At 45.8% G+C, this 72,089-nt stretch overlaps 2 protein-coding genes across 2 annotated transcripts; one reads left to right on the forward strand and one right to left on the reverse strand.

Annotated features, from left to right (window-relative positions):
* The first annotated feature begins 36,467 nt into the window (after positions 1-36,467).
* On the forward strand, positions 36,468-38,545 carry SSTR4 (somatostatin receptor 4). The gene is given in 7 exon segments (XM_072735161.1): positions 36,468-36,545; positions 36,942-37,132; positions 37,212-37,433; positions 37,435-37,483; positions 37,485-37,761; positions 37,764-37,974; positions 38,314-38,545. Coding segments are annotated over 7 exon segments (1,260 nt in total).
* Positions 38,546-47,635: 9,090 nt separating this feature from the next.
* THBD (thrombomodulin) lies at positions 47,636-51,628 on the reverse strand. The gene has a single exon (XM_026002303.2). The coding sequence runs from the start codon at positions 51,282-51,284 to the stop codon at positions 49,509-49,511; it is 1,776 nt and encodes a 591-aa protein (XP_025858088.2). The 5' UTR covers positions 51,285-51,628; the 3' UTR covers positions 47,636-49,508.
* Between the last annotated feature and the right edge of the window lie 20,461 nt (positions 51,629-72,089).

Here is a 72,089-nt window from a genome sequence, read left to right on the forward strand (position 1 = left end):
GGTGTTATTCTGTATGTTGGCAAATTGAACACCAATAGAAAATAAATTTATTATTAAAAATAAATAAATTCAGACAGTTTGGGGTATTCACAAAGACAGAGAAAAGACAGCAGCCAAGGGTGGCAGCTCCCAGGTCCTCATCCCACATGCCAAACAGGATGACACAAAGTGAAAGTGGCTGGGATGTTACTGGAAGTCACTGGAGGACCGATGCCATACTGAATCTGAGGGATGACACCGGAAGGCTTCAGTCTCATTAGGACCTAAGAAGCCATGAGAAACTATCTCCTGACAGCCTTCCAGGTGTGGAGGATGGATGGCGTGGGGAGGACCACAGGCTATCCAGCAAGACTCAAATCTGTTGCATTCGCACTTTGTCTGTGTGGCCATCGTGGATACCCAAAGGTTGCCTTTGTGGATTTGAAGTTTCTCCATATGTTGGAGTATTTACAAATGGATCATTTATGAGCATAAGTGAGAACATTCTGAGTTTTCTTCTTCTCCATTGATATTTGAGCACCTACTGATGCCAGATATTATAGCAAACACCTTAGAGATATATTATATTATTTAACTAAATCTTTACCAACCCTGTGAAATAAGAGTTATCATCTTTTGCAGGTAAAGCAACAGATCCTGGTGGTTATGGGATAGGTCTGCAGCTGGGTAGCTGGTGTATAAGCCAGGGATTGTCAGAGGATCCTATTCCCAGGTTCATTTCAACACTTTCCAACTTAGACTTTGTAAAAAGCTCAATGAAATGCTTTCATGTTATCCATCATTTTTAAGAGTGATCAGGAATATTATTTGGGATTTTATGAAAAAAGACCAATATGTCCTTGAGCAAAGTCACTGGGTTCTATCTTGAGGCACAAGGCCTTTCAATGGCAAGCATCAGAGCATCAATCACACCCACTCTGGTCACCAAATGTCATGCACTATTTCCAATTTGTAATGACAACAGCAGTCGCATGACCTTTATTTATTTTATTTTTATTTTTTGCCTCATGACCTTTAAACCTCCATCTGATTGCCTAGGTTCTTTGAAAACCTAAATTTAACAGTTTAACTAAATGAGAATAGGAACTTAACAAAAATAATAATAAATCTCTTTCCTTCCTTGCTTCTAGCTATATCTCACATCTCTCCTACCCAGTGTCATATAAACACAAAAAGGAAGGAATCCTACACTTAGCCCTACTTCAGAATCCACAATGGACATGGCTGGGACAGATTCTCTTTCCACTTCAGGAAGAGGCAGGGAAATGAGTGACAGGTCTGTGTTTGGTTCTTGTGAAAGGAATATAAACAGTGGGGTAGAGCCTTGTATGAGATACAAATGAAAATGAATTTACTCACAACCTCCTCTTTAATGATTTAAGTGTATACTTGAAGGGACTGTTTGTAGGTTAGGATTTTGAAACTTTTAAACTCAGCTGTTTCCTAGTTTTGTTTTGTAAAGTCATAATTGAGAAGATTTCATTGTTTTGCAGAGAATTACACTTGCTGGAACCCCCATGGGGGCTGGCAGCTCAGAGGCTCGTTCCTCTGGGGAGCAGGGCAGGACTTTGAGCTGTGAGCTCCCAGTGCTGTGGGAGGCAGCCAGCAAGCTGAGAGCCAGCCCTTCCAAAGCAAAGCTACAATGTGATGTCCTAACAAGATTTTTGACTAGACTATTAGCAAGATTACTATTGATATTCAGGGTTAACAAGGGGATAAGAAGCATTTGCTTTCATCCCATATATTGGCAGAAGTGTCACTGTTAAAGGCATTTGGGGGAGCAATTTGGTGATATCTATTAAAATTTTAAATGCACACACCTTTGATCCAGATATTCCCCTGTGAGATGTAAAAACTTGAAGGTTTACAAGGGGTGATGAATGTGACCATGTAAATAATATAAAAATTAGGAAATAACCATCAACAAAGGATCAAAGAAGACACAGAATAGACTTTATGGAATACTACGCAGCTATTGAAAAGAATGACATAATCCCATGTGCACAACAATGGAAGACACTAAGATTCATTAAGTGAAACGCAGAAGTGTAGAATGATACATTTCATATAACGATCCTTCAAGTCAAATCAATTGATCACAGATCTCCCCATAGACCACTGAGCATAGGGTGTGGGTCCAGATGTGTGTATGCATGAGGGCAGACTCACCAAAGGGCTGAAAGCAGTTAGTTGTGGGAGTGTTGACAAGAACAGTTGACCCAAGCATGGTCTTTCCCCTGGGATCCTGAGGCTGGGTATCCCTGGGTGGCACAACGTGGCCACACACAAATGCAATTGTCAGTCTTTCCCTTGACATGTGATCAGTAGAGAAGTGAATCTGTGGAGCATAAAGAAGGAAACAGAAGCAGAGAGAAAGAAGCCCAAGAGATGGAGGTACTGCTACCTGGGCTCCAATAACTTTTCATCCGGCTCCTGCTCCATTCCAACGTGTAGCGATAGTCTCACTTTGAGAGTCACTGCCTTGAGTACCCCCAAAAAACCATAGGATAAGTTCCTTTCTCTGTGTGGAGAGATGCTTAATTCAACTCCAGTTGCTTCTGTTACATGTAACCACATTTGCATTTTAGTATATTTTGGGGAGCTATTTCTATTAATAAGTCTCTTGCAAGTTATAAACTCATTGGTTATTCAGCAGACTACACTCTCTTGATCTTTTATTTTATCTTTTCTATCCATGGTACTTAATGTAGTGCTTACTGCTCTGCTGACATTTAATAAATGCTTTTTTTGGTGAATGAACAAGTAGACATATTCAAATGGAGAAATGATAGACAAGGACAGCCAGTGGGTTTATGATATTCTAACAACATGATCCCATTGAATGGAAGCACCCCTAAATGCTGAAAGTCAACTATTTTCACCTCAAAATAGAAATTCCATGTGCTACTACATTTTACAGTTTGTAAGGCATTTTCACATCCTTTGGTGGGAACAGGCTCTGAAGGAGGAGGGATTCTTCCCAACACACCCAGTGGGGATGGGTTCCTTTGGCAATGATCTCCTATCTTAAATGACAAGTAAAGAGTAGCATGTGCCGTGTTGCAGTTCAGCCCTATTGTGGCTGAGCACACTGAGGAGACACGGGGCAGAATTCAATGACCCCAAAGCCACACCCACCACCACAGTGTGACTCAAGAGACACTTCAGTGTGGAAGTTGGCTCAGTTTGCCACCTCTCAGAACATTCGGTGTTGCCCAAGCCCTTAGGGACTCATATTCAAAAATGAAAAGGAAGAGGAAGACTTCACTTACAGTGAGAGAAACCATTTCTCAGGGTCATAAGATTCTGTTTCAAGATCTTGCCAGAAACTTGGTTTATATAGCCCAAGAGGCCTGTGATCAAAGTCAAGTTTTCCTGTTAAATTTGCTAAATATGTCACATCACAATAACAGGCACATTTTAGCTCTGAGTTCGGATGCTTTGAGGAAGAATTTTAATAGCTCTTTTCAAAGTGTGGATTCCCCCCAGCTGAGCAATAAAACCAAGCACGCACTCTGTCCTTTCTCTCACTCCCTATCTCCGACTTACATTTTCTGACTGTTGCATGCTCCACATGTAAACAAGCAATTGCCATCCCAAGCTTACATGGAATCACATGGAATCCTTGACGTTTAAGTCTTTTAATAAAAGATGGCAAGTATCTTTAGTAAATGGTTTTCATGACGATATTGAAACGGGAAATAGAAATTTTCTTACACAGGTAGGAGGTCTACAATGAACACTACACTTGACTCATAATCCTTAAAACTTTTATTAAGACTGAGAGCTGACTGTTAGCCATTGGCGCTCTTGACTCTTCATCCATTTTCCCAGTTTTCTTTGACTTCTTACCTCCTATTCTTTCCAGGAGGGGACAGCCCCAGCTTCTTGGAATGCTTTAATATTTGGCTCCCATATATAAGAATCATTGTGCATTCTAGTTGTATTTTCCCCAACTTGTAACAAGAATAAGACCTGTTATCCAGGGCAGCACCAGCTCACCCATGTGTCCTTCCCTTTCCAGGACATACATGGTGCCTTCACAACAGCTTCTGTTTGCATTTCTGTCATCATTCAGCAATAGAAATTTCAAAATCCCTGGACATTTGCTTCTCTGACTGGTCACATACCATTAACAAAGAAAGTGAGAAAACATAGTTAAAGATCAATAAGTAAGTAAATACATACATACATACATACATACATACATACATACATACAATAAGTTTTGCTGTATCAGAATAATGCAGGCACTCAAGAAGTTAAGTCAGTGATTACAGTCAAAGAATTAGAATGCACCTGAATGCTTATGTAATTCATTAGCTCATTTTTATTTGGCTATGTCTTTTTCCTATGAGACTCCTTTGTATTTTTTTTTTTTTTTGGATATATGTGCTTGCAAAATGAGGAGGTGGTATAAGGATAGACAAGGACAGTGAAAGAGATTAGAATCCAGAACCAGACGCACCTGATTTATGACAAAGGGGTCACTTTCAGGGAAGTTTTTTTTTTTTCTTCAATAAAGCGCTGCTGGGTCAATTGGTCTGCTGTGCAGGGAAAAAAAAAATAACACCAACCCCTACTTCACATTGTACACAGAATCATCATCAGATAGATCACACACTGAAATGTGAAAGGTAAAATGATAAGGATTTTAGAGGAAAGTGTGAATATTTTTATGACCCCGAGGTGGGCAATTTTCAAAATAATTTATGAAAAAGCAATAACTTCAAAATAAAAGATTAATAAAAAAAACAAACAATCTTAAAAATAAGAATGCCTCATCAAAACGTGTCATTAAAGAAGCAAAAATTAAATACACAGATTTAGGGAGAAGTTTGTAATGCACATAACAGGTGTATTTTCCCTAAAAGCCACCGCAAAACACCTCTGGAGTAAAATGAAGTAAAATAAAAAACAAAAGCCATATATTGGGCACATGTTATATGGCACTGAGCTAAATACTCTACCCACCATGATCTAATTTAATCCCCATGGAAACCCTAGATGATAGATATCATTAAATCCATATTTCACAAGATAGGGGAGAGGGCTATGTTAAGTTAGGTAAGCCCCTGAGCTCACACAGGTAGAAAATGGCAGGGTCAGGAGCCAAACACAACCCCTTGCCTCTGTGGAACTCTTCAGCTAGTGCATCCAACCAGCCATCTCTCTCTCCTCCTTCCATTTCTTCCATCCATGCACTCACCCATCTACCCATTCCTCTTTCTTTACTTATGTTCATCCATGACAGTGTAAGGCCTTGAATGAGAGTCCAATATTATATTCTGCTTTAAGATTTTTGGTGAGACCGAGAGAGAAGAAATTCAAAGACTGATGTGATAGAATGACGAGTCAGCCTTGGGTAAATGCTTTAACCCATGGGTTGCCTCTTTCATTGGAGTATAACCACCTGGCTTCTCAGCTGGGTGGATCCTCAATTTTGCACCTTGAGAAAGTTATGTTCCAGTTCCCTTAAGAATGGCTCGAAATCCAAACTTCAACTTTTCTACTCCAAGCAATGGAAAGTATAGAGGGAAAACTCTCAAGAGAAAATATGTCTCAACACTCAAAACCATGAAAACTCTGATGAATTGGTCAAGTTTACAAGACCTCTAGTTCTATAGCAAGCTGTGATAACTGTTATCAGGTTAGAGATGGGAAGGGTTTCGATGATCATGTAGTCAAGGTTTGTCAGCCCTAGATGCACAGCAGAGGACAATTCTGGGACCAGGTATCATGCTGTTTTTAAAGTTCTCCAGGTGATTCTAATGTTGAGGCAGGGATGAGAACACAGAAGTACTCCAAAGTTCCCTGACTATAGGGGAAGCTAGGAGGACTCAGAGACCCCAACAAAGGGAGGATAAGTGAACCACAGTCATTTAAGAAGGAACTCATAGTGAATTAAACAGGTCAGTATTTTTACTACTCCAGAGAATTCCATAGCTCTGCTATAAGAGATTAATAAAGAACACCAATGAAATCCATCTTCTTGCTTTGCATCTTCTAAGGAGACTGGCTATCACTTGCCCAAAAGAGCCCATAAATTTTTAGGATAAATTTGTACCAGATCTAAGTATTCAGCAACAAAGTCACAGAGAGACCATGAGTCATGTGTAAGAAATTCGACTCAACCCACTCCAATGAGGACATGGTACAGAGAAGGAGAATATTCATGGTTCTGTTTTGTTTTGCTTTGCTTTGCTTTGCTTTGCTGCTCCTAGTTCTACAAAAAATATCTATGTCTATATCTACATCTACATCTACATCTACATCTATCAGGATGGCTTACAACCAGGATACACCCACACATTTACACACAATACATTAGGAAAGATGAAGTGATGAAATAGAAATAGAGATAATGAGTCAGAAACAGAAGATGTTTTGAAGGACAAAAAGTACGTATGCAGAGACATTGAATGAATAAAGGGCATTATTTATGGATGCCTAAGAATGAAGAAACATAATACTTAAATAGTTATTAAAGGGGTTTAATTAAATAAATTATGAAAGGTCAATAAGATTTAAAAAATGAGGGTACTCTACGTGATGATAAGGAAAAATTTCCGAGGCAAGCTGAAACAAATGGGAAGTTCAGACCAGGGCACTGAACCCATTACCACCTCCAGGGGAGGCAATACCAGGAGCAGTGGCTGCCTCCAGGGAGGGTTTCAGGATGGGCAGGGACAGGAGGTAGTTGACATTCATAGTAGACCTTTTTGATCTACTGGAATCTTTGGTACTATATGTATTCTCTTTTCCCAAATAAAATAATAAAGTCACACTAAAATGTCACTTAAAAGAAATACATAATTTTTAGAGAAGCAGAAATTCAAGCCTAAAGAAAGGAAAAATACAACAAACTTAGAAACATATAGTCCTGAATATTTTATTTTATTCCATTGTATTTTATTTTTGTTGAATAATTTTTAATTTTTTTCAAACTTTTATTTAAATTCTAGTTAGTCAAAATAGAGTGCAATATTGATTTCAGGAGTAGAATTCAGTGATTCATCACTTACATACAACACCCAGTGCTCATCACAAGTGCCCTCTTTAATCCCCATCACCTATCTAGCCCGTCCCCCACCCACCTCCCTCCAGCAACCTTGTTTGTTCTCTATCATTAAGAGTATTCTATGTTTTTTTTTAAAAGAGCCTCTTATGGTTTGTTTCCCTGTCTCTCTCTTTTCTCCCCCTCCCATATGCTTTGTTTCTTAATTTCCACATATGAGTGAAATCATATGGTATTTGTCTTTCTCTGACTTTTTCACTTAGCATCATGCACTCTAGTTCCATCCACGTCATTGCAAATGACAAGATTTCATTCTTTTTCACGGCTGAGTAGTATCCCACCATATATTTATATATGTGTGTGCATATGTGTGTGTATATATATATATATATATATATATATATATATAAATATACATACACTGCCTCTTCTTTATCCATTCATCAGTTGATGGACACTTGGGCTCTTTCCATAGTTTGGCTGTTGTTGATAATGCTACCATAAACGTCAGGGCTGAATACAATATTTTATTTTATTTTATTTTTTAAAGATTCTATTTATTTATTCATGAGAGACACACAGAGAGAGAGGGAGAGAGACAGGCAGAGGGAGAAGCAGAGGGAGAAGCAGGCTCCATGCAGGGAGCCCGACGTGGGACTCGATCCCAGGTCTCCAGGATCACATCCTGGGCTGAAGGCGGTGCTAAACCGCTGAGCCACCGGGGGTGGCGGGGGGGGGGGGGGGCACACTGAATACAGTATTTTAAAGCTGTCTCCTGACCTGTGAAGAAAAGAAAGGGAGAGGTAAACTTACAAAAAGCAATCTGAACATTAAGGAATGACTTTCCCAGCCTGGATCTGGGTTGCTCAGGCAAAATTAGAAACTGTCAGATTGTGTTGGCAGCAATCATTCTCCCAAGGTCAGCCAGAACCCATGACCCCAGTGTGACCTCCTACTTGGGACACTCTCTTTCAAATCAAAAGCCTGAGTCTTAATGATGCCCATTTCTGAGCACAGCCTGGTCAACCCAGACACATTCTCTTAGGGCAAGGACACCACACAGCCTCATCCAGGTGTCTTACCTCTCCATCCAGTTGTCCTACCTCCTTCTATGCTTTGCTGCATGATGAAGAGACTCTCATCTTCTGTGATGGTAACATGCTACAGTGCTGACTACAGATGTTGTTGACTTGATGTAACAGCCTTTCCTGGAGACAAAATACCATTTGCATTTTCAATGCTGGAAATTTTAGGTAGAAAAACACTTTGAAAGACTCTAAACTATAGAATCTTCCATCAGCAACCCTTGACTCCTACCATAAAAGCAAACTCCTGCATCTCCCCCCTGGGGTCTGTTCTGTGCATACTATAAGTGTCATGCTAATTTGGGAGATATTGATTTCTGTATTTTCCTCTGGTCCCTCTCCCCTTCACTTTTCCCACTTAAACTAATAGACAAGCTCCATGCTTCCTTATATTGGTGGAGGGTGGCAGGGAAAAAGAAGAATTTGTCTGCAAGAGACTTCAGTTGCCTGATTTTACTTCCCCAGGGGCCTATTCAGGTTGGACATTGCACCCAGTGCTGGGAAGACAGGGGAGTGAATGCTGTGCCCCAGGCTGGCCAGAAGGGTCATGGGAAGTGTCGGCCTCAGATGGAAGGCTGACATTGCCAGGCAGCAGTGGCATATCCAGGAAGGTGGTAGGATCAGAGGTCCATGTGTGAGGAGTCCAGAGATCCAAACACTGAGCTTCAGAATATGGAGTTTAGGCACCCCTGCCCCCACTGCCCCTACCCCCTACAAACTCTCCGAGATGCTGTGGCGGAGGGACCCCCAGTAATGCCAGGATGGTGTTTCACATGCATTTAGTTGGGGGCAGGAGTTCTGAGTCAGAATGACATGATTTGAGGGGCTAGAGATAATTTTATTTCTTGCATACCTGAGTATGTGGGCTGCAAGTCCTGCCAGCTACTCATAACTTTCCAAGAACTGTTCCAGAACAAGTCTGATAACCTCTTGTACACTGACTCTAAGTAGAATTAAAAGGAAACAGAAAGAAAAATTTTGAAAGTGAGTCCTCTTTTGCCTCATGGCGTGTTTTCTCCATGAAAAAGGCAAAAATGGGGCAAGTCCACATTCCTCCTGCACCCTCATTCCTGCTATTGTTCAGGGGCTGCCTCCACCCTTCATTACTTTTTGTTTTGTTTTGAAAATGGGAGAGGCTCTAAAGCAGAGCTGGAAAAGACTCCACAAGAGGGTCGCTGCCTCTCCTGCGATGTGTCCCCCTGCTTGGCATGGACCCAGGTTTGGAGAAGGGAAGAATGTGTGCTTTCTGGCATTTCACCAATGTGTTTTATAGGCAGGAACCACAGCAATCCTCAAGGAAGAAACTGTGGGTCGTCCAGATGTATCCAGCTGTCCAGGAAAGCTGAGGACACACGGGGGGGGGGGGGGGGTTGTAAAGTGCACCTATATGAAGAAGAAAACCCATGTTTCCCAGCAGTGAGCAACTATAAGCAGGCGGCTCTCACTGCCCATGAGGAAGGAGCTGGATAAGGTCAGAGAGTGACATTCAGGGACCAGAGAGGTCCTACCCACAATGCTGGACTGTTCTCAAGAGAAACCATAAAGTGCCTCAAGCCGGTTGCAGATAAGGTCAAGTGGTCTCATTGTCATCCCATCTTTGCAGGAGTAACAGGACAAAAAACAGACTGGCTGAGAAAGGCAGAGATTAGATAGTAACTACAGCCCTCAACTGCTGTCAGCTCCAAAAAATGACCATACAGAGGTGCATGCTGCCCTATTCCGCATGCTAGTGGGAAGGGGGATGGGTAAGGGAGGTAGCTTTGGGAACAAATACTTCTATATGTCAACCTGCCAGAGGTAAGGACATTTTTCTCCTTCCTTCCTAAGGAGCTGTGGCTGGGAGCGCTCCCTGGCCCCACAGCACAGCCTCTGCGGAGCTAACCTATGGAACCCGTGGGACAGGCAGCTGAGAACAGAACAGGGAGCACCTGCCCCCGCTGCCCTGGCCACCCACACCCACCATGCAGCCTCTACCAAGGCATGGGATGGACAAATAATCATATCCTATGGGCCAAATGTCACCTAAAAATTTGTCTTGCTTAGTCTGCACATAGTTGGTTTTTTTTCTTAAGTAATTGCTAAATCATTTCTTGTAAAACATGACTTGTGGTAAAGTTGGAGAGTCTAGCAGAATGGGGTCTATATCCTCACATGCCCACAGTCACATGGGGCTATAGAGCATCTCCTTTCTAGATGGGACTAGCTCTGCAGCTGGCCATAATCTTCAACACTCCCTATTACACCTCTACTTTGGCCCACCTGTAGGGTTTGGGGGCTGTGGCCTCTGGGAGGATAGAATCAAAAGACCTTTTAAGGCCAGGCTTTGCTGTGACCTGGCTAGATGTCTCTTCTGCATGCACATAACCACTCTGAACTTCAGGCTCGTCGTCTCCAAAAGGAGTCATAATATCTTCTATTGGTACCTCACAGAGCAATGGTGAGAGGAATTGTACTTGAAATTTTTTTTTTTAATTACAAACAGAAGATAAGCAGAGTGGCTTAGAACACACCCAGGTGGGCAAGACAAAGCTCAAGTCTTTGTGAGACACTGGAACTGAAAGAACAAGGAAATACCCTCGTGTGTATCCTTGTTACCATCCTTCTGCCACTCCTTCCCTCAGGGGCCTTCATGCCAATTACCTTGGCTTAGAGAATGAAATGTGATCTTTTGAAACTGCATCAAAATCTATAATTTCCTTTGTTGTTTGGGTTTATAGACTATGACCCTCCTTTTTTGTTTTAAGATATATTCATTTATTTTTAGAGAGAGTGCAAGCAAGGGGAGGGGAAGAGGGAGAGAGAAGCAGACTCCCCACTGAGTGCAGAGCCCACAAAGCTCCAACTAACGACCCTGAAATCACAACCTGAGCTGAAACCAAGTGTCCGGATACTTAACCAACTGGGCCACCCAGGTGCCCCTAGACTATGACCCCCTAAAGTCAGACTCCTTGAAGTCTACCAGCACATGTCAGGATTCTAAAGAATCTTTGCCAATTTGTTTTCTCAAAGGAAAATGCTGAGCCTCCCATTGAGAGGATTCTGAATTTCTCAAGTTGGGGTGAGGATACTCCCATGGTGACTGGGGCTGGCAAGCAACTGGACCCACGCCAGCTGTCTGCCTTCCACCCTCATGTTACATAAACATAGTTTGTCTAACCCCGCCATCTGATCACCGCAAGATAAACACTGGGAGAAATAAATGTGTAGCAGCCCTTCCTCCAATTCCCACCCTGGTCCAGGGGAAAAAAGGTCAACAGAAGTGGAAATGAGACGATAGCTGATTATGTTGGTTTAGCTGATACCTAGAGAAGGTAGTAGGGTTCCAGTAATTAGTGGGGATGTCTTAAGGGGAGAGAGGATTGGTTCCAAGTGCTTGGTGCTCTCTGAGGATGGGAAGGTCAGCTACTCCCTTTTAAACCTACCCCAGGAACTCCGGCAATCTCTGTTTCTAGCATGATCTCTAGCAATAGACATACTAGCATATGTACTCAATACCCATGCAAATATTGAGTTGGGCATTTAGATACATTCCTAGGCCAGATGTGTGCTCTTGTTGCCCCTTGACATCCAGAAAGAGTTCATTCAACTTTCCTTTCCCTGATTTGTAGAAAGCCCTCATCAAGGCTTCTGCAAAATTCTATGACTCAAGTGTTGTCTCAAGCACTTCCACTTGGGGGCATTATTTTCCAGTCCTCACTTATTTGGTCTCCTTTTCATTGCTCTTTGGGGGAACTCAAGCCTATACTTCAATTTCATCAACACACACACGCATATGCACACATTTATGTCAGGGGGACACTTTAATAAACTTTTGAAGGATAAAAGGACTTGCGTGAAGAATTACAAACAACTTACAATTCAACATAAGATGGCTCTGATTTCAAATCCCCGCACAACCTGCAGGCCATGTTGCCGAGACCTCCTGTGTACTTTTTTTTTTTTTTTTTATGATAGTCACAGAGAGAGAAAGAGAGAGAGGCAGAGACACAGACAGAGGGAGAAGCAGGCTCCATGCACCGGGAGCCCGACGTGGGACTCGATCCCAGGTCTCCAAGATCGCGCCCTGGGCCAAAGGCAGGCGCCAAACTGCTGCGCCACCCAGGGATCCCTCCTGTGTACTTTTTGTTCATTCTCTTTGCCCTTACCCCTCCTGTGTCTCCAGGTCGCTTTCTCTTTCCAGTGCAAAGTAGGATAAGCCATCCACTGGTACTGTGGCCTGGGCCAGCCCATTCCCTCCCCTTCTGTCCCTGGGAGCCCACCAAGACATTCTCTCCTAAGATAAGAATTCCCTCCCTATAGTGAATTATGGCTCAGGCTCTGAGAATAATGCTTCATGGCACCACTCCCCCCAATGGGGACCCTCCTTTCCACCTCTTAATCCTACCCTTTGGAAGCTGCTAGTTGTTCTAAATTTTAGTTTTCAGGACCAAGGAAGACCTGAAATGACTGTGTTATCCTAGAAATGAAAATGGAGTCTTTTTCTTCTACTCATGGACACTGCCAGGTTTCTCTCTGAAACCTGAAACTAAGAAGTACACTATGTATATCTTTCAAAAATATGGGTCAACCTGTTCTATTAAAATGGAACATGCCTCGGCGGCTCAGTTGGTTAAGGATCCAGCTCTTGATTTTTGGCACAGGTCACGAGATCAGGGTCCCCTGTCAGGCTCTGTGTCCAGCAGGGAGTTTGCTAGAGATTCTCTTACTTCTTCTCTCTCTCCCTCTGTCCCTCCCTCTGCTCAGGCCTTTTCTCTCTTTCTCTCTCTCCAATAAACAAATCTTTAAATATATATATATATAAATTAAATGTATCACATATTTATAGAATTTTGATGGTCTATGTCTTAGCTTTGGTCTCCCCAAACAGGCCATGAGATAAGGACTTGGGTCCAAGTGGTTTATTAGGGAAGCAATCCTGAGAAGTACTCTGAGGGCCTGAAGAAAGTAAGATGGGAAAGAGTGAAGGCCGTCAAAACAGTGGGCTCCAGATAGTGACTTCTAGAAGCCAGTGGAGTCCAATCCTTGGTGACCTGAGAGACTGTGTGGGCAGACAGCTCAGAGTTGTCCAGGGGAGGGCAAGGACAGAAAGCATCAACCCTACACAGTATGGTCAGAACTGGCAGGTGGCCCCAGAAATGGACCTAAGGAACTGTGGACTGGACATCCACTCCATCTGCTCCTGAGAACTAAGGTGATTTTTTTTCCCCAGTATAATTAGCAGAGTGACTACAACGTGCATACAGCATATATTACCTTATTTGCTTCCTCCAGCAAATCCATGCAGTTTGTGTTCTCCCTATTTGAGAACAAGATGACTGGAGCAGTGAGAGTTTAAGCACCATGCTGTGGCTCTGCAGCTGATCATCAACAGGACCAGGGTTTGATTCTTATATATGATGCTGTAGGACAGTCTTCAAAAATGTCCACTGCTAATTTCCTCCCAATAAGTGCGTGCTGCTTCATTCATCAAGACACACTGTCTGTACGCACCACTACCCTGACTCTGTGCTGGCCTGTGGCTACTTTGCCCAATGCAGTGTGACAGGGTAACACCATCTCAGTCATAGGATAGGCCTTCTGTAGCTCACACCTTCTGATTTCTTTCTTAAAGTCAACCACCCTGCATAAGGTGGGCCACCCTGAGACCACCTTGCTCTGAGGAAGCTCCATGTAGCTTCACGGAGAGGGGCAGCACCAAGAAACAGCCATGTGCGTGACGACTTCCTAGGCCCTCCAGCCCAGCCCAGAGGCCAGAGGAGCTCATACAAAATGAGTGCCTTCAACCAGTGCTGTGAAGAACAGAACCACCCAGCTGAGCCCAGTCAACCCTCAGAACAATGAAAAGTAACAAACACTTATGGTTGTAAGCCACAACAGTGTGGCATGATTTATTAACTGAATAATGCCATGTTTCCCATAGCCACTACCTACCTGTCTATAACTTGGATAAGTAGAATCATTTTTAAGATAAAAACAATTAAATAAAAAGGATTTGATCGGAAAACGTTAAGATTTCTCTCAAGCATCATATAATTTTGAAGCCATTGCTGAGGAATTATTTCACTGTAGGTCTGGAATGGCAGCAATGCACAATGAGGTCACACAAACGAGAACACAGCAAGGTTTGCAGGCCCAAGGCCTGTGTTTGCTTCGAGCCCAGGCTGGTTCATCCATGTGCCTTTTTCGGTGGATTCTCCCTTGCTCTGTCTCCATTAACATACCCAGCTTCATCATCTTCTTCCTAGAAACGACTTTGGAGAAGGAAGTAGAAATTAAGAAAATAAGTAGAAAGAACTAATAGTTATTATCTTATTTAGCACGTATGTGACTGCCAGTCTGTGCCCATCCCCAGAGACAGGGGAGTGGACAAGTAGATGAGGTTTCTGCTGTCACAGCACCAGGGAGGGTGTCACTAAACACCTCATTATATAACAAATGATCTAGTGCTGACTTATTCTAATAAAATAGGATAAAATGTGGGTCCAGCCTAGCCTGGAATGTGGGGGAAAGCTTCTCAGACTAAGAAATACTTGGGATGCCTGTGTGGCTCAGCGGTTGAGTGACTGCCTTTGGCTCAGGTAGTGATCCTGGGTCCTAGGGTTGAGTCCCACATCGGGCTCCCCGGAGGGAGCCTGCTGCTCCCTGTGCCTATGTCTCTGCCTCTGTGTGTGTGTGTTTCTCATGAATAAATAAATAAAATCTTTTTAAAAATAAAGAAAGAAATACTCACATTATACTTGTCAAATCAATAGGAATTGGCAGGTAAAAAGGGGGCATTGTGAGCCTTGGACCTGAAATTAGGAAAGTGTTAGGCATAGGAAGCTACATGTACAAAGGCCCTGTGGCAGGAAAGTTCTACTATACCCCTGCTTCAGGGCTCTCCCCAAAGCCTGGACAACAGAAGGCCGAAATGATGAAACGTCACTTTGATGGTCCTTGCCCCCACCTGCCACATGGGGGCAGCACGTCACTATGGCCATCGCTGCCAGATCCTGGAGGCGGCCGAGAGAGCCTTCCAGAAGGCCACAGCCACTCTGTGACACATTTCATTACTCAAGTCTACAGGATGTGCTTCAGTCCTCATTTCTGTGCCTGAGAGAGTCCATCCCCAAAATGACCCCTCCGAATCTTCCTTTTGGCTCCTTCCCCAGGCCTTAGATGTGTGGCTATCCATCTGAGACTGCTCACAACAGGCGCTCTGCTCCAGGGCCTGGGCTGATCATGGTGCTTAAGTAGAGCTGCTCTTGCAAAGAGAGACCAGTCACCCACCCCTTGGTCCCACAGTGCTATTCCTGAGTCCCCATGGGATCCAGCGAAGGCCCAGGGGCCCCACAGCACTACTTCGGAGGAACTGAGATGTCCAGCAAAGTCTCTTGTTTACAACACCACAAACACAGAGAAAAGATGTTAGATGCCAGGCTCACACCTAGCATGGGCATTCATATTAAACCCTTGTGGCAAGTTTATAAGCAGTTTCAAAAATACCTACTTTATTGATGAAAAACAGACAACAACAAAAACAGAGGTGCGAATACACAAAACGCTTTGGTTAGAGTCACAGAGCAAGTAAAAGACCCCAGGGGGACTTGAATCAGCACCTCCCTCTAAAGGCGGAACCTTCCCCCTGTACCATGCCACCACATGGTAGTGGAAGGGAATGTTGGCTAACTCCCAGACTCCCAGCTGCCCACCCTCATCAGCACTATTCAGTGAGGCAGCAGCTTAATGTGGTTCAGATGCTAAAAGACTGTTCTTTGAACAAATAATTCATGGGACACCTGGCTGGCTCAGACTGCAGAATGTGTGACTCTTGAGCTCGGGGTTGTAAGTTTGAGTCCCATGTTGGGTGAGATATTACTTAAAAAAATAAGAAAAGAAAATCTTAAAATAATAATACAGGAAGAATTTAGTTTCACAAAGAAAACAGTCTCCATAATCAGTGATGTCTGGACAACATTTTTTGTCTAAAAGTACACGATGTTCTTCTGTGGCTCAGTTCTGAAGAAACTGAGCATCTCTTTTATTACATGCTGCTTTCATATCTACTTGTTCATTGAGGGCCTGCCTTTATAATAAGCACTTTACTTCAGACATGGTATTTTTCAGTTTTCTAATTTCCTTTTTTTTTTTTTTTTTTAGATTTTATTTATTTATTCATGAGAGACAGAGAGAGAGAGGCGGAGACATAGGCAGAGGGAGAAGCAGGACCCACGCAGGGAGCCCTACATGGGACTCAATTCCGAGTCTCCAGGATCACACCCTGGGCTGAAGGCAGCACTAAACCGCTGAGTCCCCTGGGCTGCCCTCTAGTTTCTATTTTTTAAAAGATTTTATTTTCATTTACTTGAGAGTGAGAAAGAAAGAAAGAACATGAGCTGGGGAGCAGCAGGCAGTGGGAGGGAGAAGTAGACTCCCTGCTGAGCGAGGAGCCTGATGCAGGACTCAATCCCAGGACCCCAGGATCACAACCTGAGCCGAAGGCAGACATTCAACCACTGAGCCACCCAGGCTCACCTATAGTTTCAATTTTCTAATAGCCTCCATTTCTTTACCAAAAATGTCTCTTTTCTTTTGTTATAGGCATGTTTTCTTTTATTTCACTGAAAATAGTTACAATTGTTTTAAAATCCTATTGATTCTAATATCTGGGTCACCAGTGGTTTCTGTTGTTGTCATTCTCCTAGTTCTTAATATATTGATTGATTTTGGATTCTATTCTGGCATTGGGACCATTAGCTTTGGAGTCAATTATTTTTTTAAGAAGAGTGCTAATGTTTGTTTTTGCAAGAAAATCACTCAGTCGGGCCCTAACTGAAAACCCTCTTTCTCAGATAGGAGAACAAATCTCAGCTCAGCATGTTGACCCATAGCAGGGTGGCTTGAGCTTGCAGTTCAGGGATCACAGGAGGGGCAGGGAGAGCCATCCAGAGAATGCAGGACCCCCCTCACCCCTGTCCTGACTCCCCCCTCTCAGGACTCTCACTCTCTGGCAGCTGCAGTCACCCTGAACTCTGACCACAGCTCTTCAAGCCAGCAAGGAGGCAGGTCATCTGTTGGAGTTTCAGCCTCCCAGAATGAAACAGACTGGGGTCTGCCCTTGGCTAGAAGCCTGAGCATACTATATCAGTCCCTTCTTTCAGGTATTGACTCCCTCCCAGAACTTTCTGTGGGCCCTGTGGAGAATGTAAATACACCCTTCATGTCATCCTGTTAGCCACCCTCTGCGGAGGGTGGTGGGTTAGTAACCATCCCCACGTTACTGAACGAGAAACACAGGCTCAAAGAGGTAAACCATGGCTTCAAGTCAAGGTCACACAGCTAGTAAATGTCACAGCCAGGAATCAGGCCTCGCTCAGCTGGGCTCTGAAACTCAGTCTTACTCTTCAGGCTGCGAGACCATCTCAGAGCCACATCGTTGCCTTGCTCAGCAGTGGTTGCAAGTCAGCCGTCCACAGTAGGGAGTTCTATGCATTGCAGGGGGCCGAGAAGTGAAAAGAGCTGCTTTTAGTAAATGCCTGTTAGGCAAGCATAGTCAATGTAAGCCCACCGATATGTGAGCCTGTGCAGTGTGTGTAGTCCTGGGTCAGGCGGAAAGAAGCTACAGAGGTAAATAAGACAGAGACTGCTCCTTCTAGTATCTGGTAGAGGGAATAAGGGAGTCACAAAAACTCTTGCTAATCCACACATAGCCCATGGACCAGCAGCACTGGCTCCCAAGGAGCTTGTGAGAAATGCAGAGTCTCAGGCCCACCCAGAGTCGCTGAACCAGGAACCACATTATGATAAGATCCACAGGGGTTTGTATGCACGTTGCAGAAGGGTTGGCATATATCATCTAATCACAGACTGGGGGCTCTGTGCAGGTGTGTGTCAGGTGCCGGGGTGTTAACACAGGAAGAAAATGGTCTGCTGGAGGAGATAGGGTCTGGGACAGTCACAGAAGCAGAAGCACCTGATTCTTGATTTGATGTTGAGGAATGAGCAGGATTTGGCCAATGGGGGAGGCCATTCCTGCTGGTGGGAACAGTGTAGGACGTGAGGGGTGACAAAAAGGAAGAAACTGAGAAGGGGACCAGGACATCAATGCCTGGCTCCCATGCACAGAGACAGAATTGAGTCGAACTGCTGTTCATTTTGTGCTGTCCCAGGAGATCACTGTCCATGCCTTGCTGGGAGATGAAGACAAACACCCTCACCGAATATCATTGTAGTGATCTGGCTCAGAGGGGAGAGAAAAGGCAAGTCAAAGCCAAGTTTAATGGAAGAGCATGAGTTGAAGTGAAAGTTGGCAGAGAAGAGCAGAGTCTCAGATGCCAGTAAAGAGTGTGAGGCAGAAGAGATGAGCCAGACCAGGGAGGAAGGTGTACCACTGACATCTGGTCCTCACTTGCGGGAACCACATCTGCTAAGGGACGACCCTAATCCCGAAGGTCCTGCAACATGGTGTCTTCCCATGGCATTTCCCATGGCAGCTTCCCCTGCCTTCCATGGATGTGCAGCCCCTGGCTCAGTGAATGGGGCTCTCCTCCCCCAATGCCCTGATGGCACAGCACTGTGCCCAAGGGACCTGTGTCCTTTCCCACTGTGGACTGGCCTTGAGCCATACCTTTGCATGCCCGGGCCAGTCCACAGACATAATTTTCCTCTTGACTCTCTGCTTCTTATTTCTTGTTGGGAGAAGTGAAAAGCAGACAGGAAAATCTAAACTTAAGGTAAGAAAGACTCCGCTGGCAAGCAGATCCCAATTGTAGGATCATTTTCCCCCAAGCTAGAAGAATCATTCCTTTCCTTCTTTATTCATCTCCCCTCAACAAATGCAAGTGTGACTTTAAATATTTTAATAGCTGTATTTTCAAAGGTAAAAAGAAACAGGTGCTCTTGATTTTTAAATATATATCTCTATTAATTTACCAGTATAACCCAAATATTACTATTTCCACGTATAGTTGCTATGAAAAGTTTCAAGGACACGGTTTACATTTTGTATACTAAGGTTTTGAAGTCCAGACTGCATTTTACACTTATAGCACTTCTCAGATCCAACTGGCCACAATCGGGGGCTCAGTACCACAGCTGGTCACTGGCTCCTCTAATGGACAGTGCGGCCCAGGTATTTATCCTGCAGCCTGGTGCTCCTTTCTGACGCCTCTCAGTTAATTCCGCAACCTATGCAAGTTATGAATACTAGTATACTCCATCTTAGCCAATGTCCTTACCAATTTCACATCCAGTCTGCTCTCTGGCTTTCCAGTGTGAGCAGGACCAGGAGGGGAAACAGGCCATGCTAGGGAAAGCATGAACCATTTATTTATTCCCTCCCTGTCTGTTCCCACTTGTTCCAAAAACCTTCTTAGGCCAGGAAATGATTCTACTTTTCTGGAAAACTTGTGCTATCCAATGGTTTTCTAAGGGACTGTTAATGAGCCTAACTGGTGCAGTGGTTAAAAGTGGGAGGCCTGGAGGCTCTGAGTTTGGAGACCACCCCACTACACTTGCCAGCTCTGTGGCCTTGAATCAAGTCACTTCCCCTCCGAGCACCTCAGTTTTCTCCTCTGTCTTATCACAGCTACCTACTGCAATTATTAGCCATAGGGTGAGGCTGGTTTGAGACAAATGCCTTCGTTCTCAAGCTCTCTGTCAATTCAAAACAGACCCCAAAAGGACTCAGGGATACAGTTGTCAGATTTAGCAAATAAAAATACAAGAGTCTCCATTAAATTATAAGTTTAGATAAATAAATCCTTTTTTGGTGTAAGTACACCTCATGCAATATTTGGGGCTTGCTAATACAAGAACATTATGTGTTGTTTACCTAAAATTCAAACTTCACAGGGCATCCTGTATTTTGTCTGGCAACCTTACCTGGGAGGTGGGTGCTTTGCTCCTTGCCCTTGGTGCTCTGGGCTCAAACACACCGCGGTAAGGGGACTGTTCTTGTCTCCAGTCTTCATAAGGGGTAGCACTGGCAGCTGGATTTCAAAAAGCAGAGACTGGGAAGGGGATTCTGGTTTGCCTAGAATCCTCAGAAAGGCAGTGATTGAAGGAGGATGGAGAAGAGGAAAGCTAAGTAAGCATATGGCATCAGCAGGAGACAAGCTTCATCAGCCTGACCCCATGGGGAGCTCTGGGGGGCCCTGGTACCCAGAACAGGTGTCTCCTGGAGGCAGAAGACGCCAGCCTTTTGTACTCATCCCCTCTGCCATTGGCCATGGGCTGTGACAGGAGGAAGCCAGCTCTGGTCTGAAGTGTCTTGGCACCTGTAGGCTGGCCTGCCCCCAACCATCACAGTCACATTCAAGGGCAGAATGACAGCCCAAGGATCAGGGTGCCTCGTTGTGAGTGCCGCTCAATGGCTGTCAGTGGCTCAAAGAAGCTCTCCCACATCTAATACTAGACAATGCAGAGGCTCCTTCCATGCCTGCACAGAACAACAGCCTGGCCGGAGTAAACCACCCAAAGGGCTGTGCTGTGCAGGGTGCTGCCTGAGCGCCAGCCAACCCCCGCTAAGCCCCACGGTGCTGGCTAAAACCTCCCTCCCCAGCCTGGACTTGGGGAATGTAATACAGACAGGGGTGAAAGAATTTGGTTTGGATCAAGAACTCTTAAAAAAAATCACCTTTATCTTTTTTAAAAATTTAATTTGATTTAAACAATTTTTTTAAAGATTTATTTATTTATTCATGAGAGACACAGAGAGAGAGGCAGAGACATGGGCAGAGGGAGAAGGAGGCTCCTCTCAGAGAGCCCCATGTGGGACTCGATCCTGGATCCCGTGAAGACAGACGCTCAACCACTGAGCCACCGAGGCGTCCCTAAATTTCAGAAATGTTTTTTAATTAAATTAATTTTTTTAATCCAGCAAGTAATAAGCTTAGGTTGTTTATTTTGAAAAAATTACCTGGGTATCTTGGTTGGCAGATTTCAAAGGAAGAAATGCAAAACCAGAGTTTATTTAAATATGTAAAAGTCCTCATTTCTCAAGGCCTGAACATTGCAACAACTAGAAACTTCTTTGTGACATATAAAAAGGCACCTGGCACTTTTTTAAAAAAGGTTTATTTCAATCAAACACGTCATTTTTAAAAAGAAGAGTGTTATATTTAAAAGCTTGCAGCAAACGCACACACACACACACTAGACTTTGAAGCTGCTCCATCACCCTCACCATGGCACCTCCAGGAACCTGGGAGTTTTGTTTGTAGAAACCCACAGTCACATATTCCCAGCACCTCCAGCTCAGATGGAGTTGGTCACCATCCCTTGTGTTCCCATAATTGGAACTTCTTTACATAAGCGTCATTATTCCTGCCTGTGGTAACAGCAACAAACCAGGGAGCATTTACTCTGTTTCAGGCATTGTATTAGAAGGACTGCATGTATTATCTCCTCTGATATTTACCATATTTGGTATTGATACTATTTGATAGTAATAATAGGAGCTGTTGCTACTATTAGCTCGCTTTACAAATGTGGAGACTGAGACAGAGAGAGTAAATAGAAGCTTCTAGAGCACAGGGAAGATAGGGAGGAAGGACCACCGACCAGGTCTGGCCAGGCCTCACTGTACCTTGGCTTGGCCCCCACTTGGATCCTTTACCAGGAACCCACAGCACAGCTCATGTGGTTTAATTTTCCAGTAAATGTGACATTTGTCAGATCAGGTATTTTGTTACACAGCAGTAGTAACTGGAAACCCCCACCCCTCATACACCCATACACAAAATCCAATGATCAGAACAAATTAGGGGACGCCTGAGTGGCTAAGTGGTTGAGCATCTGCTTTTGTCTCAGGGTGTGATCCCGGGGTCCTGGGATTGAGTCCCACATTGGGCTCCCCACAGGGAGCCTGCTTCTCTCTCTGTGTCTCTCATGAATAAATAAATAAAATCTTAAAAAAAAAAAAAAGAACAAAATTAGGAAGTGCTTGGAATCAGAAAAGGATTCTTTATTTTATGCAAAAAGAAGGAAGTAAGGTAGAGCCAGCAGGACACAAGTTTGAAAGCTATCAGACTTCCCTATAAGCCTGGCCCCTCACTGGTCACATGCAGTCACTGCCTGACCCCAACCCAAGTATCAACTTCTTAACCTGTAAGGTGGGATTAGTAGTCAGGCATCTGGGTGCTGAGAAGAAAAGAGACATATGTACATACACATGTACACATCCATGTATATACCCATGTTCACATGTATATATGGCCAACTCAAACAACATGGGGTTGGGGTGCTGACCCTCGGCATAGTAAAAAATCCAAGTACAACTTTTGATTCCTCAAAAACTCAACTCCTGCTGACCAGAAGCCTTACTGATAACAAAACATTTGATTAACACATATTTTGTATGCTATGTATATATACTGTGTTCTTACAATAAAGTAAGTGAAAAGAAAAATACATTGATGGAACTATACTATATTTATTGGAAAATATCCATGGCTAAGTGGACACGTGTGGTTCAAATCCAGGTTGTTCAGGGGTCAGCTGTATATGCATAGCTGTGTGTACACACGCACATGGGTACACACATGCACACACGTGTGTGTCATGACTAATGCAGGGTTCAGCACAGATTCAGGCTGCAGGCAGCATACGTTCCTCCCCCTTCCACCAGAAAACAAGGTTTACCACAAGTCCCCCTCAAATAACATCCTTCTCAAATAAATTTAAGATGGATAGCATTTTTAAAAATCTTTAAAAAAAAATCTATCAGAAGAGCACCTGCCTCCCCTGTGACCAGCATGCTCTTCACCCAGCCTTTCAGTAAGCCCTGCCTCCTGCATCCACCACTGAAGGTAGAGTCAGTAGACACACCCATACCTCAAGCTGTATCATTTTCTGAGCGGGGCTCAGGTGCCCTAGGGATCCTGTCAAAATGCAGATTCTGATTCAGAAGTTTCAGGGTGGGGCCTGAGATTCTGTATTCTGGACCAGCTCCAAGCTGATGGTGAGGCTGTGGCTCCGTGGAGCCCTTATATCTGCCTGAAAAGGTTGCAACGGTTTCTGCTACTGTGGGTGATCCAGGAACCCCCACCCTATAAAAGAAATATGGCTAGGAAGAGTTCCTAGTGGCTGCTTAGACATTCAGTCACTTAACTATTCAACAGGTATTTATTGAACAGATGTGCTATAGTCCAAATATTATCCGAAACAGCTCTTTTACGATTAAAAAAAATATTGTTGTTGATCAACCTATTACATAGAGGGTTTTGCAGTCATCACTATTTGGAGCCTTCCCTTGAGCATGGTCACAGAGATCTGAGAGTTACCACAAACAGGTATTTCTAAGAAATTGCGTTATTTCTAACGACTGATAAAGTAGAAATCAACATATATCAAAAAAAGAAAAAAAACACCACAAAGAAACATACATTAAAGGAATCAGATGTGGACTGGCTCTAGTCTTACGGTGGCCCTTTAAGAGGAGGACAGGACGTCCCAGCTCAGCAGTGGGTTTTGCTGGAGGGATTTCCTCCATGCTCCCCATGCATTGTCTGGAAGGGAAACCCAAGCACATTCACCACCCCTGCCAGAGTCTGTCATTCTGACTACCCCAAGGCATGGGAAGCTCATCCAGAGACTTCCACAGAGCACTGTTTACATGTTCAGAAACCAAGCTCATTGTAGTGAGGACATCTGGGATCTGTGTGTGTTATCTTGGTAACCATTTTTGAAGAGGAGGAAGATCCTTAAAATACAGCCATTATCTTGGGGAGTTGGCATTTGCCAAGTATTGTCTAGATCTTCACATGGTAACAATGCTAAAAGTACCAGAAAAGATAATGATCTCCATAAGATCACTGAGATGCTGAACAAGGAAGAAAAAACAAAAAGAAGGTATTTTAGTGTCTCCTCAAAAACCTGGCAGCCTTGCATTTCAGGGCTGAGGAGCATACAGAGGGACAGTATAAAGAGTGTCCTCACAACAGTGAAACTCTCCTAGAAACATGCCAATTGTGCATGGAAAATAGACACAACCCAGAGAATGGGATCTGGAAAATTTCAGGCTTCCAACAATAAGTGGGGGTGGGATGGGGGTGGGGTGGGACAAAAGGATCAAATGCTTTCATCTACAGTTTGCATGGGTTAATTATCTTCCCCACCCACTTTTGTGTGAAGTTAGGGTCCTATTTTGTGGGGGTTTCTGGGGGTTTCTGGCTCCAAGTTACCTCAAATCCTTTAAGGAAGCAGATATGGACACCTTAATCAACAAAAAGAAAAGAAAAACACAGGGAGCCTGGGTGGATCAGTCTGTTAGGGATCTGCTTTCAGCTCAGGTGATGATCCCAGGGTTCCAGGATCCAGCCCCACATGGGGCTCCCTGCTCAGCAGGGAGTCTGCTTCCCCTCTACCCTGCCCCACTGCTCATGATCTCTCTCTCTCATTCTCTCTCTGACAAATAAATAAATAAAATCTTTTTAAAAAATTAAACAATCTCCCAGCATGGTGTTCTTGACCTTGATGTCTTAAAAAGTAGAGAGAAGTCAGTTATTTTGAAGACTGTCCTTCAGTTGGGTTGCCAGATGTTTTCTAGCACGACCTGACTCAGGTTATGCATTCTGGGCAGTAATGCCACAGACATGCTTGGTGTTCCCAAGATATCATCTCTAAGATGTTATGTGGCATTGGCTTGTCCTGATCTTGCTGATTTGAGCTTCCATCCTTGGTTTACGGTGGTGTTCACCACTTCTATAGTTCCTAGTTTTCCCTTTTACACATCTTTTTTTTTTTTTTTTAAGTAATCTCTACACCCAGCGCGGGGCTCGAACTTACAACACTGAGGTCAAGAATCTCATGCTCTACCGACTGAGCCAGGCAGGTGCCCCTTTCACACACCAATTTTTAAAAGCAACAATCTTAGTCTTTTTTTTTTTTATCTTACATTAACCAACAATGTTTCTAGGATTTTAAACAACACTTTTATTTCATAAAAAACAAAGAACTTCACTTGAATCTGCCAAAGATAGTAAAAGGTGGTTGGTAAAAAAAAAAAACATATATATATATATATATATATATATATATATATATATATATATATCTCCATGGACAAATAAATCCCTAATTGTGATGCATATATATCACAATTAGGGATTTATTTGTCCATTCTGTAGTAGGAGGCAAGGAGATCTCAATTTTCCTATCCCATCCAATCAGGCAGCAGTGAGAGAGAGGACACACCTGAGGCTATGGAGATGCTCACCAGACAATCTCCAGCTGTCTCTCAAAGTCACAAGCGTTAGTTCTCAAACTTGACCACACTCAGAATCCTCTGGAGGGCTCATGAAAACACAGCTTCCTGGGACCCCAAATTTGTTATTCCGATTCTAGGGCACAGAGTTTGCATGTCTAGCAAGACCCATGGTGATGCTGACACAGCGGTTCCAGGCAATCATCCCACTTTGAGAACAACAGGTCTAGACTTCTTTAGAATGACAACTAGTAGTGTCCAGCCCAAACTGAGGACCTGTCTCTCTGGGGCTTGTCCTGTCCCTCAGGCTCACCTGAGAAGCCCTTGACCATTTCAAGGTCTCCTGACCTTCAGCTCCTCAAGTCACTTCTGTTTGCTACTGGCTATGAAAGTTACCTCACTGAATCACAAGCTCTCAAATTTAAAAAAAAAAAAAAAAAAGATTCAGGACGCTAGGAAAATTGAAAATCCATTCCAGCTGCCCTGCTCCAAAATCATTCCTTCCTCATTTATCAGTAACCGAAATGCTTATATGTAGACTCTGGAATTTCAGCTCCATAGATTCTGGTTTATGCTGCCAGGGGCCCAGACGATTTCTTTAAATAGAAAAATCTCAAAGGCACATTACATAAACCCTACCCACAACCCCCATGCAGATCAGCTGTAGCAGATCCCTGTCTTCTTTACTGGATCCTTCTACCCAGTTTCTAAAAAAAGGTTCTCAAATGCTGGCCTTCATTAGAATCATCTGGGGAGTGTGTTAAAATGCAGATCCCAGATTGCAGTTCCCCCCTCACCCAGTGTTCTCAGGTCAGCAGACCCCACGCCTGCAGTGGACCACGTGCCCCAGATGATTCTGAGAAGCATTATTCTCCAGGAAAGTGATAGCTCCAAGCTGGGGGATCTGCACAATGAGAGTCAACTCATCACTCAGCAAATATTGATTTTCAGCATGAATTGTGTTAGCAAAACATAAGAGTTGGAACTTGCCGGAGTAATTGTTCCTAATGGTATGAAAACACACCTCCTGGGGCTGTTCCAGATGCTGCCTTTGAAGACTACCTCCACCCAGCTTCTAGAAGGCTGGCAGGAAAGAAAAGAGAGCACATGTCAACTTTGAATACGTGTCCTCTTACTTTGAACGTGGCCCCATGCACACTTTTCTAGCCATGTTAGACTGTTCAGACACTGTCAACACTCAAAGGCCCTCCAGGGCAGACACTGCTCAGAATGTAACTTGTCTCCCAAGTGATGAGAAGAAATGTTCTCCTGGAAGGTAAAACCCACCAGGATGTCATCAGCACCAAGAACAGACAGGAAAGGGGATCTCTCTTCATGAGCTTCGAGGTCCCTGGATTGCCCCCTGACCCCCACCCTCTTGGCTCCATCTCAGCTACTACTGTTTTGATCTACAGAATTCTGAGCAAGCCTTCAGAGTTTCTCTCACTGTGAAGTCTGCCCAGCACCCCATGCTGAAATCCTAAATCCTAATGCAGTCTCCAGTCTGGCCTGCATGCATTTGAAGAGCACCTTGTTTACTTGACTGCCTCTCTCTCACAGTAGTTGGTGAGTTCACAAGAAAAGACACCAGGCTTTTGTTTTCACCCCTGTAAGCATTTCAAAATGCTTAGCCCAATGACTAAAGCTTGCAAAAATAAAGCTGGATGAATGGATGGATGGATAGATGGATGGATGAATACCCAAGCCCTAGAAAGACAATGGAGACAGGAAGCAAGACATTGTCTGATAGTTAAGCTACAGGGTCCAGGGCAACACATCAGGGAAGAGTGAAAAGCCACAGGCAAAGATATGAGGTGGAGGGCAGGCAGGAGGTCAGCTCCTTTGAGTGTTAGGAAGAAGGCAGACTTGATGCTCAGTGTTGGATGCAGGACTGCATGAGAATAGAAGTCCCAAAGCTTGGGAAGTGGTTTACTAGTGGGCAGAGGTGAGGCCTCTCCAATTATAGGCCACAAGGCAGGGAGGTGGATGGGTTCAAGTACTTCCAAGAGCAGAGAAAATAAGCCCCCCTCCCCTCATCTCAAACTTGCCCGTTAGATGTTAGTCATTGACATTTTCTAGAGACTGATGCTGACTGAGTGTGCACAATGAACACTTCTTACCTTTGTAAGTATACTTACAACCCTGAGATCAAGACCTGAGCCAAGATCTAAAGTCGGACATTTAAATGACTGAGCTACTCGGGAACCCCTTGTCCTCTGCCTTATCTTGAACAGACTTTAATTGGGCTTCTCGCTTTGGATCACTCTTTCATTTCATTATGAGAAAATAATTAAAATATAGATAAGCCCATGAAGTATTGTGCAGGATGGAAATTCATTCAACACCGAAATACACATTCACGAGCTCAGTTTGTTTTCTGAAGGGCCAGTGGTTAGGACACGGAAGGATTCAACCGGTGAAGATAAAAAGAAGGAAGGCTGTGAAGAGGAGAACCCAATTACTCACTCCGACCCCTCCATCCACATTCAGCAAAACAGGTCTGGGAGCAGGCTTGCAGGACAGCTTCTCACCAGTGGATCCTGTTGAGACAGACTTCTGCTTTCCAGAAAGCCCTTTTCAATGGACTGCTTTTTCTCTGGTTGCTGGATTGGTTTTGTGATTGCTTTTCTGGTTTTCTGGGTAGGATTTACATAAACAGCACATTTCAGTGGCAATGCATATGATTCTGGCACCTTCCAAAGAGCATAAACCCAGCAACCCATCAGTAATAAAAAGAGCTGTGAGGCATTGCTATGAGCATACACAGCAGGATGACGGCACAATCCAACTTTTTGAATATTCAGAAAATACAGACTCTATAATTAAATGACTTTATTATGGTCACTGTTTTCTGCTGAAGTTACTTAAGTCATGTTTGATGACTCTTTTTAATATAAGTGATTTATAAGACTTCTAAAGAGTCTGCTGCTGCTAATGATGGTAACACTAGTTATGCAATAAATGTCCGTTAGGTGAGTCTTTACTAAAGCTGTCTCCCTGCCCTCACCCTACAAGGATCTGCCCTTCTGCCCACCTATGAGAGTGGGCAAAGTGTTGGTGTCAAGTGACCCTGCTCAGTGGCCACAGAATGATCCAGGAAGGGGCATGGACCCATGCTGGACCCATCAAAGTCACTTCCCTGGTAATCTGAATGGGGACCACTGAGATTTATTTAGAAAGTGATGGGGCACCAAAAGGTGAAATTTGGAGGCTGGGGCAGCTTGGGGCCACAAGCAAACAGCAAGCAACTCTGCCATATACCAACGGGTATACATGAAGAGAGCGGTAGAGATGGGACCTGTGGGGTTTCCACTCCACCCCATGCGATGAGAGAGTGTTGGGAGACAATCCATCCAAGTCTCTCATCTTTACACATCCTGTGTGCTCAGGCCTTTGCCCTGAACTATATTCCTAAGGCTATTTGTACAGCAAAAGCCTTCAGAGACAGGGATAATGCCTCCTTGGGGTAAAGGACAGATTTGTCTCCTGGGCAGGATAATAAAGATCAAATCTCCCTCTGGAGTAACGGTGAGGCAGGTTTGCTACCTCTCTGTATAACATTAGGATTGATTAAACTCAGAATTCTTCAGCTTTGATGCAAACCTCCATGAACTGTACATGTGCAGCATCGACGTGGGCCCACCACCCTGGCACCTTCCTGAGCTGGGGCCAGGGGAAGACAGGGCAGGCAAGGAGAAGTGATGTAAACAGGAGACCCACGCCCCTGCTGAGCCCTGAGAGATGAAGTCTGTGTCCTGAACCAGGACCTAAACCAGTACTTGAGCCAACTTCCAGGAGACTGTGGTCCTCTAACTGGCTAGCTTTCGAGTCAGGTCAGTCTTCAACACTTCCCAGTTCCTGGAAAAGCCTTAAGAACCAGATGACTGATTGAGATGCCAAGTCTGCATCAGACAGTGACAGGTGGAGCGTGGTGTACCGACAGAGCAAAACCCATCCCTAAACTCAAGAAGCTTAGATCTATCAGAAATCACTCTTAGGATGAGCTCTTTGAACTTCCAGATAGATTTTTCAGGACCTTTTATCATGAGTCTATTTTTAAATATATGCATTATAACCTGAACACCAGAAAGGCAGGGTTCTGTGTATTGATTTCTACGTCATTCAGTTGTGAGAGGATGTGAATTTCCAAAACTGGTGTATGGGCAAACACATTGTTCAACTGCTTCTCAAATCCTCCTTGGAAAGGTGGGAGAAGAAACAGAATGGCTACATTTTCCCACAGTAAGTAAAATGTCTAGGAACAGAATGTCCAAATTAATCACTTGGCTCCATGACAATGGTTATAACAAGTCCTGAAAATAGATAAGGTTCAGGATCCCATCCTAAGCATTACACGTATGCTACATGAGTCCACTGTTTGAAGAGTCCGGCACATGATAAGTGTGACATAAATGCCTGCTAGCATTATTATCACATGATCTCGTATACTGAGGTAAGAACTCATTTGTTCATATCTTAGAAATGAGAAAAGCAGGCTTAGAAAGGTCAGTGACTGGCTCAAGTATGAAAGACTAGAGTGTTTCTGCCTGCAGGTAACAGAAAATACATCCAAAAACACTAAAACAACAAGAATGTACATTACTTCACATAAAAATAAAGTCAGTGGGAGCAGTGCCAGAGTTGGCCATCCCATCAGCTTCCAGCTATTACCAAGCACCCTAGTTCTCTCCTGCTCCCCGCCCTACTGTCTTCAACACACTGGTTATCATATTGAATATGCTTTCCACCTCATAGTCACAAAGTGGCTGCGGCCCCTCTAAGCATTATATCCCTGCCGGACAATAGCCAAACCTTTCCTAGAAACTGCACCTGCAACTTCAATAATTTCCCTCATGTCTCTTTGGCCAGAGTTAGGGCATATGCCCAACCTCAAAGAAATCACAGATTCTGAGGAAGGAACCAACTTGATTACCTGAGTACATTTAAATTGAAGTCTTAAACAAACATTTATACACAAGGAAGAGGAGGCAGTGTAGTTTGGGAGGCAGGCGATGACGCTGAAATTTCATCAAAGCCAGACTAGAACTCTGGAGCCTAAGGCACTACCCATAACCTGTAATGGTATACTTTCCATTACAATGGATTGTTCTAGATTTCCACTGTTCAGTGTGGTGGCCACTACTGAGCACCTGAAATACAGTTAACGTGACTAAGGCATTGAATTGAAATTTTTTTGAAAAAATTTTTTTAATCCATGAGAGACAGAGAGAGGCAGAGACACAGGTAGAGAGAGATGCAGACTCCCTGTGGGGACCCTGATGTGGGACTTGACCCCAGGACCCTGGGATCACAACCTGAGCTGAAGGCAGACGCTCAACCACTGAGCTACCTAGGCATCCTGAATTGAAATTTTTTTTAAGTTCAATTCAAAGAGCCACATAGATCTTGTGGCAATGACCCTGACCGCGCAGGAACAGCAGTGCCTATGGCATCTGATAAGGTTCTAATGCTGTAAGAATATAATGAGAGACATAAATGTAACTTAAATTTTCCAATAGTCGCATTGAAAAAGGCAAAAAGTCATTTTATAATATGCTCATTTTTACCTCCATATCCAAAATATTAACACTTCAACATATAACCAATATAAAAAATATTAATGTGATATCACATTCTTTTGTTCACCCTGCATCTCTGAGATATGATGTGTATTTTTTACTCAGAGCACATCTGGACATTTCAAGCATTGAGGAGCCATGTGGCAAGGCAGTCTAGAGATTTCAGAGCATTCACGTCAAATGATCTTTCCTGATACTGGCTCACCACTCTGGGAAGTGATCCAGACCAGAAAGTGAGGCTCAGAAAGGCTATACCAGAGCACCAGGGTGGCTTCAGCTCAGGTCATGATCTCAGGATCCTGGGATTGAATCCTGCATTGGGGTCCCTGCTCAGCAGTGAGTCTGCTTCTCCCTCTACCCTTTCTCCTGCTTGTGTTCTCTCTCATGCTCTCTCTCGCTCTCTCTCAAATAAATAAATAAACAAGAAAGGCTATACCAGTGGCTCTTAGACTCGAATGTCATCACAGTCCCCAGGGGGGCTGGTGAGCACTGTGGCTGGCCCCTACCTCCCATGTTTGTGATGCAGCAGGCCCAGGATGGGCATTTCTAATGGGTGGTGTGGGTGCTGCTGGCCCTGGGGCCACACTAGAAGCACCAGGGGCCTTAAAGGAGCTGCACACACTCACACCTGTCATGAACGGAATGAAACCCATGTTTTGTCTTCCAGCCCATTCTCTTTAACACCCAGAAAGATGAGGCCAGGATGCTGGCACAGTCAAAAACAACTCCAGAGAACAGAACAGCACTCAATTTCCTCACTCCAAATGGTTGACAGCAGATTCTGGATGCATAATCCAGTTATTCCAAGAACACTCACTGCTCCTATCCCAGACTCCTGCCTTTCTCATGATGACTTTGTGTTTATTTCATATGATTTTAGGTTCACTTTCTTCAAGGAAATCATTTAATACGTAATCAACTCTGAAAGAAAATCCTGACCCTCACAGTTGACGTCTTCCGGATGGAGCGGGGCTGCATCACCATCACACCGCCCACATCCCTGGAGTTCAGATGGGAATGTGAGGGAGAGGCGACTATGTAAATCACTTCTGACAATGCCATGCACTCAGCCCCTGGTAGATTATGCTTTAATAAACTCAGCAGAAGGTATCAAAGGCAAGCCGAGCTGCTGAGGGCAATTTGGATGATTTTCTCATCATCAGGTGACAGGAGTGGCTCTCAGGACAATAGCCCTGGGGCTGCTGAGGGTCAAGCCTTTCCTTGTTGCACTGTTATCTGCAGAAGAAGCTATTCTCAAAGACCTGGGGCCCAGATGCCTGGAGGCCAGGTGGCTGGGCCTGAGGAGCACATCTGAAGTTTGGAAAGAGAGGACATAATCACGTTTCCAACAAAGAAGTGGTTCCCTCTGGCTTGGGGAGGAGCTGTGAGGCTCTGCTCCACCTTCTCTGCCCTCACACCTGGGACCCTCCCGCAGCGGGGGCCAGCTGTGCCCATGGGCTGCCGCGTCACCACCCAGAGAAGGACACCCAGCCCCATCTCTGCACTGCTTATAACAACATGCCGGGGAGTTGGGCCCGATTTCATTTCATCAACAGACCCCAAATAGTTCCCCCATATACACATCCGACAGCAAACGGACCGGACGGGGAGCTGGAAAACAACTTATAAGTAGACTCTGCCATCCTCTCCTTTCACTTTTATTCAGGGTGCCTGTTTCACTTTGTTTGCTCTCCCAGCGTGGGTATGGGGCTGGTCCCTCTCAGTGGCATATTTAGTGCACAGCTTCCGGGCCCCAGCCACCCCAGGCTCTTCCCACCTGCAGTCTAGTAGGCTGCCCCTCACCCTTCTCGAGCTCTCTGTTTCTCTGAGCACAGGGCTCTCTGTTGGTTTCCTGGATGTTTCTCTTGGCCTCTCCCTTCAGCCATCCTGGAGGCACAGTGATTTCTATACACGGGGGCCCCAGGCTGCCTGCCTCTTATAATTCCATTTAATTGAGTGTTGCATCAATACACTTTATCTTTTATTTAAATTCAATTAGACAACATAAAGTACATACTTTCAGATGTACTGTTCAACGATTTATCAGTTGCATGTACCCCCGTGCTCATTGCATCGAGTGCCCTCCTTAGTGCCCATCACCCAGTTACGCCATCCTCACAACCTCCACCCCTTCAAAAGCCCTCAGTTTGTTTCCTAGAGTTAAGAGTCTCTCATGGTGTTTCTCCCTCTGATGACTTCCCCTTCAGTTTTCTCTCACTTCCCCTATGAGGCTCTGGACTGTTTCTTATATTCCACCTATGAGTGAAACTACATGATATTTGTCTTTCTCTGACTTATTGCACTGAGCATAATACCCTCTACTTCCATCTATATTGATGTAAATGGTGGGGATTCATCCTCTCTGATGGCTGAGTAATATTCCATTGTATATATAGACCACATCTTCTTTATCCATTCATCTGTCAAAGGACATCATGGTTTCTTCCCCAGCTTGGCCATTGAGGACATTGCTGCTATGAACATTGGGGTGCAGGTGCCCCTTCATTTCACTACATCAGTATCTTTGGGGTAAATCCCTAGTAGTGCAACTGCTGGGTAGGGCAGATCTATTTTTAACTCTTTGAGGAAACTCCAGGCAGTTTTCCAGAGTGGCTGCACCAGTTCACATTCCCACCAACAGTGCAAGAGGGCTCCCCTTTCTCCGCATCCTCTCCAACATTTGTGGTTTCCTGCCTTGTTAATTTTCCCCATTCTCACTGGTGTGAGGTGGTATCTCATTGTGGTTTGGATTTGTATTTCCCTGATGGCAAGTGATGTGGAGCACTTTCTCATGTGCTTGTTGGCTATATGTAGGTCTTCTCTGGAGAAAGAAGTTCTCTGTTCATGTCTCCTGCCCATTTCATGACTGGATTGTTTGTTTCTTGGGTGTTGAGTTTAATAAGTTCTTTATAGATCTTGGATACTAGCCCTTTATCTGATAGGTCATTTGCAAATATCTTCTCCCATTCTGGAGGTTGTCTTTTAGTTTTGTGGACTGTTTCTTTTGCTGTGCAGAAGCTTTTAATATGCACCAATACACTTTAGAATTATTTGAAGAGCCTTCAGAATATTTAGGAATGATACCTGCTCCTTTCAGCTCACTGAGTCATATTGAGGGGGTCCTCTACTTAATGTCAGCATGTTTGGGGCAAAACCAGCTGTGCTCAGGAGCTTTGAGTTAGCAAGCACCAGAGACTTCAGATGGAATATTAATAATAATAAACATATATAGTGCTTATCAGTGCCAGACTCTATTGTAACTGCTTCACATATGTCAACTTGTCCAATCTGCACAATAGCCCATCTGTGATGGGACTAGGATTGATGCCACCCTATAGGGGATGAAGTGGAGGCACAGAATGGCTGAGTAACTTGCCCAGGGTCACATATCTGGTAAACAATGAGCTGAGATTCAGATCAAGGCAGTCACATTATACAATGTTGCCTCCGAAAATGCCTGCTGTTCAAAACTTACCTTCTGGGATGCCTGGGTGGCTCAGCGGTTGGGCATCTGCCTTTAGCTCAGGGCATGGTCCTGGAGTCCTGGGATTGAGTCCCACATGTGGGCTCCCTACATGGAGCCTGCTTCTCTCTCTGCCTGTGTCTCTGCTTCTTTCTGTGTGTGTCTCGAGTGAATAAATAAATAAAATCTTTAAAAAAAAAAAAAAAAACTTACCTCCTGTCTCCCACACTGTCGGCTCAAACAAAACTCCAAGTAACTCAGCCTTGTGCCTTTTTTTTTAAGATTTTATTTATTTATTCATGAGAGACAGAGAAACACAGATGCAGGCTGAAGGAAAAGCAGGGTCCATGCAGGGAGCCCGTTGTGGGACTCGATCCCGAGTCCCCAAGATCACAAACCAGGCTGAAGGCGGCACTAAACCACTGAGCCATCCAGGCTTCCTGCCTTGTGGCTTTCTTGACTTTGAGGAAGAATCTCCATTTCAGACCTGAATTTCCCAACCTCCTGTTCTTCTAATCTCTGATGTTTTATCACTACAATGATGCTGCAATGAAGGCAGTGATTCTCTGTATCAGCTCAACTTTGTTTTCATCATATAGTAATTTTTCAAAAGCTAAGATACTCTCGCCAATCCCAACCTGGGTCTGGGGTTTTTGAGGCCTGATGGAACTTGAGGGTAAACTAGAGAAATGGGATGGGCAGAAGGTTGTCCATCTCAGGACAAGCTGAATGTGACCTAAGGGCACATGCCCCCCAGATCCATCTCAGGAGGGGGCTCAGCACTGTGGGTGCTCATTCTCTAAAGAAGTCAGTTGCTTGGGTGGTCCATATCTCAAATGCTTCTCTGAACTCTTCCTAAATCTAGAAGTATGAGGACAGTATTTTAAAAAATGGAATGATTCCCCGCTCCTGGCCTTGGACACAGAGACATTTTAATTTAATCCTCAACATCCCTGGCACTGTCAGTGAAATGCACACTTCATCTTTATCATTGCAAAAACTTTCTGGATGATGCTCTGGAGAGAGAGGTGTGACAACCCTTAGAAGTTAATCTGGTGCTTCACAAACGTTATTTTCTGCTACTTAATGTGGTAATTCAAAAATTACAGTGGAGAGATCCACATAATTAAGGGATCCCTGTCCTGGTTTCCCTGGAGGAGTCGGGGGTTATGCTGGTGCTGAGCATAATTGCTAATAGAGCTTCCTTTACTCTCAGAAGAATCTGGACCAGAAATCCTCTACCATTACATAAAGGGGAGGCTCTTGTTCAGTGAGCATCACCCATCATCATGGTGTGAGTTAAAGCAGAATAAAGGTCAGGTTGTGTCAGCAAAGCTTGCTCTGTTTGGATCATTTGCACAGAGTTGGGATAGAAGTGATGCTCTTCCTGTGTGTTAGGGTTGTTTTCTGTATAGGTTAGATATAAAAACACTGTCAAGGGGATCCCTGGGTGGCTCAGTGGTTTAGCACCTGCCTGTGGCCCAGGGCTCAATCCTGGAGTCCCGGGATTGAGTCCTGAGTTGGGCTCCCAGCATGGAGCGTCCTTCTCCCTCTGCCTATGTCTCTGCCTCTCTTTCTCTCTCTCTTTCTCTCTCTCTCTCTCTCTCTCTCTCTGTCTATCATGAATAAGTAAATAAATAAATCTATATATATTAAAAAAAAAAAAAACACTGTCAATAGATACCGACACATCTGACAACGAAAGCTATACTAATTCATAGTGGAGGGCACTGGGTGTCAAGTGGCACTTTCTGGAGTTTGCAGGGAGGAGGAAATCCAGCCTGCACATTGACCTTTCCTGACCCTTCCCCAGGCACAATTCAGAAACCACAGTGGAGCTAGCCTCAGAAGACAGCGGGTTCCCCACAGGTTTTGGGGCATCTGCCTGCGTATAAGGCCCAGCGCAACGAGTCCCTGACAGAGGCTGGTCTTTTTGTGGCACCTGCCTCCACGTGCGCACTTCCTTCCTTGGGGCCCCCTCTACCTCCACCCCCACCCCACCCTCCACCCCCACCCCCAGCCCCACATTCTCGCTAAGAAGGTTCCCGGGTTTGCCTGGAGTGCAGGGAGGGAGTGACTGGGACTCCCCGGGAGGCCTAGGGGAGCTTCAGGTCCCACCTCAGTGGTGTGAGTTGAGATGGGACAGACCCTGCAGGTCTTCCTGATGACCACAGGGGCAGGGGGCGGGTGGACGGGGGAGGATGTCAACGCCCAGGTGCGTCCCCTGTCACCCCGAGCCTGGAGAGAGCTCAAGGGGCCCTGAGGCCGCAAGGGCAGGGCCGCGGAGCAGACCTGAGATGCTACGCAGGCGGGAGGCCAGGCGGGGGCCAGGGCGGCCCCGGGCGGGGCTGGGGACCCGGCGGGGGCGCGGAGATGGGCAGACAGGACCGGGGTGCAGAGGGTGCGTGGCTCCCCGTGGGGCTCGCTGCCCGCTCTTCAGGTGGAGCTGGAAGGGGCGCGCGCCTCTGGGCCGGAGCCTCCCTCCCCTCCCCCCCCCCCCCCCCCCCCCCCCCCCCCCCCCCCCCCCCCCGGGCATGAGCGCCCCCGCGACGCCACCCCCCAGGGCTGAGGAGGAGCTGGAGACTGCCCGGTCCCCAGCGGCCAACGCCAGCTGCGCCCGGCCGGGAGAAGGAGGCGGCGGCCCGCGGGCATCCTCAGCAGCCGGTGCACCTGCGCCCTCCTGCGCCCGCTGGGCAACGCCCTGGGCATCTTCGTGATCCTCCGCCGCACCACCCTGCAGGCGCTCAACCCGGCGGTCGCGGACCAGCTCTTCGTGGCCCCGCCGGCCGCCCTGCGCCACGGGCCCGTGGGGGCGGGGTGCTCGGCGCCGCGGCCTCCGCACGGTCAGCAACCTCCTGTCTGAGCGCCACTGCCCTCCGAGGCCCCGCTTGGCCAAGCTGACCGGCCTGGGCGTGCGGCTGGCGTCCCTGCTGGCCACCCAGCCCCTCGCCGTCTTCGCAGACACCAAGCCAGCTCGCGGCGGCCAGGCCGTGGCCTGCAACCTGGTCGGCCGTCCTCGTGCTCCACCCGTCCTGCTGGGCTTCCTGCTGCCCGTGCTGGCCACTGGCCTGTGCTCCCTGCGCATCGAGGCCAAGAGGCGGGTAGATCACGCGGCGGGTGCTGACGGTCGTAGCCGCCTTTGGGCTCTGCTGGGGTGCCCTTCCACGTGGTGCAGCTGCGCAGCCTGTTAGTGACCAGCCTCGATGCCTCAGCCCACCACGTGTGCCTCATCCTCAGCTACGCCAACAGCTGCGCCAGCCTCATCCTCTCCGGGATGAGAGGCTTCCTCTCTGACAACTCCCGCCCGTCGCTCCAGCGGGTGCTGTGCCTGCACTGCTGCCTCCTGGATGCCGCGGGTGCTGAGGAAGAGCCCCTGGACTATTGCGCCACTGCTCCCAAGAGCAGGGCTGGGGCAAGATGGATGTGCCCCCCACCCCCCGCCAGCAGGAGCCCCTGCAACCGGAACCCAGCCACAAGCGGTTACCCCTCAGCAGGACCACTGCTTCTGAAGAGCCCGTTCACCTCCACCCCAGCCTGGGCACCTCCAGGGGAATCTGTGAACCCTTACAACCCCGCAGACTGCTGTCTTGGATGTTCACTGAAGAGCCACCACCTGTGCCCGCCACAGCCACCTTTCTCCAGCAGTCTGTGTGCCAACCCCGAGATCATCAAAGCTCTTTGGGGCAGCCCCGGTGGCGCAGCGGTTTAGCGCCGCCTGCAGCCCCGGGCCTGATCCTGGAGACCCTGGATCGAGTCCCACTCAGGCTGTCTGCATGGAGCCTGCTTCTCCCTCTGCCTGTGTCTCTGCCTCTCTCTCTGTCTCTATGAATAAATAAATAAATTAAATCTTTAAAGAAAAAAAAGCTCCTTTGCTTTCTCCCACCCCCAGGACTCTGGTTTTCAGGAAGACACTTCCAAGGGGGTAGGACTCCTCTGAGAACTGATCTGTGATGTTAATCATCCATGGACCTCTATTTTCCCAGGGGTAGTAAGCAGAGGGATGCCAGGGAGGAATGGCCCTCTGCATGTGATATGTTACAGAATTTCCGACCCCGGGGAGGACTGTCGGGAGGGTGGAGGCAGCCAGTGCCCTTGCTGTCTGCTGCAGACTCTGACTGTGGTGGGGACATCACGTGTTTGGAAAGAGAAGGGAGGAAGGAAGATGCTTCCAAGCACACTCCCTTTGCTTCCGCTCCTGGGCTCTTCTGTAACTGAAATTTAGGCAGGACAGTCGGGGGCACCAGCTCTGTCATCCCCCTCCGCCCCCCAAGCCCAATGGCTGCTGGCACTCAGAAATGCCATTCCAGTTGTCTTGGGCTAGCAGCAGGCTTCCTGTGAGTAGAAAAGGTTTGGAGAGTCGTAATGTGGAATTTGTTATGAGGTGCAAAACCAGATCAGTAATTAAAAAGCAGAAAGGATAAATCTCACTTAGCTCCTATGATGTGTTTTTTTGTTTGCTTGTTTTTGTTTTTGTTTTTTGCCTTGACCCTTTGGCGTGGGAGCATGAGACCTCATTAAGTTGGCAGTTTAAACTACAGTGCTAAGTGGGAGGGGAGCCAGAGGGAGGGAAACGGAGACCAGAGAACACAGATGGAAATCAGCCCAGATTTTGGATAGAGGAGGCAGCTCTATCACCCACTTATTAAAAAAAAAAAAAATCACAATTCAGTAAAACAGCAGCCAGATGTAGATAATAAACACACGTAGGCTGAATACAGTAAATGGCTCTAACTTTTTGCCTGATGTTAACCCAAGGATGAATTAGCTTTTCCCAAAGGAAAAAGTCAGCTTATGAGGAGCTTTAATCCTGTTTTCTATGAAGAAATGCTTGCAATGCTTATGTGGGGCTCTGGAATGAAAACATGCTATTAAACATGCGTGAGCAGCTATGTGTGAGACTCCACCTGGCTTAGCACAGCAAAAGACCCTTCTGGGTTTGGCTGATCCTATCCAGATGGAGAGAGGAACATGGGAGGGGAGGAAGGGGAGTACAGTTGAAGAGAAAGCCCCTTTGCTATTCAGAGGCGTCAGCCCCCCAGGGTTCATAGCTTCCCGGTAGGAGGGCTTCCAGGGAAGCACTGGACTTACCAGCCTAGCAGACCTGGCCTGACTTGAGCCTTTTTGGGCAGCCAGCAGGTATCCCAAGATGAGCATATGGGTGCAGTTCTAGGAGGCTAAATAAGATTGAGGCAGAGCCAGGAGGGCAGGGTAAGGCCCAGGGGGACACTCTAGTCCCACCATGGGCAGGAGCTCCTATATGAGATCGAGAAAGAAGAACACGGCTCTTCCCCGAAGCATTTGGGCCAAAATCAGAGTTTTACCTGATATGAGCAGGTGCCTGGTGTATGGGAAACAGGCAGAAGAGGAGCTGACCTCTGGTCCTAGATAAAAATGTGGTATGATCCAGGCAGGAAACTGAACCCAGGGTCCTCAGAGTTCTGCCTCTAAAATCAAGAGGTCTTCTAGTACCAGCACACTGTGACAGAGGTCTAACTTTATGCTCTCTTCCATGTGGCCAGAGATTCCAGCTTCTTTCCTACTGAATGAGAGCAAAAACAAAACAGCCTTACGCAAACTGTGTTTGGGCCTATCACCACTGGATCCTTACTCTCTAGATGGCCAGCCAGCAGCATGATCTGTAGGCGGCAATCAGTGTCAATCCATGTGTGTCTCATAGGGCTGGGTGGGCAAAGTAGAGATGCAGGTCTTTAGGGTCTGCACACTGGGGTGGTCTATGTCTGCTGGCAGAGAAAATGAGTAGCCAGTCTGTACTACATCCTGAAGACATGGCTGTGGGCTGGAAGTTCCAAACTAAGGCACAGAACCCCTTGAACTCACAAACACATATGCACGAATGCACCCACACACGTACAATAAACACATGGACATGGACCATCCCAAACCTGTTGTACCCACTAGAGTTGCTTGGGCATCAGGAGGAAGTCAGCGCTGGGGTCCATTGGACTTGTACAACTGTAATTTCTTGGCAGTCTTTCTTTGTTCCCCAGTGTCTGGCAGCATGCAGCAGGTGGCCACATGGTAAATGTGGTTGACTTGAGTTTCAAGGGCAAGCCAGGCTGAGAGCCACACGGCGAGGGGCTCGTGGCTCTGGAAATGATCTGAAATAGGCATGGGCTGCTGGGCCTTCGCCCCTCGCTTGGGTGGGGTTGGGGTCCTTCTCTTCAGTCTTCAGCAGTGATCCACAGCAGGCAAACTCCTTGATGGGGAAGATGGGGCACCCACCAGGAGTCTTGGCCGCACTCACATGCTGGGCTGAGTGTTTAAAAATGCAACGTTGTAAACTAGTTGGTGAAGGTTGAAGCAGAGGCAGCCTTAGGCTACAAATGGTAAAGTCCCTGAGAGGCAGGGGCCTTCCAGCAGCCGTCCCAGAGAGCAGTGATGTTATTTCTCTGAGCCTCAGTTTCTCATGTGAAATATGCACAAACGCAGGGTATGGGTTTTGAGTTCTCAGCTGTAAACCGCCTTCTCAAAAGCATGGGAGAGGCACGCTAACCGCTAACCGAGGTGGTGGGAGGGTGAAAGACAGCATTCTTTTATGCTGAGTACTCTCTCTATCCCTCGTTAAAAATGAGTGAACACTGCCCCCGACCTGGGAGTCCTAAATCATGCAGCGGAGGGGGTTGGGGGTGGAGAGTGTGCTGCTGACCAGTGTCTTCCTCAGCTGCAGAGACCTTGTGCTTCTTGGGGGTTAAAGTTGGGCACCCAGGGCAGCATAGTCCCGGGAACATTTAAAGCCCATCCGGAGAGCTGTCGGCTTTGGTTAGCATCACCCCCGAGGCCTCTATAACAGCTGGTTGCATAAAATCCTCTGGTTCCTGAGCAGCAAGATTGCAATGAGCTGACACCGGGCTGGAGGCCTCTGGGGTCCCCGGAGCACTCACGCATTTCACCTGCCAGAGGGTCAGCCACGCAAGCACCCTCTGACCTGAGCCCTGTTCTGCTGCCAAAACAGCTTTTGGCTTCAAATGAGAATGTAAATGAGAACATTTCCCCCCCCTGGGTAGAAACAGCCTCTAGGCACCCCTTTAATCAGTGAACTTGCTTTGCCTTATAAAGTTGTCTTTTACTTGCTGTTCAGTGACAAGACAGTTGTTTTTTTCTGGGTGGTCAGAAGATGGTATTCGAACATAAGACAGGCGTTCATCAGAATTCTTACCCAATCTGTCAGTGCTGTGTTACTGAGCAAAGATGTATAATAGTTTCATCTTTAAATTCTTGGCTTCATTTTCATTAAAAACATCACCTCTAGCACTCCTTAGGTGCCAAAGGCTGATACCAAAGGAGAAAAAAACCCAACGTTCTGCCTGTGATGCTGAGAAACTGGACGTGCAAGCTTGGGCAGTGACTGAGCAAATGCTCATAAACCTGGGTTTCAAGGTTCTCTGACAGGCTGCGGCTCTTGAAACATTCCTATCTCTCACCGCCCCTACCCTACGTAGGTGACAGAAATGCCTCAGATTCCTTAAGCACAAATGTCAGAACCCTAAGGCTCTGTCCTCTGTTGCACCCCGTCAGTCAGCACCACACCGGGAAGCTCTGCTCCATGGAGGAGTGTGCAGGTAGATGTGCATGCAGACAGCACACTGAGCACTGCTTCGGGCAGCTCCAAGGTACAGGGGGTAGTGGGGGAGCCTCCGAGGACAGCAACCCTGTCCTCACGAAGCCTTGGATGTTCATGGCAAAATATGAGAACTGCAAAATGAGAGTACAATTTTGAGCTGAAATTAGAACCCAGGAGGGGACTCTGGTTTCTGTAAGATATGTACTAAAAGAAACTAGCATGGTCGTTAGGGCAGGTTTCCCAGGAAAGTTTGCTGGAGATGACTCCTCCGAAGGATGAGTGGGAATCAGCTAGAAGAAGATGGTAGGATGGAACATACCAAGGACTCAAGGCAGAGGGGACAGCATGTAAAAAGGACCTGTGACGGTAAGCAGTGAAGATGCCCAAGGTGGCTAAAACAGAGGATGGATGATGCCCAGTCAGTAAGAGGCTTTAGGAAACCTCATAAGTTCCCTTAGGGATCTATGACCCTGCCATAGAACAGCAGTGACAGGCCTTAATGTGACAGTCAGGTCTACTGAGTAAAGCACCCCATCAAGGGCTCTTGAGTCCTTGTAAAGTTGGGGCCCTCATGCCTCCATTTCTCAGCAGGAGGTTGGCAGGAGGAATATATTCTTTCCATTTCAACATTCATCAACTTTTTTCAACAGGAAGGCAGAGCTTCCAATTATATGAATGGCCTAGTGTCTAACCAGGAGGGGCACTCTTGAAAATGAGAGTGAACTAAAAAAATACAAATAAAATCCAAGATCATTAACTGTGTTACCCAGAATGGAAGTACTGACTTGGTTAAAATGAAAACTAAGGCTTTCTATTATGGAAAGACACCGTGGATATCCACTGATGTCATGGGGTGCCCGAGGTCAGTGCTGGCACAGAGCAGATGTGTGGTGGCCTGGGAAGAACAGACTCGGGGACACACAGGCCAGGATCAGGGCACCCACTTACCAGCCCAGTGTGACTGCAGGAAAGCTGCGTGGGCCCTGGGGGAAGGCAAGAACCAGAGTGCCTACCACCCGCAAGTGTGCAGGGCATTGGCCCAGAGGAAGAAGAGAACAAGGCCGGTACCAGGAATAGGCCTGTTTTTGTTGGGTTTTGTTTGTTTGGGTTTTTAGGTTTTAGTTTTGTTTTTGTTTTGTGTGTGTGTGTGTGTGTGTGTGTGTGTGTGTGTGTGTGTGTGTGTTTGGTCAGGATTTCTGTAGCCACTCTGTGGAGGCTATGATTTCTTTTTAATCTATTTTTTATTGACATATATAATATGTAAATATGTAAATATGGCATAATTCACTCCTTCTAGGTGCTCAGTGCTGACAAACGTATCCAATTTACAGTGGTTCAACTGCCTGCCACCCCTGTCAAGATGGGGATGGTTTTTGTCACTTTTCCCTCATGTTGACCTGGACCCATCCCCTGAGAGGGCAGGCTGCCAGTCACATGGAGGACACAAGGGGACCAGACTGGGTGCAGTGTGCTCCCTAAATTGAGGGAAGCCATCCACTCATACCGCTTCCTGAGCTCCTTAACCTAGACAGGGATTCCAACCCATTTACTCAGGAAACACTGCCCTTTTAACCTCCCAGATCTGAAAAGAACCACCCTGGGCTCCAGAAATCCCTCACTCAAAAAACAGAGGCTTGAGTATATCCCTGGACGAGTTGCCAACTTCTCAGTGATCTCCTAGGCTTTGACTCTGAGCTCCGGAGAGAGAGCAGAGCTGCCCCTCCAAACCAGGGTTCACACTCCCTCCGGAGCTTTGCAGACTGGATACACTCCAGGACCCGGCAGACACACCATTTCCATTGAACCCAGGCCTGCAGCCCTGTGTTTCCTGCGGCCCTGTCCCAAGCGCTGGACGTTCAGACAAATGGAACAGAGAAGCCAGGACTTGCTCTGTGCCCTTCTAGGACTTTTCATTCTCCTGGGGTTACTGCTGGATCTCTCAAGTCCTACCTTTGGAAGAACAGCCAAAATGTTTGAAGAAAGACCATAATCACCTTCTGGCAAAGAATTACTGAAAGTGGCACTTTTGGTGTCATTCACCATTTCAAGACAAATTTAACAACGTGTGTCCCCATGACAGGGGTGATGGTGTGCAAGATCTCCAGAGTCTGTGGGAGGTGGGGGCCCCTGTTGTCAAGGAATTAGAAGGACTTGAGTCAAGGGGCAGAAAGAAGAGGGGAGGATTCGGGATACTGTGGCAAAGCCCCTCTCCCTCACTGGGTGGCTTGAAGGAAGGCCCTGATGGAGCCCAGAAACCCACGAGTAAGCAGCTGGGGCCAGTATCAGTGTGAAGCCAGAAGGAAGATTCCAGAAGACAACAGAGAGAAGTTGCCACGTCCAATTTGTGGAAGAGAATACTCAGGATAGTATCGGTCATGATATGCTCCATTAAAAAAAAAAAAAAAGACTAAATATTTCAGACAGAAAGTCAAAAAACTGTCTAGCCTGTGGCCCTGGAGGGCATTATATCATCACGGACCCCAGTTTGGGATGTTGGTGTTTTTCACTGGATCCTAAAAGCCTTGGGAGATTTGCTACCCTGTCTCCAGTGGGTGTGACTTTGAATTAATATGTCCCCAGGCTTCTTTTGTCTTTTGTAATCACACTTTCAAAACAAGCTGAGAATTATTTTGATTCTGTTAGAATCTGATGTCAAAAAAATATTTCATTTCTCTTGTGAGAGGAAATCAGTTGTTTGCCTCTATCTGAACCTGCTGACCAAAAAAACAAAAACAAAAAAAATGGGAGAAGGACTCTCTCAAAACAAAAAGAGATAGTGCTGAGCCCAGGCACATGTTCTAAAAACGAAAGGAAGAGCCAGGCATGGCCTGTGTTATTCTATAAAGAAATGCCTAAAAAGGTCAGGGGATGTGTTTTCACATGACCCCGGGGGCCCCCCACAGAGTCTTGACTGTGATACAAATGTGTTTTTATATGTCCTTTGTAACCTTGGTTTTCCTTAAAGACAGGGAAATGATAATTAACCCCCATTTAACACGAGACGGCCTGAAGGCCCCTGGGTCAGAACCTGGGGCTCTTCTGCCACCTGGCCCGTCCACCTGGCATATGGAGGAGCCTCAGAAACGGGACGCAGGGCAGGGGTCTGGCCCCCGGGGATGTGAGCATGCAGCACCATCATTTCCCTTTGCACACACCTTCCTTCCTACTGCTCTCTAAAACCGCACCCTCGGGATTGTGTGGCATGGGATTGGTCCCCTTGCCTTTCTGTTCCTTGCACACTCCTGATGCACTACCAGGAATTGTGGCTGCTCAAGTCCAGAACATGGGGCAAATGAGCAGAGCCCTGAGAGACACAGGAGCCAGGCTTCCCCAAAACCTTCTGCCGAAGGTTAAGAGAGCCAGCCTGTTAGTCTGGTCAAAGCTTAGGAAAGCTCATCTTTATGATTCAAACATGAAAACACAGGATCCTTGGTGTGGAGAGAATCTGAGCGGGGAGGGCTAGCAAGGTCAGGCAGGAAAGAGGCCTCATGTAGGGTGTACAGACAACTCCAATGGCAGGGAAGTGCGGTGGCCTGGGTGGCCTTTCTGGTGAGACGAGGATGTTCTATACGTTGATGATGGTGGTAGTTCCAGGAACGTGTGCACTCTTCAGGACTTACAGACTTGGTCATCCAAAAAGGTGAATTTTAATGTATGCCAATTATACTGTGATTTTTTTTCTTAAAAAAAAAAAAGAGTTAAAATAAAATGCACTGCCCACCTCCTGGGCTTAATCTGCTCTTCCCGGCATTCATGGTCCTAATGGACAGAACTTTCCAGGCCCATAGATCACTCACGCTAATCAGTGATCAAACACCACTTCAGTCCCTAGGAGCTTAGGTTCTTCTTTCTCCCAACAGAGAAAGAGAAAGATGAGCAAACATTCATGTATTTTCCTGATGGATAGTTCTCAAAGCCCCTGCTCTTTGGGGCACATACCACCTTCCCTCAGACGCAGGTGGCAGCTGTCCCTGTTTCTGAGTAGAGGGGTGTCTCCCATGTATTAAATACAGTTTGGGGGCAATTATTTGTTTTATATCTGTCTTCCCCACCAGAGTGTAAACTTCTCAAGGTAGGGCTATGTTAGCATGCCTGTCACCAAACTAGGCACAGGATATGTGCTCAGTAAATATTTGACGAACTAGTCCAACAAAAGGGGCTAGATATGAGGAGGGGACAGGTACCATTTAACTCATAAAATCAAATTCTGACTTCTCCAGAAGTATGACCTTGGCCTTCTTCCCCAGGCCCTGCAGGCTGCAGAATGTCATCAGCAAATATGGTCAAACACCACTTAGATTTGGAATTCTTCCTCAGACCTGGATATACAATAATGTGAACAGAAAGCAAGACTATACAATTGACCCACAGCCCTTGTTTCATAAGGTTTACTCTGATTCTAAATGCTGGAGGACAGTTCATATAGCTGACTGATTTGTTTATATGATCCCAGCATCTTTCTCAGAGTGGGGCTGTGGTTTCCCAGTTGTTTTGAGAGTTTCAAGTTCTGATGAGCCCTATAAGCAGAGATACTAATCTCCCATGGGACAGGGAATGAGGAGGAAGGGGAGGGACTGGGCCCCTCCCCCAGTGCCCTGGGCTCCAAGATGCCCCAGAAAGGGTTTTTAACTCTATCCTAAAAGTGTGTTTTGAGAAAATCTCCCTCCTAGAGCAGTGAGCTGTAGTAAGTCCGTTTGCTAGCTACTTAGAAGCAGACCCTTTTGAAAAATGAAGTCCAGTAGTAAGGACAAATCTCTCTCCTCAGGACCCCTAGCACAATTCACATGTACCTGCTTTGCCGGCACACATCAAGTTTTTCCTTCACACCTACCTACTACTGACTTCGGCTGTCTGTCATCGTGCCATACTCCTAAAGGCAACATTGCTCAATCTGTTATCTCAGGGAGGGCGCTGTGCAGAGGAGCCACGCCCCCACACACCCCAAAGCTGTCAGCCACATCCAGGGTGGATGTGGAAATCTCCAACTGCATCTTTGCAAAAGTAACTATGCAGATTCAAGCTGAGCAATTCAGCATTGTCCGGATGTATGAAAATATCTGAATATTTGATCAGACTCAATTGTCCTCTGACTTGTGCTGTGTGAAGATTTTCAGACCACTGAATATAAAATTTGGCCAGTGCCACCATCTGAGGAAAAGGAGCTGAGGAAATGTGTGTCTTATAAAGGTGATATCTCTAATCTCCAACAGAGATTAAAATGATTTAATACTGCATGAGACCTTGGTATGTGGAAATGATTGTTTGAATTTGAGCCACAGACTGAGACCCCTCATGACTATCGTGTTTAGATATCTCAGAGGGCAGATAAAGCCAAACCATTCACAGGAAGGACACACAGCTGGGACTCGAGAGATGCCCCCAAGAAGAACTGTTTCTTTAACTCATCCCAACAAATAATCCTATAGTGTGTTTCAAAACACATAGACACAAGTCCTATGTATGAAGTTGTTATGGTTACAGAAGAAAACATAAATATTTGTGCATACAGACATAACATGAAGTCCTTCTACAGTGAAAATAATCTCCTCTGGAAAGATCTTTGAAAGTGAGAGATGGTGCCTGTGAGCAGATACAGCTAGCCATGGGGTGTGGAGCAGCCTTTCAAGGTGTCTCCTGGCATTTGCATTGTTTGTGAGCCCTGTTTAATGACATAAATGAGGGGGTTGGGGAAAGTGCGTAGTAAACAGACAAAGGCCCAAGAGCACTCTGTTATTTGTTTATTTCCTACATGTGACGTCATAAGCAAGAGTTTTGCCTGTGTTCTAGTTTGTCTCCAATAAATAAATAACTATGTACAAATGTGCTGAGTTTACAAAATAGAGGAAAACCTTTGTTTTATAAAAGATACACCCGTATGATACATCTTCCCCATACAGTGAAGCATGATGCCTTCCTAGCTTCATTGAGCCAACAACCCTATGAGCCAACAACCCCCCAAGGTGTACCTCTATCAGAGAGCGAAGCTATATACATCAAAAATTCCTCAGTTTCTTGAGAATACAGGCTCTGACTTGGCCTTCTGCTTATTACTGATCCATATGTAATGTATTCCAGAAAGTTGGAAGCTGTCCAAAACAGTTCTTCTCCAGCTAGACTGGGCAGACCCCTGCAGATCTTGTTGAAATATAGATTTTCATGCAGCCCAACTTTCTGCATGTTAACCAGCTGCCAGGGGCAGCTCCCACTTCTTGTCCAGGGACCGGGTTCTAAGTGGCCAGGGTTAGAAGGTCACACAGAAGTGGGAGAAATTCTCAAAGGCTTGATCAAGGTGAAGCCTGAATTGAGCATGTGCCAGGCTCCATCCTCAAGTTCCCAAATCCCCCCAAACCCAGCAGAACTGGCTTTGTTTCGGAGCACACATTATAAGAAGAATAAGACTCAAAATGGTAACTGGCATGAATTGTGCAGCTCAGAACTTTCTTAAACCATTTCCTGGGAGGTGCTTCATCCCTGTCTTAATCTAGAGCAATCATGAGAACATTTTCAACATTGTCCAAGATAGCCAGTAATAACAACAATTATAATAATGGGAAAAAGAAACATAAGAAACTTAACAACAATACGGATCTTTCAGTTCAAATGAAAACGACAATAAAACCCAGACTCATTGTCTAAAAAATAAAAATAAGAAACTCCTTGGGTTGAATTTCTATAATGCAACATTAGTTCAATGAATGCCTCTCACATCTTAACTCTTATTAAAGTGATATTACCCTGAAAGCCTGAAATTTCAGGATAAACTAGCAAAACTAGTTCAGGATAAACTAGCAAATTCAAGAGCACATAAATTCCCAACCAGCCTGATTGTAGTGTTTTGGATTCTGTTTCACACAGGAGTTTTGCAAAGGCACACGTGGAAGAGCAGAAGGACTGTGGCCAGGGAGGGAAACTCCAGGCAGGCTGGCTGAGTCCCAGCAACGGGAGAAATGGGAGGAATAAAGAAGGGGTCTGGGCTTCAGCAATGCGAGAGAGTGCTGGGAAAGCCACCATAGGGGGCTTAACTATCCCCCAAAGAGTGGAAATAGATAAATATACAGATAGGGAAGGGGGAAGTGAGGGAGGGAGGGCGGGAGGGAGGGAGGGAGGGAGGGATACAAAGTGGGGACTGGAGTCAAACAGTAGGGGAAACAAAGCAAACAAAGCAAAGGGAAAAGCAGCCATCCTAAGTACTTAAAAAATAAATACCTTGGTCATTATCCACACCTTGATTACACTCACTAGTTCACAGGATCATAAGTCTGACCCAAAGCTTGCCAGCCAAGGAGGCTCACCCGTCATGTGCCTCTGGGGGAGGGCATGGGACACTCCGTAGTCTGTGACTTCGTTACAAATTGCCATCTCTGCCCAGCTGTCTGATGATGATGTCCTGGAAGTTTCTGGGGAGCTTATTCCTTCCAACCCCCACTCCCCAGCCAAGTGTGGAATCAGCAAAAGAAGTGGGGCAGGATCTTCTCCAGTTCCAATACCAGCTAAAGTGCTCCCGAGTAGGTGGCCAGGGAGCAAGGCTGGGGGAGGGGGAGAGGCATAGGAGGGAGGGAAAGACCCAGCTACAGCCAGGGGCAGGGAAGAGGCCTCTTAGAGTTTCTGAGGCATCTGCTCAGTCCGCACGTGCTGCAGCACCACCTCCTTGGCTGGGGCACCGCACTTGTACTCCAGCTCGGCCCTGGGGGCGCCTTGCTTCTTCCGCAGGTGGCACAGGAGTGCCAAAAGCGCCACCACCAGAGACAGGCTGGCGATGGAGATGCCAATGAGCACTCCAGAATGCACGGGCCCTACAGGTGAGGGGCTGGGCGTGACGCCGGGAGTCGGGGTGACTGGGGGCTCCCCAGAGCCGCTGTCGCCGTCAGCGTCAGGGTCACCGGCGATGCGGCCACAGTCCGTGGCCACCTGGCCTGCTAAGGGCGAGTCAGGCCCGCAGATGCACTCATAGGTGCCTGGGAGGTTGCGGCAGGCCTCGGGGCACTCTCCGTTTTCGCACTCGTCGATGTCCGTGCACATGAAGCCGTCATCCAGGATGTAGCCTTCCGGGCACTGGCAGGAGGTTGGGCTGTTGGGGTCGCAGTCCGCCGGGCACGCGGTCTGGTTGCAGAACATCTGGCACCTGTGAGGGTCGTGCGGGACAGGTGCGAAGCCCTCGGCGCAGATGCAGCGGTAGTCGGTCTGGCTCACGGGCTGGCACTGGTACTCGCACTTACTCCCGAAGCACGGGTCCGCGGGCTCCACGCACTCGTTGTCCACCAGCTCGTAGCCGGAGTGGCAATGGCATTCGAAGGCTCCCCGCGTGTTGACGCAGAGCTGTGGGCACAGACTGGGCACCTGGGTGCAGTCGTCCACGTCCTCACAGCGGTGCTGGTCGGCAGCCAGCTGGTACCCCGTCTCGCACATGCACGAGTAGGAGCCCGGCGCGCTGGCGTTGGGGATGCAGAAATGCTCGCACAGCTTGTGGCACGAGTGCTCCGCGAACGTGGCGCAGGAGCGCCCGTCGGCCTGCAGGTAGGTGTCCGCCGGGCAGAGGCAGCGCGGCGCCCCGGCGCCCCCGCCGCACGCGCGCTCGCAGCCGCCGTTCTCCACGCCGCAGTCCCACGCGCCCGGCGCGGCCCGGCCCCAGCGCGCCTCGGCCTCCCCGCGCGGCGCCGCGCACGCCAGCTGCAGCCCGAGGGGCGCCACCGCGGCGGAGCTGCCGGCCGGCAGCGCCTGGAAGTCCGCGCCGCGCGCCCCGAACGGGGTGCTGTAGGTGACCGACACGCCTCGGGGCGCGCGGGCGTCCACGAGCAGGGGCCTGCAGGAGGCCGCGAAGTGGAACTCGCAGAGGAAGCCGTCGGCCTCCGCCGCGCAGCGCTGCTCCTCCCAGGCCGGCTCGCCCGGGGCTGCGGCCGCGGCGTCCGAGACCGCGACGCACAGGGGGCCGCACGGAGGGCCGGCCGCGCCGTCGTGGGCCCGCGCCCACCGGCTGTAGCTGGTGCGGTTGTCGCCCGTGACCCACTGGAAGCCGCGCAAGGGCCCGCCCTGCCCCGGGTCGCTGCAGCCGCGCGGCAGCCGCAGGCCGATCCACAGGCGGGGGCCGTCGCCGCTGTCGCCGCTGTCGCCGCTCAGCAGCAGGGAGATGACATCCGCCGCCACGGAGGAGCGCACGGTCATCAGGTGGCCCCCCAGCCCCTCGCAGGTCCGGCTGGCGGCGAGAAAGGTCGCGGGGCCCCGGAACAGCTGGAAGCAGTCGTGCTCCACGCACTGGCTGCTGCGTGGCTGGGGCTGCGCGGGCGCGGGGAGCGCCAGGCCGGCGGGGGCCAGCGCGCCGAGGAGCAGGACGCGGAGCAGGGCGCGGGGCAGGGCGCGGGGCAGGGCGCGGACCATGCTGCCGGGCACGCCGCGGGCGGGCGCGGGGACAGCGCAGGCGCCGCGGGGGCGAGGGCCCGGCCTGGGCGGGGGGCGCGGGGGTCCCGGCGCACACGCTCCCGCCGCCGCGCGCAGCCCCGGCGAGGCCGCCTCTGGCAGCCGGCGGCCCGGGACCGCTTTATAGGAGCGCGGCGCTCCCGGCGGGACGTCCGGGAAGAGGAAGGACGTGCCTGGTGGGAAGGGCTGACGCCGCGTTCTCGGACGGCCGGTGCCGCGGCGCCCTGTGCCCGCCCCCGCGCCCGGGGTCCCCCGCGGGTGGGTGCGCCGGCCCGGCCGCCGCGAGCCCCTTTCTCTGTCCCGCAGAGGTACAGTCACCGCCGGGGTCGGGGCGGGCGGGGGACGGGCGGCGGGAGAGGGGGGCTGGGGGTGCCCGGGGGCGGTGCCGACGCGGACGGGGATTTCGGGAGGAGCCGCCAAGGGCGTGGACTTCCCTAAGGACGCAGCGGCGGGAGGGGACCGGACCCGCTCCGAGGCGAGGCGCCGGGGCGGAGACGCGCGCTGCGCCCCCAGGACTCGGGGTGCGGCCGGCGCGAGGCGCGAACCACCCCCCGGGGGGAGTCGGAGGACGCCGTCGGGGCTGCAGGCTCCTGCCACCGGCAGAAGCAGCGGCCGGCGAGTGCCGGACGGGGAGCGCGTTGCTGGGCTTCTGCCTCAGCCCGGCTCCCCCCGGGGCGGTGCACCGCGCAGCCCAGACGGGGCGCGGGGAGCCGGCGGGACGGCGCTGGGGCTGCGGGCTGCGGGCGGACCCTGCTCGCCTGGAGATGAGCGGTGCCAAGTGCGCCCCGCGGCCACCCGCGCTGCAGCAGGCGGTTCTGCGGCCCGACGGGGTGGGGAGCGCACGAGCAGGAGATGGGAATCTGTCACTTTCGAGACCTTTTCCGCGTATTCACTCAGCAAGAATGTGGGGCGTGGGCCCACAGCACAACGTTGACAAGCTGCTTTAAAAAACAAAAACAAAAACAAAAAAAACCCTGTGCCTCTTCTCTGTGGTCACCCACAACCTGGCGCCAGAGGGCGGCGCTGTTGAACTCTAAACAAAGACCTAAAAGTTGGAGACCTCTAAATTTGGGCTGAAAAGAGTGATGGGTGTGGGGAATGCCGGGACCCCGCAGGGGGCTGGAAACTGGGTTCCAGGAAAGCCCCTCGTGGCTTCTACCCATTCTTAGCTGGGCGTCCGCCTCTTTGGTCCCGCAGAGCCCAGACCTGTGAGAGGGCAGATCAGTGTGGCGTCTACACAAGCGAAAGACAAGCACCGGCACACCCCCCATTGTTCTGGCGGATAGTGACCCAAGGTGTGGGGTGTGGACACTCAGAAAGCAGAGAGCGAAAGGGAGGAGGGACAGTGGCCCTTCCCCACACTCCCCTACATCCCAGGGTAGAGCCTGAGAGCTGGGGATGGCAGGGCCTCCTGAAAGCTAGGTAGGGAACCCAGCGCAGAGACTCATGTCTCAGGCACACTGGAATGGACGCCTCTGCACCTCCCGGAAGAGGAAGAAAAGACCAGCAGATTTGGAGAGACAGGTTGTCTCCAGGCGCCGGTCTGATATCCCACTGGCTTCCTGTGCTGAGCTGGGGTCTTGACTCACATGCACAGACTGCCCAAGGAGGAGGCTGGAGCTGGATCCCGGTTACCTCAGGTGCCCTTGGCCCTAGGAGTGGGGCCTTCACATTTGGGCGGAGCCCTTGGGCATTTGCCATCTCACAGGTCGCCCCTGAAAAATCTCAGAAACTGAGCAATTGCCTGGATTCTTGAGACAAGAGAGGGGACAGAACCGGTTACACCCTTTGCTCAAACTTTACTAAGATTTTCAAGCCTGCCTGCCCTCAAAGGCTTGCGCACACCAGGCTAGTTGGCTTTTTGCCATGGCTATCTTTAGTGGGGTGTCCTGTTTGAGTCTCCTTGAGCCATTACTTTGATGCCTTTTTGCATATTTTCAACTACCACCCTTCCTCTCTGCACCTCCTGGTTAAAGGGTGGGCCACTGCCTCTGTTTCCATGGGGATGATGCTAGCAGCTCCCTCTCCATGGCTAGCCCCTGGCCCTCCCACCTTCACTGAGTACTCACCAGTCCAGGCCCATTTTGCTGTTTCCTTGGAACAGGCCCCTTGAAGAACAACCCATCATCTCCTAGATACTGAAGCCAAAAACTTATTTTCTGTTTTTTTTTTTTTTTTTTTTTCTTGGTGTCTCTATGTTGTTTGCACTCTCGATCCCTGGCTATTTCCGCTCTCTTCCTCCCACAACTTCTGAGACACCTGACCTCCTGCTCCTCCTCTCCTCTACCTGCCAGGGGGGTGGCCCCTCTGCTCCTCTTGCCCCATGAGGGTGGCCAGTCTTCACAGTTCTGCCCATGGCCTTTGCCTCTTTACAACCCACCCTTTGTCTAAGTCACTTATTCCCACAGATGCTGCAGGTCCCAGCAAGAGGAGCCCCTGCTGACTGTCAGAGAAAAGCCTCCTTGTGTCTCACCTGCATCCCATGACTCCTGTCTTTTGGTCTACTGGGAAAGTTCTCTTCTTTGCCTCTTCTCCATCTACTGAAATCTCATCCTTCTTTTAAGGCACAGGTGACACGCTCTCCATCACAAATGTTTCTGAATAACCAAACCAGAACTGATTTCTCTGTGAAGTTCATAGGACTGTCAGCAGTTTAGCACTTACCACACCTTTCTTGCTTTACAAGTAAGCATGTTCTTTTTAATCATGCTCTTTGTTAGACTTACAATCTAGTTTCCTGGGGGTGGAGAGTAACTCTTACACATCTTTGTATCCCTATCCAGCCTACATGTTTTGTTTGCAGGCAGTGCTCAATGTTGTGCCCAAGATTGCGAATCCGAGAAACCACCGAGGAGCCAACACCGATGCAAACACAGGAGGTTTTATTTACAAGCTCAGGCTTGGGTCCAAGTGTACCCGACACAGCGGAGCAGGGACTTGGACCCCGAGACTAAGAGGCGTAGCAGCTTTATAGGGGCCGGTGGCCCATGGGATACGCAGAAAGTTGCACAGTCATGTCGGTCCACACGCAGGTGGCCGATTGAATTACATCTTACCCTATAGTATCCACTTGAGCTGGCCTGTTACTGTGGTCAGAATCGCGGCAGTTTGGGCAGGCACAAAGCAGGGTTACATTGTTAGGAGCCGATTTCCGATTAGGGTGTGCCCAGCGGCTTGACTAGGGTAGGCAGCGCCTAAGCAATAAGCAGGTCGTGTGGGGGTCATAGGGGAGGTGGCGGGTGTAGCACAAAATGGAATCAGTCCTGCTCTGCTTGTCCAGGGGTAGGGATTTTTGTTAAATTTCCTGGGTCCCACACTCAAGGAGTTGTTTGAGGACCTCTTGAAAGTGCTCCTTTCTGCCCTGGTTCCAGGATGACTTCCTCCTGTTAACCTGCAAACACAAGGATGGGGGGGGGGGGGGGGGCCTTAGAGCCTTACGGTTAGGAGTGGGGGCTTTGCAGCCAGCTTGACTGGATCAGAATTCCAGCTCCATCATTTATAAGTTGTGTCACATCTGGCAAGTAGCTCGGCCTCTCTGTGCCTCAGTTTCGTCAACTGTGTGGTGGGGAATCCTAACAGTCACTGCTAACAAAGTGTTATTATGAGGATTGTGTGAGTTATATATGTAAAGCATTTAGAAGGGCTGAACTATAGTGAACTCTCAACAAATGTTAGCTAGAAAAGGATATACTCAGGTTTCTAGAATTTGAATTCAGCTGATGATTGTGTTCAACACTCAGCATGGTTCCTGATCACAGCAGAGACTCACTAAATATCTGTTGGATGAGATTCTGTTCAGCTGAGCATTTTTACCAATAATAACAATTAAAAAAAAGCAAGGAAAAAATAAGTTCACAGGCGAGTAGGAATAGGGAAGGAATTGAAGACAGCCCTGGAGGCAAGCCCTGCACCCCTGTGCACCTAGAGGGCTCTCATAAAGCCTCAGGCTAACTCCCCATCTGCCCTGGAGGCATCCGTTGTTAATTCCTCATTTTCCAGGTTTGGAAACTGAAGGTCAGGGAGAATAAATGATGTCCCAAGGCCAGGCAGCTAGTCAGTGGCGAAACTAAGAATCTCCAGCTCACGTAGGATGAGAGAATTAGAATATACAGTACATGAAAGCCCTGATTTTGCCAATTACCAGTTGCTAGAGTTTGGTTAAGTTACTTAAATCTCTGATTTTCTCCCCCCAGATTGGAGATATGATATCTAATTTATAGGGTTGTTATGGAAATTAGGAAATTTACATACAGGGACTGTTCTCCTTTCTTGTAACATAGCAGCTCTTCAACAAATACAGCTGTTACCACTGGTGAATGTTGTAAAGACAGAAACAAAGAGTAGTCTGGATGCAAAAGGGGGCCCCAGGGAAATGTGCTGCCCCAGACATATGTCAGTCAAAGATCTTTTTCAAGTGTGAGAGGCAGCTTTTTTCTTAAAAGATTGAAAAGAACTGTCTGATTCCAACATAAGCACTTGTTGAAAAGCCACCTATCAGAATGCATGATTCCAGGTACTAAGGACATTGAGACAGTGAAGAAAAATGATTGACTACTAATTGTTGTTGGTGAAAAAAGTTCCAGGCCCCTCGGATGGAAATTGCTGTTGGAAGTATGTGAGAATGGGGGGATGAAAGCTGCATACACTGTTCAATATGATGGGCACTATTCACTTATGATCATTTAAACTTAAACATTAAAATTAAAGTTTAAAATTCATTTCCTTAGTCTCACTAGCCACATGTCAAGTGCACAGTGGTCTAATGTCCACCAGATTGGACAGTACGAAGAGAGAACATGTGATCATTAGGACAATTTCTATTAGATGGTGCTGGTCTACACAGATAACGTCACCTCAAGGAAGCCATTGGTGGGGGCACATGAGTGGCCCCTTCTTAGATTCAAAGGGTAGTGTTTCACAGCAACTGTTTCCAAGGTAATGGTTTTCAAAACCACAGTCAGAATCTAGAAGGGAAAGGAAATCTTAAGACGAATGATAGAGATAGATAGAATAATAATGAAGAGTGTTCTCTTCATTATTAGTACTTGACTAATAAATACATCAATATTATTTTTAACCTTGGTTTTAATTATAATCATTTCGATATTAGGAAGAAAGAAATTATAAAGGTAAATTTATAAGCCACAACAATTCTAAAATGCAGACATAAAAATTAAGTGTCTGTGGCTATTCAGAATTAATTCAGATTAATTCATATTAATCTAAGCATGGAAAATAAATCCCTGATAAGCAAATGTTTTTCAACAAACAGCACTATGGCACTATGGCAGAGCAAATATTCTACTAAATTTTGGCTCTCATGCAGGCTTTATTTCAGAAGCAAGGAAAAAAATTGATAGTCCTTTATTGGCTCATTGTTTTATAAAAGAAAATATGTTACATCTACAAAAAACCCATAGCTGATATTATACTTATGGGTGAAAGACTGGAAACCTTCCCCCTAAGATCAGAAGTAAGACAAAGATATCCCCCCTCTTGCCACTGCTATTCGAATGTTCTGGAGATTCTCACCAGAACACTTAAGCTTGGAAATGAAATGAAAGACATCCAGATTAGAAAAAAAAAAAAAAAAGAAATGAAATTATCTGTATTCATTAATGACATTATCTTGTCTGTACATGGAAAATCCTAAGGGGGGCAGCCCTGGTGGCCCAGCGGTTTAGTGCCACCTTCAGCCAGGGGTGTGATCCTAGAGACAACGGGATTGAGTTCCATGTCAGGCTCCCTGCATGGAGCCTGCTTCTCCCTCTGCCTGTGTCTCTGCCTCTCTCTCTCTCTCTCTGTGTCTGTCAGGAATAAATAAATAAAATATTTAACAACAAAAAAAAGGAAAATCCTAAGGAAAATATTTAAAAACTCTAAGAACTAATAAATTTGTTTAGCAATTGCAGGATACAACATCAATATACAAAAATCAATTGTATTCTCAAACAGTAACAATGCACAAACTGAAAATGAAGTCAAGAAGGCAATTCTATTTACAATAGTATCAAAAAGAATAAAAAAATACTTAGGAATAAATTTAACAAAAGAAGTATAAAATGTATACAGTTGACCCTAGCTAGAACAATGCAGGGTCAAGGGGTGCTACATCTTGATCCACCCCTCCCACCTCACCCCCCCACCCCCCTACCACCCCCCCAGTCAAAAATTTGCATATAGCTTTTGACTGCCCAAAGCTTTACTGCTAATGGCCTACTGTCAACTATAAGCTTTACCAATAACATAAATAGTCATTAACACATATTTTGTATGTTACCTGTATTATATGCTGAATTCTTACAATAAAGTAAGCTGGAGAAAAAAGTTATTAAGAAAATCATAAGGAAAATACATTTACAGTCCTATACTGTATTTATCACAAACACACACACAAAATCCTCATATAGGTGGGCCTGTGTAGTTCAAACCTTGATTGTTTCAGGGGTCTGTTGTACTCTAGGAACTACAAAGCAATGTTGAAAAAAACTATTTAGACCTAAATAAATGAAAAGCCATCCTATATTTATGGATCAGAAGACTTAACATGGTTTAAGACAGATGTCAATGCTCCCAAAAGGGATCTACAATTCAGTGCAATCCCTATAAAAACCTCTGCCAATTTCTTTGCAGAGATTTTCATGCTGATCTTAAAATTCACTTAGAAACTCAAGGGATTCTAAATAGCTCAAACAATCTTGGAAAGAGAAACAAAACAGAAGGACTCACTTCCTGACTTCAAAATTTACTACAAAACTACAATGGATACACATAAAATGAAGAGTCCAAAAAGAACCCTCATATTTATGATCAGTTCATTTCCACTGAGTACCAACAAAATTACATGGGAAAAAGAACAGTCTCTTTATTAACAAATGGTTAATACAGATCTCCATATTTACAAATGGTGAATGTGATGGGATAACTGGATATCCGCATGAGATACGGTTAGACCCCTACCTCACGTCATATACAAAAATTAACTCAAAGTTGATAAAATATCTAAATGTAAGAACTAAAACTAGAGAAGTCTTAGTAGAAAACAGGTGTAAATCTTCATGGCCTTAGATTAGTGAATGATTCTTAAATATAACACTAAAAGCACAAGCAACAAAAGAAAATAAATTGCATATTATCAAAATTAAAAATGTTTGTGCTTCAAAGTGTAAAGACACCAAATGGGAGAATGGGAAAAATATTTGCATGATAAAGGACTCATCTCCAGAACATATAAATAACTACTATGAGTCAACACTAAAAAGAAAACTAACTCAATTAAAATATAGGCAAAGACCTGAATGAACATTAATGGCCAATAAGTACATGAAAACATGCTCAACACCATTAGCCATCAGGGAAATGCAAATCAGAACCACAGTGAGATGCCATTTCACTGCCACTAGAGCAGCTAGAATCAAAAAGACAGGATATAACAAATGTTGACAAAGATGTGGAAAAATTGAGATCCTCATACCTGCTGGGGGAAATGTAGAGTGGTACAGCCACTTTGGAAAGCAACTTGGTAGTTCCACAAAATATTAAACGTACAGCTACCTTATGATCCAATAATCCTACTCCTAGGTATATACCAAAGAAGAAATAGAACATGTCCACACAAAATCCAGTACACAAATGTTCATAAGAGCATTATCCATTAGTTAAATGGTAGAAAGAACCCAGATGTCCCATCAGCTGGTGAATGAATGAATAAAATGCAGACTGTCCATAGCGTGGAATGTTATTCAGCAACAGAAAGACATGCCATACTGATTCATGCCAACACATGGGCAAATCTTGAAAACATTACACTTAGTGAAAGGAGCTCATCACAAAAGGCCATATACTGTGTGATTCCATTTCCAGGAAATGTGCAGAATTGACAAATCTAGAGACACCAAAAGTAGATAACTGGTTGCCTAGAGATTGGGAGTGGGTGGGTGGGAAATTAAGGTATGCTAATGGGTATAGGTCTCTTTTGGGGTGATGAAAGTGTTCTAAAATTGATTTGGTGATAGTTGAACAACTCAGTAAATATACTAAAAGCCTTTGTACACTTTAAGTAAGTGAATCCTGTGTCATGTGGATTATACCATCAATCAAGGTATTAAGAAAATAAGAAATTATGCCCCCCCCCCATTTCATCAAGCATGGGAACACCCAATGCACCTCTGAGCCTTTTCCCATCACCAAAGCTTTTATCATTTTAGGCGACAGATGGTACCAATAACTGCCAAGATTTTAAACAAAGCTGTGCCTCTATCATCTTGATGCATCTCCGCATAAGCCGAATGCAGCTCACAGGTGACTGGTGACCTGCTTAGAGTTGGTGGTCCAGTGTGGCCCACATTGGGATTAGAGAGGATTTTATGTTGTGGATCCGTGGGCCATCACATTGGTCTTCTCACTCAAGTGTCCGGATGTGCCCCCCTCCTCTCAAGAAATATTTTTTAAGCAAAGAGGAAAATAGCAAGACATACCAGAGGCTGGGCATGCTGGACAATATCCCCTTCGACAACATTGATCTGGTTGTGTGTCGTTATCTCTACTCTGGTCACAGATGGCAAGTAAAAGGTGAGTGGGCCTCTGTGCCATGGACCATCCTGCAGTTTAGCATTGAAGTCTGTGGACCCCTTCTCAGGATAACATTTTACATAAATGCATGTGATAAAATACACAGAATTATGAAGGGTACCAATCATTTTGAAATATAGTCAGAAGAATATCAAAAAGAAGCAATATGTGATATCAAATATAAATATTTCTTTATAGGTATTTAAAAATCACAAGACCTGGTGGTGTGTCACTTAAATACCATAATCTCAAGGTGGCGATCCATGCAAACAAGCTGTTGAGAGATCTGTAATAACCACAGTGTGGTGTGAAGTATCTGTGATTTCAGTGCTGATATTTCTTTTTCAATAATGGTAAGATATGCTAAGTTCCAGGTAGAGATTAGTGAAAATAAGGATGTAATTTTTTTCCCTTTAAGTTCATGGAACCCCTGAATTAAAAACTGAATTTGGTTAATAATATACCACCTATGTTTTTGAAGTTTCATGTATTCAGAATGTATTTTGAGTCACTCTTAGCTCACTGCTTTTGAAGCATTTAGTATAAGTGTCATCATTAAAAGAATACAGAGCTATCTCCATTAGTCAGATAGAAGCCTCTAGAACAATGTTTTGTCAAGGTGTATTTATGCTATTTTAGACTCTCCCTTTATTTTTTACATAGCATCTATTCATAGCAGACTTTGCTTTTATTGAAAACACAATACATAGTTGAAAGGAATGCACTGTCCTTGAAGACACTCCTCATGGGAGAGCTAAGAGATCCAAAAGCATTATTTGAAAAACGTCAAATATGCTTCGAAGTCTGGCAAACATTTCCTGTGGGATAAGTTCTTGGCTCAGCTGCATTCAGGATGAGGGCTTAAAAGTGAAATATGTGTAGAGAACATACCTTACTTAGGAAAATCAAAAAAGAGGACATATTTTCATTAATGCTATGTGAAAAAATTGTATTTTAATATGTACTTTAGATGTATCCCATGTAAGAAATCCAGCAACAAAAACACTTATCTGTCATAAAACTAACTGTATGTAATCTTTTCTGAGAATTAGAAGCCTGAATATTTTGTTAGCCTACAAAGTATAGTTAATGAATTTTAATTCATACATCCAATGAATAGAAAGCTGTGGAAATAGATGATCTATGTGATTTAGAAAAACAAATGAATATCACTTAATATATAGCTTATATATGTGTATATTAATAAAATTATCTGTTGAAGCATAACAAATGATGTTCACTTTCCTCTATATTTTCTACGGCAAACATGTATTTCATAACTAAGGAGTTCCGATTCTTCATAAAGAAAGTAAAATTATTTTTTTGGCAATTGAAAGCTAGTGACTTTCAAAGTAATTTGGTTAATAATGTACCACCTATTTTTTTGAAGTTTCATGTAAAATAGAATGTATTTTGAGTCACTGTTAGCTCAGTGCTTTTGAGGCATTTAATGAAAGTGTCTTCATCAGCATCATGGGAGAACCATCCTTGTGGACTTAAGAAGAACCTGGGTTTCTGCACCCCAGACCTCAGTGCACATGCTTCCCCAGACACACATTTCACAAGTAAACAGATTGTATCACGGGGATTCAACAAGACCACGTGGTAGGGCTCTGTCCCAACTCAACTGCAATATAATTACCAACTTTGTATTTATTTGCCCCATCTTGTGGCTTTTTGGTTTGAATTGTGGAAGGTGAGGCGATCAGAGCACCAGGTTAGACCCAGGTATGGGAAGAATTTTGTGGATGCAGGAGGAGGGCAACCTTTCTCTGTAGAAGGCCAGGTAGTAAATGCTTCAGGTTTCTCTGGCCCTTTGGTCTCTATTATATACACAACACCGTGGTTGTCGCATGAGTGAGCCTGGGGGTATCCAGCACAATCTGCTATCTTCCCCAAGTAATCTTCCCCAAGTTCAGTGATGTGAACAATCAATATTTGAACCACCCCTCCCCCATGATCTAGTCAGGTCGTTATTGAATAATATAGAACTGAGTTCTTGCACGGACTCACAGATGCTGGTGCAGGTAAATGGCTTATTTCCAATAACATCTGGTCAATCAGGGTTTCAGACTAGCTACTACTACTACTACAGAGCTTCAGTGGCTGCAGTCCTGCAGGGTGGTTTGACAACTTTGGGTGATTTGGCTTCATCTTGAACTTGAGAAGGCAAGCCCTCTGGGAGTGAAGGAGTTGCAGAGAGCAGCTGTAAGGAGGGAGTTTACTTTGGGGTCAGGGTTGCCAACATTTGAGACCATCACTCAGAAATTCCACTTCTACCCACAGGCCTGTGGGTGCTTGAGGCTTCATCAACCTTACAGGAGAGAGGAAAAGAATTGGCTCCCCACTGAGGAAACTTCATATCCTACTCACCTGCATCTAGAGCCAGCCCACCCATGGAGAGATAGGGGAGCATTCAGTCCACACCCAAATCACTGGGAATACTTTCCAGACTGGGAATCATTCTGCAAGGGACTTTTGGGACGTTTAGCTTCCCAGAGTCCTTTAAAGGGCTCTCCAGGAAAGGGGAATCACGGGATCCCTACTTGTCTCATTCCACAGGCAGTAGAGAAGAATGCTTTTCCTTAGAACTGCTTGTCACTTTTATGATCACTTCTGGTGACCAGCTGGCCACTGAAGAACCTCAGAGCCAACAGACGTAAGGGAGAAATCTGGCAGCGTCATTCAAGGTGCAAATTTAAAACTCCAGCTGGTTTTATGGCAAGCAGATAAAAGCACACAGCTGAAAATAAAGTAAATTCAGAACTCGAAATACGCCATAGACACTCTGTAACTCTCTATTTTCCCACAGCGTGTGGGCTTTTACTCTTTTTCCTGTGGTCTTGAGCTTGGACATCATTTTCATATTTTGCTTTGCAATCTCAAAGTAGTTTTTTTGTTAGGAATTAAGCAATCTCTGAATCTAGGGAAAATAATGATTGAAAAAATGTATTTGACTTCCTAGTTCTCAAAAAGTGTTTGCTGCCATTTCCACTTATGGCCTTACAGCCTTCCCAGCAATTGGGAACCTCATTCAAATGAGTTAGCCCCCAGGCTCAGCAGAATTGACAAAGGTGTGGACACCATACCCCAGAATATTTGGGCATTTCGGCCTCTAGCAGAGTGGGAGGCAGCTTGGGTTGGAGACAGGGTGGCACTGCTGTGATGCAGGCTGAGGAAGAGGGGGGAATCTGCCTACTAAGGCAGTCCTGCAGCCCTGTCCCTCGACTACACCCCCAGATCAGCCTTCTCACCTAGAAGCCTGTTGGAATACAGCATCTCTGGCTCCACCCAAAGCCTTCCGAATCAGAATATGGCTGACAAGATCCTGGGATGATTTTGGTACACATTAAATCCCGAAGCATTGTTGTGCCCTGGGAGGAGCCAGCGTAGCAACTGAATGGCCTCTGAGATGAGAGGTTCCTTCCCCTGCCCTCCAGTAGAATTTCAGTGGTCCTCCTTCGATGTGTGGAAAGGCAAGCCCAGGACCATTAGCATCAGTAGTGTTCTCTCTGTCAATATCATTCATCATCTTGCAGCTTTTCAGAAAAGCAGATTCTGGGCTCAGCCCAGGCCTTCTGCAACAGAAACTCCAGAGATTTGAGCCATCTGGGTTTGAACACGGATCCCTGGGATTGTAATGCACATGCATGAGAACTACTGGCTCACAATTTGTGACGCATGAATGAAGTGGCCTCCGAGGCTCTGATCATATCCTCACCATCTCCTCTCCTGGGCTTTCTACTCTGGGTCCTGGCTCTGCCAACATTTCCATGGAAACTGCAAACACAGTTCTTGGCTCCAGGGGCACAGTTACCTCAAGTCTTGTTCCAACGAAGTAGTAAGAATATACCTGTAGTCAAGCAAGTCAGCATTCATAGAATTTTGCCACAAACACAGAAGGTACAGCAGGCATCATAGTTATGAAGTTGGCAGTCATGTATTGGGATAAAAACAGAAAGAATGAAGGAATCCAAGATGCTAAAAGCATTAAGGATCATAGCTTCGTCCATGGGCTATCAACTGTGGACTTCTTCTTGGGGAAATAAATCAATCCTCTTTTGGTTCCACTGCCATAATTGGATTTCTGTTACATGCAGCCAGTCACATGCCTAGTAGGTGTCTCTTGAATAAGTGTAAATATAGCTTCCTGGATTTCCATTTATCTGATTGAATTTCTGTAAGCTTCGAGGCCTGCTCTCTATTTTTAGTCAAATATCATCATTTAATAGTATCTTCTATATGTTTATTAGGTTATATCCCTTAAACCAGAGTTCAATAAAAAGGACAGATAGTCAATATTTTAGGTTTTGCAGACCATTTGGTCTCCACTATCATAGAATGAATGAAAGTTCTGTGTCCCAATAAAACTTTATTTGTGGACTTTGAATTTTTTTAGTGTTCTCATGCCATTAAATGTTTTTCTTCTTTTTATTTTTTTCCTAACTACAAAAATACATTAAAAAAAAAAACATTTTTAGCTCATGGGCTTTACAAAAATAGTCAGTGAGACAGACTGGGCCTGCAGGTCATGGTTTGCTGATCCCTGCCTTAAACACATTACAGAAGAAAAATCCCAAATGACGCAGATCTTGCTTATAAGAGTTTTCCCTAATTCAAAGAAGATATGCAGACAAAAAGGTAAAAACCCAACAATGAAAGTAACACTTTAGTAAGAGGCAATGTAGGGAGGGGGGCCCCCAGCTGTAATCTTTACCCTATTCTGGATGCATTTATCGCAGTTGCACCAATCTGGAGGGTGGAAGAGAGGCCGCCGAGTAAGAAGGAAGAGGGAGAAAGGAGAAACATGAGTGTTTAAGAAGGTAGAGGAAGAAAGGACGAACTGAAATGACCAGAGGCTCTGAATTCAAAGAGAGAGAAATACTGTTCCGTTCTTTCAGTCAAGGCCACAAAGCTTCCCGTGGCTCCCAGATGGAATCACAAATCTTGAGCTGGCCTTGCCAAGACTGATCCCCATCGGGCACTTGGGATCCTCCATCATGTGGTTTCCAGTAAGCTGTGAGCCTATCTATGCTTGACATCCTCTGTATTCTGAACTCACCACATCCAAGACAGGAGCAAGCCTTCTTTACCTTTGGTTAGTTAACTAGATGTGGGTTCTGCTGCACAGATGCTTCTGTACCGTGAATTAGTTCATATGAAGTGGGCGAATGGGAGCCAAAGACACTGTCCTGCAGACATGTACTAGTTCAGACACTAATTTTCATGCACTTTTATTAATCACTCTTCAGTGACCCCCCTGTCACTACTACATTCTAGAACAAGAGCTACATTTTTAAAAAGTTGGAAATATCTCTAATTTGTAGTGAGTAGGTTAATAAGTGAGAAAGTATGTTGGTTTCCTATTATTGCTGAAGCCAACTCCACAGATTTGTGGTTTAAAACAACACGCATTTATTTTCTTAATGGTTCTGGAGGTGAAAAGTTCAAAGTCCCGGTGTTGGTAGGGCTGTGTTCCTTCTAGCGAATCCAGGGGAGGACTTTCTAGGTGTTGGAGGTTGCCTGCATTTCCTGTCCCATGGTCCACTTCATTTTCAAAGCCAACAGCGTAGCACCTGCCAGTCTCTCTCACTCTCTGACTCCTATTTTGGTTGTTATATCTCTTTCTGTCTTTCTCCTCCATTCTTTTTAAGGAACTTGTGATTACATTGGGCCCATGGGACTGAAGCTGTAGATACAAAGACAATAAAAGGTTAATAATAAAACCATGACAAAAAAATCACTCTGCACAAATGACACAATTGCCCTAACATTTCTGATCTAGGTCACAGGTCAAATATGTCAAATATAGCACTTGGATTGTGTTTTATGAAACCTTCAGGGGCTTATAAATGACATGAGTTAAAAGCACCATCCATCTTTTTCTGACCTAAACTTTGTTTCTTCTTAAAAATGCCATTAAAAAAAAAAACTCCATTTCTTTTTAAATTTTATTTTATTTAAATTCAATTTGTCAACATATAGTATAACACTCAGAGTTTCATTCAATTTCCTACATTTCATACTTAAAACTATAAGATTGTCTGCTGATTCCTGTGGTGAATGAATGACATGGATGATGTTATAAATCCTCAAAGAAGATTCTTGGCTAGTTGTAATTGCAGCGCCTCACTCGCCACAGCAGAGCATTGGAAATCCACATCTACACATCTTTTCTTTGTCATTTGAATCAGACTTGCCTAGATTTTGAAGCAAAAACTATAAGAACTCCAACTTTGTGTCTCTTGAGCCTTGGTAAGGGCCACCAAACCAGTCTAAATGGTTCACTTTATTTATAATACCGTATTCCTTTTATCCCCTAATTTAGTGATGAGCAGGAGATTTTAAAGTAGGAGAAGAAAGACAAATGGAAATAAAAAGATGTGTGAGCTGTTTTCTTCCCAGATTTGGTTTGTCCTAGCTCCTCCAGAAGCCAGAGCTAGATTCAAGAACTAAAGCTTAGATGTCCACTCTCTGAAACACATCACCATGGGTGGTCTGACCCCACACAGTTGTCTGTGGCCCCCACACTGACCAGGACATTCTTTATTGCTCACTTTCAATTCCCCTCCCCCAGCAATTAATTTTACTTATAAGACAGTCACCTTTCCTAACCAAACTGTTGAAAGATAGAAACATCATCTTCCAAGAAAGTACAAATCTTAGACCCCATAAAAACCTGAGACAGAAAAGGTAAGAGGCTATGTCAGTTTCTCCTCCAGTTTCAGAGTGGGCACATGCAGTGCTGTTGAACCTGAGCAATGTTTATGGCAAAAAGAAGGGGTCAGAATACCAGTCCTTCATTTATGGAGAGATTTTATTTGCAATCTAATGGGCAGAAAGAAAATTTCTGTTAACAGAAATGTCACCCAGCAGGGTGCCTGGTAATAAAAATGTCACCATCAACTATGTTATTGTAAAAAAATGTGTTTCCTATATTTTGCCACTCCCATTTTTATATCCCTTTAAAAGGAGGTGCAGTATAGCCTTATGCACAAGGGTGGGTTTGCCTGAGAGATGTGCGGGAGGCTTCATTGAGACAGTATTATGAAATGCAGCTTCAAACTGGAAACAACCCAAGAGTTCATCAATTAAATGGATACTCAAATTGTGGTATGCCTATTCAATAGAATTTATTCAGCAGTTAGGGGGCATAAACACACAGTAGCAGGAATGGGTCTCAGAAGCATTGCACTGAAAACAGATTTACACAAGAGAATAGGTTCTGATTCCATTTTCACAAAATTTTTTTAAAACTAATCCATAGAGGGGGGGGAAATCAGAGTAGCAGTTGGCTCTAGTGAGAGCCTGGGGTTGGGAGAGTGGTCATAATTGACCAATAAGGGGATGATGAAACTTTCTGGGGTGATGGTCATGTTCCTTACTTTGATAAGGGTATGAGTTACAAGGGTCTCTGCATTTGTCAAAACTCGTGGAATGGTACACCTAAACTTTATACATTTAATAACATGTAAATTTTACCTCAAAAGAAAAACTCAACCATAAACTATTATTGGACTCTAGTTAATGGCATGTACCAGAGTGTTTAGGAGGAAGTATACTGATGTCTGCAACTTACTTTGAAATGCACCCCAAATAAGATGCATCAATGGGTGGATAGATGGGTAATCATGTGATAAAACAATAGAGTACAGTATTAGTGGTGGAATCTAGGTGGGTGTAGAGATGCTTTGTTGCATGTTTGAGCATTTTCTTTTCTTTTTTTAAGATTTTATTTATTTATCTGTATTTGTCTTCAGGATCAGGCCCTGAACCAAATGCAGCACTAAACTGCTGAGCCACCCGGGCTGCCCTCTTTTTTGTTTTTTAAAGATTTTATTTATTTATTTATTCAGAAAGGCAGAGACATCGGCAGAGAGAGAAGCAGGCTCCATGCAGGGAGCCCAACATGGGACTTGATCCCCGGACCCAGTATCACTCCATGAGCCAAAGGCACACGCTCAACTGCTGAGCCATATTGGTGCCCCTTTTTGAGCATTTTCTTAACAAAATATCAGAAAAATGGCATTGCTAGGGGAGTATGCCCTCTGTTCACTAAACATTTTTCACTGACTTGTGGGAGACTCACCTTGATCCATTAAAGATGAATGACAATCTTGCTTTGCAATCAGCATTTGCCCTAGGCACTGCTGTGTGGATGTCCATCCATGCAACACTTGCAATAGCAACAACAGGAGATTTTCTGTGACTTCATCCTTGTCCAAATGGGGAATAGTTAAAGGACAGCCAAGGGAAGAGCTTTGTGAGGGCCGAGGTCCATCTGTCCATCAGGCTGACACCCAACACCATCATCTCTGAGGAGTGCACCAGTTCTGGGGTTCCTTCTAATTGATTCCCATGTGCTTTTCCATGGCAGTTTCTCTCTTCTCCTTCATGAGCCCTCCTTCCAGTTAATCAGTGCCTTCACTATTTTTTTTAGCATTCCTGAGTGCTACCTGGAAAGTTTCCCCTCTCACCTTCTGCCTCTGCATCCCAACCCTTCCTGCCCTGGGCAGCTGTGTCAGCTGTTCCTCATTGCAACTCTCTTCCATCTCACATTTTGCATGTCTGTGCCTTTCTTACTCCTTCTCAGCACCGTACCCACACCACCGACCCCTCCCACCTCTTCATTTCCACCACCCCATCCCTTCCCTTTATCTCATCCATCACCTGTATTTATTTTATTCCTCACTTAATGTTTGTAGGGATATATATATGTATATATATACACATATATATACAGATACATGTATACACACATGTGCATGCACATACACACAGGTGGTACTCATATATTTATTTTGTTTACTTCTCTTCCCTCTATCTGTTCCATGGAGTAGTCTTCATGTCTATGTTATTTACTTTTGGTTAGATGTAGAGCACATGACCAGCACATTTTAGGCTCATGATAAATAGCACTTGTCTGTTCTTCTCAGCCTGTCCTGGCTTTTACCTTTTGAAATACTTGAGCTTAAAAGCCTAGCTCAATCTCCAACATTAAAAAGTAACAATAATAATTCTATTATTTGTGTTGTTCTTCTTGGCACATCTGCTTCTCAACTGATTTGTAAGCTCTCTGAAGGCTACGACCCAATTTTATATCCCTGTTACAATATTTTATGCACAGTAGGAAATAGTAAACATCTATGGTGTGATTATTTTCTGTCTAGGAGAAGATTCAAATTTTCTTTTTCTTTGGTTAGTGAAGTATAGCTGACACACAAAACTACATTAGTTTTGGGCATGTAACATAGTGATTTGACAATTCTATGTGTTATGTTATGTTTACCACAAGTGTAGCTCCCATCTGTCACCATACTACATTATTACAATGCCACTGACTATATTACCTGTGCTGTACCTTTCACCCCTGTGATTTTCATTCCATAGCTGGAAGTTTGTATTTCCCACTCCCCTTCACCTATTTTGTCCATCCCCCCCAAGACCCTCCCCTCTGCCAGCCATCACATAGTTCTCTGTATTTATGAGTCTGTATCTGCTTTTTGTTTGTTTACTTCTTTGTTTTGTTTTTCAGATTTCCCATATGAGTCAAATCATATGGTATTTGTCTTTCTCTGTCGGACTTACTTCATTTAGCATAATACCCTCTAGGTCTATCCATGTTTCTGGAAATGGAAAGATCTCATTGTTTCTTATGGCTGAATAAAATTCCATTGTATGTATATATCACATCTTCTTTATCTATTCATCTATCAGTGGACACTTGAGTTGCTTCCACATCTTGACTGTTATAAACAATGCAGCAATAAACATAGGGGTGCATATATCTTTTCGAGTTAGTATCTTCATTCTTTTGGGGTAAATATCAAGTAGTAGAGTTACTGGATCATATCTAATTCTATTCTAAATTTTTAGAAGAAGCTCCCACAGTGGCTGCATCAGTTTGCATTCCCACCAACAGTGCATGATGGTTTAGCTTGAGGCTGTTTTTAATAGTCAATGCCTCATACCACTGCAAAACCTTCTCTGATATTTTTCAGAAATGAAATACATGATGGTCTTAGTAACCTTCAGAATATGGTGTCTACAGGAGCCACAAACATACAGGAAATACTTTAAAATCTAGAGCTCTAAGGATTTCTGCTTTACTGAATTCTTAGAATATTCCTTGGTCCTCTCACGGCCGTCCCCCAGCAGTCCTTCACTTTGTTGCCGACAAATGAGCAGATTGAAAAAGCAAAACCTGGAGGTGAGCTGCCTGGGGTCTTCACCATGGACAGGTGCAGGGCCAGAGCCAGGCCTGGCTTCCTAGCACTGACTCTTAGAGCATGGTACTTGCCCTCTCTGAGCCACAGGTTCCTCTATGGTACAGGGAGGTTGAAAACTCAGCGATGTATCTCAGAACCTGTCTGGGAGAAGATGTTTAATGGTTTTCTCAGCTACATTGTACAGTGTTTATAAATTGCTCACCCTTCTATCTTTTGGTATCCACTTAGCAATTGTGCAAGCCCTCCCAGGGATGAGAAGGGTTGCTGAGGCCGTGGATACTAACGGATATTGGGAGAGTGTCATGGGGATCCAGATGGCAGAGGAAGATGGTGCCATCAGTGCCCAAACTGAACAATAGGATGAGCAAGGAAGAGGCAGCACGGAAAGTCCCATTCAACCAGAGAAGGACCAGTTAGCCTATTGAGCTCTCGACAGCTGCCTTGGATATGAGATTCCATTTCACTTAGCAACTGGCATAAATTTAAAGAGCCATTGATTGATATGTATCAATCTATAAGACTTACTTTGCAGCCAGTGTCCTGAGATGCACATATGTACACACACAGATGCACATGTACACAAACACCCCATGTACCCATCTATCCTTACCTCACCCAGCCCCTTTCCACACAGCCTTGCATCTACCCCTCTGTCTTAAACTAGCTTTTAACAGATTTTACTCAGAGTAAAATAAACTCTTAAAAAGTCAAACTTTCTCTGCTTTTCTTCTTCTTTTCTTCTTCTTCTTCTTCTTCTTCTTTTTAATCTGGAGTGAACAAAGATCATCTTTTTGAATGATACAATTTACACTGTATCTTCCTAGTAAAATAAAGAGAACCTGTCTCCTTGTGCCATTCTTTCATCAACATTTAGGGAGTGACATGGTTTTAATAAGAGCAAGGGTCTGAGGAGTCAAATGGGCTTCAGTTTAAATCTTCTGATGCTCATGACATTGGACAAAATGTTTAAATGCCATCAAGCTTTAATTTCTCCACCTGTAAATCAGACATAATTCATAGCGCCCAGTGCATAATGAAATAAGGCATTTAGCACACAGGATGAGCCCAAGCAATCATTACTACTCTTCGGTCTGTTCTCATGATAGCTATGACCTCTGAGTTTCAGTTTCCTTTCTCTCTCAAAGTGAGGATAAAAGCCACATCCTAGGGTTAGATGACACAATCTGGATGACACAGTCAGGGTTATGCTGAATCCCTGGATCTGGTTCATGGACACCAAGGATGGGCAATGGAACCAGGAAGACATAGGGAAGTGTCGAGAAAAATCGATGTTGCCGTTTATGCTGTTGTCAGCAACTATACTGCTATTAACATTGCTGCCCAGACCTTGCTGGCCTGGGAATTGTGAAGATCAGCAGCCCTAAAAACTTAAAGCTTATGAGGACATATGATCATCTTCAAGAATCTACACATCAAAAAAAAAAAAAAAGAATCTACACATCAAGGCTTTACAATACCTGTGACTCAGTCTCCAGTTTTAATTTTAAATTGCTGTGTCAAACCTCATTTATTTGGATGAGATATAGGAGCATGTGTTTGTCTTGTTGGGAGAGAAAAGAAAGTGAGTCTGAAGATGTGAAAAGTCTGAACTAGAGGATATTTTACATGGTATTGTGGCAGACCCTCTGTGGCCACCCTCCTTCCCAATCCACAAGACCTACTTTGTAATCCTCCTTCCAGTGCTTGGACTAGAGATGGTCATGTCATCCAATTCTAGCCAACTGAATATAAAAACAGTGCTTGGTGAGCAACCTGGAGGGTCCCTTCATAAATGACAAGCATAGGGTCTGGTTCTGGTAAAAAAACAAAAGTAATAACTCTGGACAAAATATGAAAATCAGCCATTTGAAAGCACTGGGGAGTGACCAAAATCAGGCAGAAACTTCAGGGACTTAACTCTTTAAAAAAGGAAATTATTTTTGGATGAGATTTATGTTTATTCATG

Source organism: Vulpes vulpes, chromosome 14, assembly GCF_048418805.1.
Source record: "Vulpes vulpes isolate BD-2025 chromosome 14, VulVul3, whole genome shotgun sequence".
NCBI lineage: Eukaryota > Metazoa > Chordata > Mammalia > Carnivora > Canidae > Vulpes > Vulpes vulpes.

Bases quoted from the DNA above. Each gene is read 5' to 3' on its own strand.
- THBD (XM_026002303.2), bottom strand. From the start codon at position 51,284: ATGGTCCGCGCCCTGCCCCGCGCCCTGCCCCGCGCCCTGCTCCGCGTC.